We start from the raw sequence: 72089 nt of genomic DNA, 5'->3' as shown, positions 1-72089 counted from the left end.
CTACAATAATATGGGTTCCTTGCAAAGTTAAATAGAAGTCCACCAGTGTAAAACATCCTAGTAATTCCGCTATCCAAATCATGTCTAGCATTATTCTGGAATGTTTTCTCCAAAGGAGAATTCATAGTCAACTTCCTCCTCTTACCATTAACTGGATTTGTACTATCACTCCCTTCTTGTCTCCGAAATGGGGAAATAGGTATAGGCCCATGGCCTGAGGGAGGTGGGGGTAAGGGAATTTGACTTCTCCATTCTCTCTCTAACTTATCATTTTCAACTTGATCATGCATTCGCTGCATTTCTAGCCTATGGCTCAGTGTCACCTTAGGGCATAGTTTAATACCTTTATTAGGAATTTTTAATAAATGAGCCTTAATCCTAGAATAGGATCCCATATAAACTACAACACAATAGTTGCACTTAAAGTATGTGTTTCCACCTGATTTAATAGAAGCACCAGGTGGTTTTTCTACTTTATTCACATACTACCTGTGGGTACTTGACTCCACTCTAAGGATTTGTTCGCTTTGGGGAGCCAGTCCCTCACGAATTTGTCCTCTTTTACCGAGTGCAGGCAAGCCGAGGAGGGTTTCATAGTCTCAGCCCCAAGGCCTGGAATCCCACATCGGAAAGAGAACCCTCCCACTAGCGCTTTATATGCTTCTGGAGCTTGCACTAGTGTACCACTACTACACATGTGTAGTAGTGGTACACTAGTGCAAGCTCCAGAAGCATATAAAGCGCTAGTGGGAGGGTTCTCTTTCCGATGTGGGATTCCAGGCCTTGGGGCTGAGACTATGAAACCCTCCTCGGCTTGCCTGCACTCGGTAAAAGAGGACAAATTCGTGAGGGACTGGCTCCCCAAAGCGAACAAATCCTTAGAGTGGAGTCAAGTACCCACAGGTAGTATGTGAATAAAGTAGAAAAACCACCTGGTGCTTCTATTAAATCAGGTGGAAACACATACTTTAAGTGCAACTATTGTGTTGTAGTTTATATGGGATCCTATTCTAGGATTAAGGCTCATTTATTAAAAATTCCTAATAAAGGTATTAAACTATGCCCTAAGGTGACACTGAGCCATAGGCTAGAAATGCAGCGAATGCATGATCAAGTTGAAAATGATAAGTTAGAGAGAGAATGGAGAAGTCAAATTCCCTTACCCCCACCTCCCTCAGGCCATGGGCCTATACCTATTTCCCCATTTCGGAGACAAGAAGGGAGTGATAGTACAAATCCAGTTAATGGTAAGAGGAGGAAGTTGACTATGAATTCTCCTTTGGAGAAAACATTCCAGAATAATGCTAGACATGATTTGGATAGCGGAATTACTAGGATGTTTTACACTGGTGGACTTCTATTTAACTTTGCAAGGAACCCATATTATTGTAGTTCTTATGCATATGCTGCTACCCATAGCATTTCGGATTATCTTCCTCCTAGATACAATGCCTTGAGAACAACACTTTTGCAAAAAAAAAAAAAAAAAAAAGAGCTCATGTTGAAAGACTTTTGAAACGAATTAAGGACTTTTGGTTTGAAAATAATGTAAGTATAGTTTCTAATGGATGGTCAGATCCACAAAGGAGGCCTCTTATTAATATTATGATTGTATCAGATGGGGGTTCAGTGTTTATAAAGGCAATTGATGGGCTAGGTGAGTTCAAAGACAAACATTATATTGCTGGGGTGTTGAAGGATGCTATAAAAGAGATTGGACATGAAAAAGTTGTCCAAGTTATCACTGATAATGTTAGTGTGATGAAGTCTACTGGAACTCTTATTGAAGGTGAGTATCCTAAAATATTTTAGACACCCTATGTTGTCCACACTCTCAATCTAGCTTTGAAGAATATTTGTGTAGCAAAAAACACCAAAAAGAATGAAGTTGCATATGAGGAATGTAGTTGGATTACATGTATTGCAGATGATGCATCCTTCATACGTGTTTTTGTCATGAACCATTCAATGAGGTTGTCAATGTTTAATGAATTTTGTCCATTAAAACTGCTCCAAGTTGCTGATACTAGATTTGTTTTGGTTGTTGTAATGCTGAAAAGGTTGAAGTTGATAAAAAGATGCCTTCAAGCCATGACTATTAGTGACCAATGGGCTTCTTATAGAGGATGATGTTGGAAAAGCTCAAAAGGTGAAAGATATGATTCTAAGTGATCTTTGGTGGGATAAAATTGATTATATCCTTGAATTCACAGCACCTATTTAGGATATGCTACGAGTAGTCGACACAGATAAGCCTTGTTTTAGTCTTGTGTATGAGATGTGGGATTCAATGATAAAGAAGGTGAAGGCAGCAATATATCGGCATGAAGGCTTGGAAGATGATCAGTATAGCTCATTTTGGGGTGTGGTGTATGATATACTCATTGATCGATGGACTAAAAATTGTACACCCCTACATTGCTTGGCTCATTCCTTAAATTCTAAGTAAGTACATTTATTTTCTATTTTCCTTAGTCCACCCTTCTAGTAAAACACACGTTTCATCTATATTTGTTTTTTAATCTTTAACTAGGTATTACTCCATTGAATGGCTTTCGGAGACTCCAAAATGCATCTCTCCACATTGGGACCATGAAATTTCAATGGAAAGGAGCAAGTGTTTGGATCGATACTCTGAAGATGAGAATGAATTAAAGGTGGTGAAGTTTGAGTTTGCTGCATTTTCATGAGGGAGGTTTCCTTCACCAGATGCCTTGACAGATAGGTGGGCCTTACAACCTTTGGTTTGGTGGCAATACCACGGTTCCGCATTTCCAACTCTTCAAATCCTTGTCCTTAAACTTTCTGGACAACCTTGTTCATCCTCATGCGTTTAGAGGAATTGGAGCACATACAAATTCATTCATTCCTTAAAAAGAAACAAAATGGCTCCTACACGCGCTGAAGATTTGGTATATGTGCATTCTAATCTTTGACTCTTGTCATGGCGTAATGAGAAGTACGTAAATACTTCAACAAAGATGTGGGATATTGTAGGAGACTCTTGGAATGAGAGTGATATACATGGAGGAGCTAGAATTCTTGAGAATGTAGCCCTTACACTTGATGAGCTAGAGTTGGAGGCCATGGTTTTTGGAAATGCTAACACTAGTGTTACTACTAGTGAAAGTGAAGTTTGAAGTGAAGCTATTGATCTTGATGATGATGATGTTGGTGTTTGATTGTCTTATTGATTATCTTTTATTTTATTTTAGTTTCAAACTTGTGAGTTGTATTCTAATTTCCGAACATCATGAAATGTTTTAGTTTCAATCTTGTGGGTTGTATTTAATTTATGAATATCATATTTTAGTTATTATCTACTATTGCTTTTAAATTTGGTATATGTTTATATAATGTGAAAAAGTATGCTTAGTAATATATTAAAAATATAAATAAATATATTTTTAATAATTTTTTAATCGCCGAGTCCCGCCGCACCCGCACCCACATTTTTGAAAAATTGTCGAGTCCTGCATCGGCACCCGAGTCCCGAAACGCACCCATGCTTCATAGATGATAACTTGAGACCAAGCTCAAGGGAACTTTCATATTGGTTAGAGAGCCTAGTACAGTGATGCTCAGTTTTGCACCATTGGTATACTTCTAAAAGTCACATAAAATAGCGCTTAGAGCACTATCAAAAATTTCCAAACCAACTCCTAAAAACCACTAACATATTAGCATAATACGTTGTGCAAAATTCATTTTTGCTTTAGTACGTTGGGCAAATATTAGGGGTGGCAAATTAAGCCCAAACTCATTTGTCCGCCCAAACCTACCCACTCTAATTAAACCCAAATTCACCCAATTATTAATTGGGTTAAATGGGCATTAACCCAATTGACCCAGTGATTATTGGGTTTTAACTAAAAACCCATTAAAACTCATTTAACCCAAAAACAATATACCCAAACTCACCCTTCTCATAATAATTAAAAAAAAAAAAAAAAACCCCAGCCCAAAACTTTGAGAATTTTTTATTGTGGTTTCTGTATAATCAAACAAAGAAGAATAACCAAATTTTGCTCAAGAAAAACACTACCTAATAATATTAGCTCATTCTCACTTCTTCTTCTTCATTGCTTGGAATTGGAATTGGAATTCTCCTTTCTTGTTTGTTTCTTGGGAATCCATTTTCCATGGAATCTCCTTCCACCTCGACTAGAAGATTTTGATTCCGAGACATGGAAAACCAAACGTAGTCTCACACCAGCCTTGACTTCTCCTCTATCTCCATCGACCGTGACGACGAGGATGACAATGACTACTCCGAACTCCAATCCATGACTAGAAAGGTCTAAATCTAATCATACACCACTGCTTGGATGCTGAGAAAATTTTATGAAAAGAAAGTAAAAAATGTGAATGATTAGTTTGCTTTGTTTGTTTGTTGCATTTTCGGTTTTTTTAGGGCATTATGCATCTTTGTTCGAAGCTAATCGAACTTAAGGCAGCGTCGAATGAAGAGTTTCAAAGAAACATCATTTCTAATTATTCAGCCTTTGTTGGGTAACATTCTTGAGCAAAATCTGGTTATTCTTCGTTGTTTGATTATCCAGAAACAACAATAAAGAATTCTCAAAGTTTTGGGGTGGACCAAGTTTTTAGGGTTGTTCTATATTTTTCTTATTTTTGGTAGATTTCAACTGTTTGGTAGGTGAGAAAGTGTGGGAAAGTACAAGAAATTTGTTTAATATTTTGGTCATTTTTAAGATTTTAGAGTACTTTGGTCATTTTCACTTTAATGGCATTTTGGTAATTGTGTAATTGGGTGAGTTAGAGTTTATCTATAATAATTGGGTTGGGTTAGATTTGGGTTAAAAACAATTAGTTAAATGAGTTTTAAATGAGTAAATGAGTTTTATATACCTAGCCTAATTATGTCCACCCCAAACCCATCAAACCCATCTATTTGACACCCTTAGCAAATATGCACAAACATAGTTGTGGGGTCCGTGGGCCTAATAGCCTCGGCCCATCATATAGCAGGCCCAAGGCCCATGCCGAGGATCGCAAGCTATTCCTGAAGAGAAGGGAGGGAAGCTTATTCTCCTGGATCCACGCCGAGGATACCTTGTCCTCGGCCTGACAAAGGTGATTTTGGGGAGAGGTTAACCCCAAAGTAAGCTGTCACTATCGCATTGAATGCACTCAACCAACCCCCCTGGCCGCATTAATGGGGAGGTAACCCCTTGGCAGGATAACGTTGGATAGAGTGAGCCACTTGAGTGCCGATAAGGCCTCTGATGGGACGGACAACCAGAAGAAAAGCAAATAGACGATCAACAGATGGAAGCAGGAGATAGGAAGATGAAAACTATAAAAGAAGAGCACCAAGGCCCATGCCGAGGATCGCAAGCTATTCCTGAAGAGAAGGGAGGGAAGCTTATTCTCCTGGATCCACGCCGAGGATACCTTGTCCTCGGCCTGACAAAGGTGATTTTGGGGAGAGGTTAACCCCAAAGTAAGCTGTCACTATCGCATTGAATGCACTCAACCAACCCCCCTGGCCGCATTAATGGGGAGGTAACCCCTTGGCAGGATAACGTTGGATAGAGTGAGCCACTTGAGTGCCGATAAGGCCTCTGATGGGACGGACAACCAGAAGAAAAGCAAATAGACGATCAACAGATGGAAGCAGGAGATAGGAAGATGAAAACTATAAAAGAAGAGCTAGTAAAGCCAGAAAGGGGAGGAAAAAAACCTTGAGGCCTCCTCGGCCACAGGCCGAGGAGCATTCCCCTATTTGTAAGGAAACACTTAGCCTTTTTTATAAGAAAAAGTTTGAGCGTGGTGATCGACGGCCAGCACCTAAGCTTGTCAACCCACTCTCTATAAATTTATTGTTTGGGCTTATTGGGCTGAAAACCCATCACTCTGGGTCAATCCAAATTGAGTCCCTACAATAGTTATTATACATTTCAATTTTTAATTTTTAATTTTTTTTTGCATTTTTGGAGAAAAAAAAAAAAGAAAGAAAATTGGAAGCATGTGAAAAGCGATAAACACATTTAATGCACGAATTTAGAATAAACAATATGTGGATGTTTTGAAAACTAATTAGATAAAACAGAAAATAATAGTTGTTAAAATATGTAGAAATTTTTATACGAAGTTGACTTGAATTGCCTTAGAGCATTTTCATCAACTCTTCTATAAAAAATGCCATTTTAACACACCAAAAACCTACTTTACTATTTTAACACATCATTTTACAACATCTCATTTATCAGATGTTCTATTTTTCACTTCTATACATTAAAATAATATATTAAACTCCTCTTCAGTTCCCACCATCATCAACAGCAACAACAGTACAACCACCACCGCGGCAACAACGGCCACCAACAACCACTGCCACAACAACACCAACAGCCGCCACAACAACACCGACAGCCACCACTGGCACAAATCCACATCCACCAACACCACCTTATTAAAAAAAAAAAAAAAATCCACAACAACCCAAAAAATAACCACTATGATCAGGCCATGGGTTGTTGTGGATGTGGTGGGTCGGGTTCGTGTGGCTGTGTTGGTGGACGGCGATCTGAGAGTGCAGGTCGGCGTGTGGCTGTGTTGGTGGACGGCGATCTGAGAGTGTATGTCGGGTTCGTGTGGCGTGGCGTGGCTTGATGCTCCTGGGTTTCGTCGGAGAGGGAGGCAGTGGCCTGGGTTTCGTCGGAGAGGGAGGCAGTGGCTTGATGCTCCTGGGTTTCGTCGGAGAGGGTTTCGTCGGAGAGGGAGGCAGTGGCTTGATGCTCCTGGGTTTCGTCGGAGAGAGAGCAAAGAAATGAAGTGAGAGAGCAAAGAAAGAAATGAGAGAGAGAGCATATCCAATTCGGTGAAGGAATGAGGAGACAGAGGGAAGAAGAGGCGATGAGGTGACATTTGAAGTGGGCCCAGCGAGAATAAAAAATTAATATAAATTATAGTAAAGGTGTACAGTACGCTCTCAAATTTGAGAGCGTACTGTAGCATGTTGCATAAAAATGGCACATATAAGATACCTGATGAAACTCATATTTGGAGATTTCATGTGCCAAATGCCAAATATTATAGCATTTAACACATATAACAAACCTGATGGGAATGCTCTTAACTCTCCAAGCAAAACCATTTCTTCTGCTTATTAATTGTTTTGAGTGTGACGTTTCATTTATTTTCTACTTTATTTTTTGGGTGGATTGGGGTGTCTCTGTATGGTAGAAAGTTAAACATCGTTTTAGGGATGCACTACATGGCCCTCCAAGAGTGGGCCTATGTGATTTGGGTTTGGCCTTCACAGGATGGCTTTGTTCCAACTTTCTTTCTATTTTGGACAATGGGTTTTATTCCACTTGAAAATATGTTTGCTTCTTTGGCAAGTAGATGTTGAGATCTAGCTGAGAAGGTATCCTAGTCCAACTTTTCCACAGACTTCTTTTAGTGGAGACAAATCAATTTAATTATTTTTTGTTCCACTTGAGAAACTATGTTGCTTTTTATTTGTTTTTAGTTGGAGATTGGACTAGGGGTTTTGTTCCACTAAAAAATAAGTTTGCTTCTTTGGTACGTAGAAGACTAGTCATTGTGATAGAAGGTGACTGTATCTATATCCTGGTCCAACTTTCCATGGAAAACTTTCCATGCCTTGTCGTCAAGGGGATGGCTTGATAGATGCTTTGGAATTTTGGTGAACATCTTTGAGAACTTCAAGTTATTTAAGGATTCCTTGGGCATCAACTAGTGTAAAAAAGGAGCCAACTCTGCCTTGCTGAGATAGATATAGGATCAATAAAACTTTCGCATCTGTTTGTACAAAAATTTATGTATATTATAGCATAAAAATTTGTTTATTTATTTTTATTTTATATATTCACTTTTCAAAACATCACACATCAGATTATTTATTTTACACTACATTTTATTAAGATATCAATTTTAAAAAAATATTTTTAATTGTTTATCTTTCTTCATATACAATAATTGCTATTTACGCTCTTCCTTCGTACCCGACATACGTAAAGAAAGAATAAAAAATTAAATTCAAAATAATAATATCAATGTAAATTTACATGATTTATTGTAGTAAATTGTAAATTTACATAATTTTACACTCATTAATATGGATCATTTTTGGGTAAAAATGTATAAATTTTACAAAATTTTCTATCATACACGTTGATGTGAGTTCTCTTAATATTTGCGCTGCAAATTTCCTATTAGATGTCCTCCCTTGATAATATATTTTCATTGTTAAAACCCAAAAAAAGGGTATTTATACTTCCTTCCCTTATGGCTTGAAGAAATTAACACTTCTCCCCCTCATTCTCTTCCTTTTTGCTTATATTAGTAATGAAGTATTCTAAATTTTTATAAGAATCTCTTTACAAAATTTAAACCATGGTTAGTAAAAAAATAACTAATAAATTTAGAATAAAAATGTAAAATCTATCAAGTACCAAAACACTTATAACAACAAATCTCTCCATACTCATTAAAAAAATTAATAAGCAAAATTCACGCTTAATATTTTAAAATACACTTTAATTAAGAATTTAAAACAATAAATTTTAATTACAAAATAAGATAATTTGGAAACTTGACAGGTTAGTATACAATATTTTTAATATGAATTTCACAAAATTTGGTCAATCGGATGTCAAGGAGGGAAAGTGTTTTTTTCTTTCAAAATTGTGGTGAAGTGTTATTTCTCCAAATTTCAAGGGAGGAGACTATAATTACAAAAAATAATAATAAAGAATAAATTAAATCAACTTTATTGAGGTTTATCCAAATGATACTTCCAAAATGAATTTTTTTTTTTAAAATGCTACATATAAATCTATCCTTTACTTTCTTGTCAAAATATTTCATTATTAAAAAAAAAAAAAAAAGATTCTCACCTAAATTATAGATTAGATGATATCCCATTAAATTAATATTAATATGTAAATGATACTTCTGACTTTCCTTTTCTAAGAATTTTCCTTTTATATACGTTATAATCTGTTTTAAAAAAATAAAATATTTTATAAAAAAATTTATGGTGCAAGAAGAAATACATAGTTATCTGTTATATTAAAAATACACCCTTTCACCTTACTAAAAAAAAAAAAAAAAAACCTTGTAATGTCAATCAAATCAATGCATCAAAGTGTGTTTCGGTAGGTACACAAACGCTACCACCAAACCAACTTATTTGCCTCAACAAACACCCTTGGCCCCCATCACGCACCCAAAGAAAGCCAAAAAAAGAAAAAAGAAGAAAAAAAAACAAGGGTCGTTTAGTTTAGGTTATGGTATGGACGAGTTGGTCAAAGGGCACTTCCAGCTAAGAGATCCAGTTCTGACTTCTCATCGCACAAACACCACTCGATTTACCAAAGTTTAAGGATCCAATTATCAATAAACCCACCAAATAAATGTGACCACACGGTTTAACCCCTTCAAAAAAGAAAAAAGAAAAAAAAAGTAAGATCTATTTGGATAAAATCTTAGCCAACCCTAATCAATCCACGCAGTTAGGGTCCGTTTTCAAGGTTAGAAGTCCAAGTTTAACTTGGAAGCTTCTTCTTCTTCCAAAAAAACAAGGAAACTTCAAATAACCTAAACAAAACTTTGACTCATTGACACACGTTACAACCATTTCACAATTATCTTATAATTGATTAATTATTAGGTATTTTTAGAATGCAGTAATACGGTGTTCCACTTTCTCATAATTATAATAATTTATATTATGAAAGGAGAGAGTATCATGTTATTATAAGGTCCATTATCTAGTTGTATTGACATATGTTCAAAAGTTGCTACGTGTCATAATCTTGACAAATCTAATATAACTTTTGATTATTTGTCATTATCTTGACAGTTAAAGTGCAACTGAACACTAAACCCAAGCTCAATCCCTTTCAAGAGTACCTAAATAATTACCTTTATCCTAAAACCATCCAATTTTAGTCATCCACTCTATAAACTAAACATGAAATCCCCATCCATCAACAATTGCAAAAACCATCATCAACGGTGTAGAATTTAGTTGCCTTGAACTTGTCAAAATAATAATAAGTGTCATAAAGTAGACACGTGTCATCATTTTATCAAGTGCAATTGGATACTAGACTTAAACCAAATCCCTTTTAAAAGTACTTAAATAATACTCTTTATTCTAAAACCATCCAATCTCAGCCATCCACTCCACAATCCAACACTCCACAAAATACAAACACACACAATCAACGATGTAGAAACAAAGAGAGTAAAAAAAAAAAAGTTGAAAAACCAAAATAGAGGAGGGAATCCGAATTCCAATTCCAATGTCCAATTCCCACTTTTTTTTCCTCCTTCCCCTCCCGCCACATCTAGTTTTGCGTAGAAAGAGAAAAAAAAAGGAAGAAAGAGTAAACCCAAAACATTTCCACCCGACACGTGTCCGTCTCCCCCTCCCCACCCATCTCTCCTAAATTGGACAATTCACCGTTACCCTTCACTTCTCTCTCTCTCTCTCCCTAAAAAAAAAAAAATTTCTTTTATTATATTTCTCTCTCTCTCCCCTTTCTCTCCTTGACAGCACGATCGACAGCGCTCGGATCGAATTCCGACCAGAGAAACAAAACCCTAAAATCTCTCCATCTCTCTCTCCAATTTCAATTCCTCCCAAACCCAAAAAAAAAAAAAAAAAACCACAAAAGCTTTTTGCTTTTTCTGCAAGAATTCGATACCAAAGCAAAACGCACACTTCGTTCTTCGCCGTCGATTGCGTTCGTCCCCAAAAAAACACTAGGGGTTTTTCACGCCGTCGTAATAATCACCTCGATTATTTTCCATTTCGTTTCGTCGCTGATTCAGGTTCTGTGTTTTTTTTTTTCTTTTTTCTCAAAATTCCTATCCATTTTCTTTGATCCCTGTTTTGCAAACCCTAGTTTTTTTTTATTAGCTTAGCTTAGAATCCCCAAAAAATAAAAAAATAAAAAAAAGAGAGACAAAATTTGATTGATTCTTTTATCTTTGTGGATATATACGATTAACGGCGTCGTTTTTTTTATTATTCCATTTTTAGCTGATTTGTAGGTTCCTTACAAGAAACTCTGTGAAATTTTTGGTGCGTTGTTTTAGTTTGTCATCTAAAATCGAGGGTTTCGTTGTTAGATTAGAATTAGATCTTCCACTTCACAAAGCTTTGATTTTGATTTTGAATTTTTTTTTTTTTGTTTCTCTGAAAAGAAAAAAGAAAAGAAAAGGAAATCTAGGGTTTGCTTTTGCTTTGTTGGATTTGTAGAGAGAGAGAGAGAGAGATTGGGTTTAGGTTGTGTGTGTATATACAATGGCCTTGAACTTTTCACATCGACCAATCTTTCCGGCGCATCTGGCTGAGGACAATTTGGTTGCGCCAATGAGGATTGCTAATGGGTATCTTGTTGAGGGAGTTTCGGAGAGGAATGGAGATGGGTTTGGGAGGTCGTGGATTTCTAGCCGGGATGTTGAGGATCGATTTGATTATGGAAGGGATAGGTGTGATAGGAGTGGGTCGCAGGAGTCTGTTTCGAATGATGTTCTTGATCTGTTGCCTTCGGATCCGTTTGGTATGGACATAAGTACCACTTTTACGGCCATCACGGGTTGGCTGGAGGATTTTCAAGCTGATTATGGTGGGTATGGTGGGAATGAGGTTGGGACAAGTGATGGGAGTTATCAGTTATTCGCGGGGTTGAATTTTATTTGGAATAATGCTTTGAAGTACCAGAGTTTTTCAGGGAATATGGGGGTTGATTATAGGTTTGATGTAGCGGGTGGAATTGGGGGGTGTTTTGGGAAGATGGAAGTTGGTGATACATCTTGCCGTGGCGGTTTTGGATCAGATTGTAACTTGGATGGTATTCTGGGTCTGGGCAATGAAACTCCGGGAGTTTCTGGCCAACAAAGTGAAGCTTGTCCTAAAGGTAATGGGATTTGTTCTGTTGGAGATAGCGGAGCTCCTCATGGGGCTTTGAACTTTGCCCTTGGTTATCTGGGTTTGCGGGATCTTCTTGTTGTTGAAACTGTTTGCAGATCTCTTCGTTCTATGGTTCGAGGCGACCCTCTTTTGTGGAGGAGTGTACACATTGATCAACCTTTGAATGAGAAGATTACTGATGAAGTTCTTTTGCAATTGACTAATAGGGCTCAAGGTAGTCTTCAATGCCTGAGCCTGGTGGAGTGCCCAAGGATCACTGATGATGGTTTGAAACGTGTGCTTGATAGTAACCGTAGGCTAACCAAGGTCAGTGTGACTTTATTTTATAAATGTCAGCTGTCAGATTGATTCCTGAATTTTTTCTTTGTTAAATGTGTTTATGCATGCATTTTTGGAAGTATATATCCTTACTATTAAAATTCTCTAAAAGGATTGTCCCTTTTTTAGATCATTTAAATTTAAATACCATGACCATGTGCTAAAAATTTTACTGCTATAACAAAGATAAAGACTCGCCAAGAGCCTTGTAGCTCAATTGGCACCTCTTGGTGTTTCCAACGGAGATGTTCAAAGGTTCAAATCCCCCGTCCCCCATTGTTGTAACTATGAATTATTATTAAAAAAAATAGATAAAGATAATTTGAATTGTCATTCACAGCTTGGATCCTTGCTTGATGTTCTGCCTTCTCTTTAAAGTTGTTCTTTTCTGCTTCTGGAGGTGCTCTTGACCTCACTTTTCAAAAGGTTCTTGGTATAAAAAGCAAATTTGTACTTATAGGATTGGAAGGTGCTTTTAGAATGTCTTGAAAGTTGATTCAACATCTTACCTGCAGGTTTATATTTTACCAGTTGCTTTTAAAATGGATTATTCCATACAAAAGTGTCCGTATGTTTATCTACATGCATCTACAAGTACATCTGGAGATGCGAATCTACTTTTGACTTGGTAGTTTTAATTCTGTGAAATTGGGTTAGAAATCAAGCGTGATTTGAACCAACTTTAGCCAAATCCAAGCTGAAACCGGGTTGATGTCAGGATTGTGAGGTCTAAAGTTGACCTATTGCATCTCATTCTGTTTATTTAGTCACAATGACCAAATTGTAAGGTCTAATTCCAATCACCAATTGATAACTTTATAATGGATTGTGTCCTTATGAGAACATAGAATATACCTATGATAAGCTTGAGTTTTATTTATTAAAAAAAGGAAAAAAAGGAGGGGGAGGGGAAGTGTAATAGCTTGATGATGTGAGGTTGGGTCAGTTTGGGTGGATTATTGGTGGCACCAAACTGAGTTGCAGATTCCTACCTTTCTTGCTATGTTGACACTTTCTGGGGGATATATAATTGAAATTTTATTAAAATATAAAATAATCAATATTCAAGATGCTTATAAGATATCATCTTTAAAAATTACAACTGAAAACTTGAAAGAGAAAAGATCACAATGTGTGCTGCCCAAAGTGTGCATCCATTCATATAATAAATGTAAGAAAATGGTTTTGAGTAACCTGGGTTTACACACATTCACACATGTTATTGATCCTTTTATGCTCTGGCCGCCGTAGCCACTCTAGACTATTCATTGGAATTTGTTGAAACAACAGGTTTTTTAAATACTTGACGTGGGGATGCCCTTTCTCCTTTCTCAACTTGTTACTGTATCAATTTCTATATCCAATAGTCTGTTTGAGCTCCATATAGTATGTCATGTCGCATGTTGAATTGACAAACTGCTAAAATTTATCTTCCTTTGTGCAGTTGAGTGTGCCTGGGTGTACAAGACTCAGCATTGAGGGCATTGTGAGTTGCCTAAAGGCTTTCAAGTCTGTGGGCACTCTAGGAGTGAAGCATTTACGAATTGGTGGACTTTATGGTGTAACACAGAAGCATTTTGAAGATTTGAAGTTTTTGTTGGGCCTGAATGATAATATGCAGCAGAATGCCCGCAAGCCACATTTCTATCACAGAGGAAATTTTTATCTGTCCTGTGATGATGATCGTTCGATTGATATTGAAATGTGCCCAAGATGTCAGAACCTGAGGCTTGTTTATGATTGCCCGGCTCAGGGTTGTCAAGGGAAAGAACATGCAACTCAGGTATGCAGGGCATGCACGCTTTGCATACCACGGTGTGTGCAGTGTGGTCGGTGCATTAATGACAGTGAATATGAGGAAACATTTTGTTTGGAGTTGCTTTGCTCAGATTGTTTGAACCAGCTACCAAAGTGTCAGGAGAGGCATGATAGAAAGTTTGGCCCCTCTAAGCCTGCTCTTCTACATGAACAGAGTCATAGCTTTTCTCTTCATGGCTAGAGACAGATATCTGTGTATGTCTGCTGGTTTCACATTGTGGATGAGATATAGCAAGAGTGGTCATCTGGATTGCTACCATGAATATATGTAAGGCAGCTTAGAAGAGTATGTTTCCATTTCTTTCTCAGTTGACTGTCGGGTTCTGCCTGTGGGTGGACTTCAACGTTGGCTGGATGCATTTGGTATATTCTGAGTATGGAGTTAATGTCTGTATTGATATGGAGGGAAAGGGCGAAAAAAGTGAAAGGAAAGAAATGAATAGAAAATGTATAGAATATTATGAAGAAATTCTCTGCACGAATTACAAGATGATCTTATTGTTGTAGGTGGTTCTCGTGAATAAATCTGACTAGTGCATTGATTTGTACTTGGATATTCAGAAGTGTCAGTGAGTAGGTGCAGAAGTGGGATTTGATATTTCAGCGCCGTCTTGCAGGGAGTACGAGATGATGTAGAGAACAAAGTAAAAAGAAAGATGACTCGTCTGTTATATGATATTGGTAGTCATTCTTCAATAACTTGTATGCTGCATCGGGGAAAGAAGCAGTGATATTTAACTAATAGCAGTGAAATGGGATGACCTTTTGGTCTCTCAGTCACCCAAGGATGTTTAATGGTTATTCTTCCTGCCATGCTTATGTATGTGATACAGACCGATGTTGGAGCTGTATTTTCTGTGACAAACGGCTGTGAATAATGGAGCCTCTTTTTTGCAGGAGGATATTTCTTGTTTGAGCTGGGAAGTCTTAACAAACTGTGTGCTTTGGGCTCTAATGTATCTCCATTCTCATTTATTATTATTTTCTGGCTCCTAGTCCTGGGTTCCTTCCTCGATTGTAGAAGTAACAGTTAATTTTTACCTTCCACGGTGATTGTTATTTTTCATTACAGATGGCCATTGTACTTTATGTTTCTTCCTATTGGATGAAGATTTTTGTCGGGCTCAGTTATAGTTGTCAAACTGTGTAAGTTTAGATTCTCATGCCAAAAGTGCTCTTGTTTCTTTCTCTTGAAAGATGTCAGTTTTTGGCATGTAGCTAGAAGAAGTATTGAACACTAGTCATTTATTAAATTGAATGTTTAACAATTCTACTTAAGCAATAAGCATCTATTATTGACAGATCTCTCTTACATTTTAAATTCTGATTCTTTAGGCTGCTCTAGTTGAAAATTCCATGCTTATGACTTCTTTACCTCTATTTTTAATTTTAATTTTAATTTTTTTTTTAAATTTTATCTGAGATAGAATTTTGCTCTTAACCTATTCCACAAGCATTCATCCTAAGGGTGCGTGATGGTTTACTTCTTCAGAGCAACTAGTATTGCACATGGTTTACTTCTTTAGAGCAACAACTATTGCACATTGTCATTTAGTGATTTTCCGTCGGCCTTTTGGCCTTCACCTTCACTATAAACCTTTTCCTCATCCCTTGGTAGGAAAAATAAGCATTTTCTCCTAATTTACAAACTATACAGTACAATGTCTTTGTTTTGAAATTATTTAGCAAAATGCCTCTGTTTTTTAGACTTAATTTTGACAAAATTGAGTTACAAATGAAATTTGATATTACTAATGTTGAGTTTTATGCAATTATACCACTTCAATTTTTTTGAAAATTTAAGTGAAATTAGACATTCTATTTAAAAATATACATATAACTCGATTTTGAGAGTATCGAGTTTTACACAATTAGATTTTGTCCAAATTGATTTTCAAAAATAGTGGTATTTTGCTAAATAATTTCAAAATAAAAGCATTTTATTGCATAGTTTGTAAATTAGGGACAAATATTCATTTTCTCCCTCTCTTCTCTTGGCACTGTTATGGAAATGGAAATAACGAGTACGTGAAAGTTTCTCTAGCCAGGGTAGGTGGTTCTCTTCCTCCCTTGCCAGTAGAATTGCCGTACCTTCTTGTAAGGTTTTCCTCCTCCCCTCTCGTGACAGAGTCATGTGTAGGGCTTGTGGTTTTCTCCTCTTTTGGGGTTTTGGGAAACAGTGTCTCTTCTCTATCTTCTTTTTTTCTCTCTTTTGATCGGATCCAGTTTTCCTTTTCTCTTTCTCCTTCTCTCTTCTTCTTGTTTCTTTTTATTTGTGTTCTCATGGAAGATCTCACAAGGCATTGGAACTGTTTATCCCTATCCGAAAGGGAAGGGGATGATTTATGCTTCAAGAAAGACAGGTGTTCAAAAGAATATATCATAGCAGCCCAGTTTCTCACTAAGAGGGCTCTGAACATGGAGGCAATAGCAAAGACTTTCAAGCCGCTTTGGAGGGCAGACAATGGTTTTACAGTGACCAAGGAAGGGTCTCATAAGGTCCTTTTTATTTTTGATAATAAGGAGGATGTTGATCGGATTCTCTCAGGCGAACCATGGAGTTTTGACAAAAACTTGGTGATTCTGGAGAGGTACGAAAGACAAACTCCCCTGGATCTTTTAAAATTTGATAAGGTAACCTTTTGGGTTCAAGTCCACAATATCCCAATTGGTTATAGAAGTAAGTCAGTCGCTGAAGACATTTGTGAGGTGATTGGTTGGGTGGATAGATCAACGAAGAACTCAGATAGTGAGGGCGGCAATTATGTACGAGTAAGGGTCACGATGGATGTCTACCAACCACTTTGCCGTGGGAGAGTAGTAACTTTTGAGGAAGGCGGAAAAACATGGGTGAGTTTTAGGTATGAACGCTTACCAAATATTTGTTATTGGTGTGGTTGTTTTGATCATGGTGACAAGGACTGTGATATTTGGATCCAGAGCAAGGGCACTCTCAAAACTGAAGATCAGCAATATGGTTCTTGGATTAGAGCCACTCAGTCGGGTCCGTCAAGGAGAAGTGTTGTCCGAGTTACTGGGTTCTATGAGGACAGGGTGGAAAATATGTCTTTCCGGCGGCGGAAGGAGTCAAAATCCGATCCGGTGGTAGAGACGGCATCAAAGGCACAACCAGTGAACCAGCCCAGTATGGAAACGTCAAAACTGAATGCAGATTTTGCGGGATTTCAGATTCCAAAACCACAAAATTCCGCTCCCGTGAATGGTAATAATTGCTCTGGCCCCCAGGATCACGGAAATAATGAAGAATCTTTTTCTCAGAAATTAAGGGAGATAGACAAGGAACTGGGCATTTATGAGGATGCACCCACCTCTGGTCCAGCCGAAAATTATGTTACTCAAAAGGAAAACTTACGAACTTTTGACTTGGAGAATTTAAGGTCTGAGATAGCTCCCATTCAAAACACGTCATTGACCCCACCAAGTATAAAGCAACCAATCAAACCCCATGCATCCATTCTCCATGACGTGACAAATTCTCCTAAGGCTCCCATGCACGTAGAAAACTCTTCCCAGCCAAAATGGAAACGTTTTGTACGTGAACATGTGAACACACCACATTCCCATGATGACTTTATTGGTCCGAAGCGCTCCATTGATATGGTCGTTGAACCCAGTGAGTTTCCATGCAAGAAAATTTTGTTTTCCCACGAGGACAAAGAAAATTCCCAGATAATGGCGGAGGCTGTTTTTCAGCCCCGCCAAGCGCAATGAGTTGCATCGTTTGGAACTGCAGGGGGCTTGGGAACCAACTAGCAGTTCAAGAGCTTGCGGATTTGGTGCAGGCAAAAGCTCCCGCTGTCGTGTTCTTAGCCGAAACACTGGCAGACGAAGCAAGGCTAGATTACGTGAAAGATCGGATTCGTTTTGACAAGAAGTTTTTTGTTCAGAGAATAAATAGAGGTGGAGGCTTGGTGGCTTACTGGAAAAATGACATTTTAGTTGATATTGTGTCATCTTCCTTGAACCACATCGATATGATCATCAATGCAAACACAGAGGCAGCTTGGCGGTTTACCGGCTTCTATGGTGAGCCTGAGACACACAAAAGGCATGAGTCTTGGAATCTTCTCCGTAGCTTACACCAACAAAACTCGTTACCTTGGTTGTGCGCCGGGGACTTCAACGAGATTGTCAAGCAGTCGGAGAAGGTTGGAGGGCGGTTACGACCACTTGGGCAGATGCAGTTGTTTCGTGAGGTGTTGGATGAGTGCGGGTTAATGGATATTGGCTTCAAGGGTTCTCCTTATACTTGGAGTAAACATTACAGCAATGGGTTTTCAATATGGGAGAGATTAGATAGAGCTGTGGTCTCCTATGAGTGGTTTGCTAAATATCCTGGTACAAGGGTTCATCATGTGGATAGTACAACTTCCGATCACAAGTTCTTGTGGATAGAACAGTCGGAACTGGATTGTTTACCGAGGAAAAAATTGTTCAGGTTCGAAGAAATGTGGATAGGCGACAAGGGTTGTGGAGAAACTGTGGAGGGAGTTTGGCATGCTAGGTGCGATGAAGATGGAAACACAAGGGTGATACGGAAAATAGAAAACTGTGGGATAGCTTTAACCAAATGGAGCCGAGAATGCTTCGGTAACGTAAGGAAAGCTTTGGAGAAAAAAAGAAAGGAGCTCATACGGGTTGAGAAGTTGGTTCTCCAAGGAGGGACTTCGGCCAAACTTGTTGAACTAAAAAAAGAGATTAACTCTCTTATGGACAAAGAAGAACGAATGTGGCGTCAAAGATCTCGCACCATGTATCTAAAAGACGGGGACCGCAACACCCGCTTTTTCCATTGTCGAGCAACACAGAGGCGGCGGAAGAATCTTATTACAGGCATCAAAGACCATGAAAACAGTTGGTGTACCAAACCAGATCAGATTTCAGCCATCTTCCTCGCTTATTATCAACAACTTTTCTCATCCTCCAATCCAGTAGTTTCACTGGCTGACTTAAACTCTATCCCACAAATAGTTACAGAGGACATGAACGCATGCTTGACAGGAGAATTTCATGCTTGGGAAGTAGAATTGGCCTTGAAGCAGATGGCACCACTCAAAGCTCCTGGGCCAGATGGGATGCCTCCATTATTTTATCAGAATTTTTGGGAACTGGTAAGAGATGATGTTATTCATGATATATTGTGTTTTTTAAATTCGGGCAGCTTGCCAAAGTCTTTAAATCACACTTTCATTACCTTGATTCCAAAGAAAAAAAACCCGGAAAGTGTTACTGAGTATAGGCCCATTAGTCTCTGTAATGTGCTATATAAAATCTTTTCAAAAGTGCTTGCAAATAGGTTGAAGAGAGTACTTCCTAATATTATCTCAGAACACCAGAGTGCCTTTTTAAAAGGCCGTCTTATCACAGACAACATCCTAGTTGCTTTTGAAACTTTACACTACATGAAGAACCATAATTCTGGTAAATCAGGATTCATGGCTCTTAAACTCGATATGAGCAAAGCTTATGACCGGGTTGAGTGGTCTTTCTTGAAAGCGGTGATGATTCAGATGGGTTTTAACGACCGGTGGGTGGCTCTAATCATGGAGTGCATATCTTCTGTTACTTATTCTCTATTGATAAACGGGGAACCCTTTGGAAACATTTCACCGAGTCGTGGTATTCGTCAAGGAGATCCCCTATCACCTTATCTTTTTTTGCTATGCTCGGAAGGGTTACACAGGATGATTCAAGAAGCAAACGAAAAAGGCGACATACAGGGTGTTTCTATTTGCCGTAATGGTCCCAAATTAACTCACTTGTTTTTTGCAGACGATAGCCTTTTGTTTTGCAGGGCTACCACCCATGATTGTCAGAAGGTGATGGATATTCTAGATGCGTATGAGAAAGTGTCAGGACAAAAATTGAATAGAGACAAAACTGCTCTGTTTTTTAGTAAGTCTACTTCAGCTGACATGAAAAGACAGATTATGGAAACTCTTGGAGTAGTAGAGTTAAAGCAATATGAAGATTATTTGGGATTGCCAGCTATGGTGGGGAGAAATAAGAGAGCAAGCTTTGATCTTTTGAAGCAAAAGGTTTGGAAGAGATTACAGGGTTGGGAAGGAAAGCTTTTGTCTCAAGCTGGGAGGGAAGTTTTAATTAAATCAGTCATCCAAGCAATACCCACTTACACGATGAGTTGTTTCAAACTCCCAGTCACTTTATGTCATGAAATCGAGTCCCTTGTAAGGAAATTTTGGTGGGGTCAAAGAGGAGAAAGGAGGAAGGTACACTGGGTGAAGTGGGAAGACCTGTGCAAACACAAGAACGAAGGGGGAATGGGTTTTAAAGACCTAACAATGTTTAATGAGGCAATGCTTGCTAAATTAGCTTGGAGGTTGCTCCACGATGACAAATCTCTGTTCTATAGAATTTTTAAGGCTAGATTCTTCCCTAGAGGCTCTATCTTAGATGCTAAGGATTCGTCCTCGGCTTCATATGCATGGAGGAGTATCCTAAAAGGAAGGGATGTTATTTTAAAAGGAGCACTTTGGAGGGTGGGAGATGGGAATCAGATAAGAATTTGGGGTGATAATTGGCTGCCTTCAAAACCAGCAGCCAAAATATCCACCCCGATTCTTTTTGGTCAGGAAAATTCGTGTGTGGGTGTACTTATTAATCCGGCGACTAGAAGTTGGAGGAATGATGTCATTGATCATGTCTTTTCTATTCAGGAAGCAGAGATTATCAAGAACATTCCACTGAGCTCCACAAATCAACCGGATAAGCTAATCTGGCCGTTCACACCCTCCGGTAATTATTCAGTTAAATCAGGGTACCGATTCTTACATGAGAATGCGGAGCAATCCCAAAGCTCAACCCATGTCTCAGCATATTGGAAGGAAGTATGGAGCATGGCAGTCCCTGGGAAGATTAAAAACTTTGTGTGGAGAGCCAGTAGAGAAGCATTACCTGTCCGAAAAAATTTGTGCCGCAGGAAGATTACGCAAGATGGCAAATGCGAGGCTTGCAAGGAGGGAGACGAAGACTGTTCACATGCCCTTTTCTTTTGCTCTGTTGTGCAGGTTATGTGGAATTCGGACCCTCAATGGCGTTGGATAGCAGAGATGAAAGGAAGAAGCGTGAAGGACATTTTCGAACGTGCTTTTGCTGAAAAGCTAGACGCTGCTCTCTTGGCGTTCACAAGCTGGGGTGTTTGGAACCGGCGAAACAAGATCCGTTTCAAGGAAGCTGCTTGTCCGCTGGAGCAGTTGCTTACTCTGTCAAAGGACCGAAAAACAGAGTTTCATTCTCTTCAGTCCACCGTGGGAAGACAGCAGCACAGGCGACATACCAGATGGAAGCCACCGGATCAATCACTTTCGCAGCAAATGCCACTCCCAACAACGGTGGCTCAGGTTGAAGCACTAGCAGCGAGGAGAGCCGTGGAATTTGCTTTGGAAATGGGTGTCACCATCGTCGTCATCGAGGGAGACTCAGAGTCCATTTGCAGAGAGCTTCAAGACCCAAGTCCTTCTCTGGCCTTACATAGACACGTGCTACAGGATGCAAAATGTTTGTCAAATTCCCTTCAATCTGTCAGTTTTACTCATGTACGCCGTGAAGGAAATACTGTTGCTCATGGCTTGGCTAGATGGGCTATTAATAGGCCTAATTTAACTGTCTGGATGGAAGATGTGCCACCAGATATTCGACCTTGTGTACAAGCTGATTCAGCTTTAATTGATGAATAAAACCAGGATGCTTCCTTCTCAAAAAAAAAAAAAAAAAGCAGAAAGTACTGAAAAACTGATTGAATATTGCGTTCGTTTAGTGTGATAATTACCATTTGGATTGGCTCACTTCAGTTGGGGCAAGTTGACTGTTGCCCTGTGACTAGCGTTTTAAATTTTGCAATGAATGCTGAAGCAATCATGTGAGGATGCACAATAGATTTTAGAGCCCCACATTGAATACGAATAACTTTAATCGATTAAAATGGATTAAACTTCTTTGTTTTATAGTACGACATTCGATCTTTGGGTGCCACATTGAATCAACACATTGTGAGAGCCACCAAAGCAATATAATAAATGGCATGAAAATTTTGTGATTAGAAGGATATTAATTCCACAATTTTATTTCATGAACAAAATCAATTATGTACGAACATGATTTTTTATGCTTGAGAATCTAACTTGATGATATAACTTGAGGTGGTCTGTTGAATATATAAATATCCTATGCGCATGATGCTAATTTATGTGTCAGATTCCGAATTTAACAATGAAACACTTATTCCTCTAGGTGGTGCATGGGAATGTTTACATTAATTAATACATGGTCTTATTACCAAATTTTTTTTAAAAATAAATTAAAATCAAAGGTTAGCTCACTATTTAATAACTATTACCCTTCTCATGAGCTAATCAAAATCAATTAATTTTAATTCCATGCATTCATACTTACTTTGAAATCATATTTCAACTAATGGAAATTCTCTCATATGACAGTCAAAAATTTCAAAATTTCACATATAATAATAAAATGACCAATTTGTTATTGAACTCCATAACGACCTATTATGATGTCAAATTTTAATTTATGTTAAATATGGAATTTTATGAACATGTAAAATAATGACTTTACCCTTACATCTCAAAAATGACCATCTCTTCTCTTGGGTATTTTTTGGACCTAAAATGAGAATTTTTGCATAATTACAAAAATGAGATATTTATACAAAGAAGAGGTAATCGTGGAGTTGACTACCCTAAGAAATCTCCTTCAAGTAAGAAAAGATCAGATAGAACTCACCACATCCTCCTTATAATATGTTAGGTCTTCTTAAAAATACAAGTTGTAAACACATCTAAAATTTAGATTTGGAGATTTATTATCATCCAATCAGATGTCTGGATCTACAATTCGATCATTTCACAAATGGGCAAGGTTTAGATATAGTTCTTTAAGTATTATTTCATAAATTCTTCAATTACATTCAAACACATTGTTGCATTGACCAATCACCCAAAATGATTAAATCTAATTTAGACATGAGATTCTCAAAAGCAATAATTTAATTTAGACATGTATACAGTATGCGTTTGGATCTTGATTATAAGTCAGTTTATTGCTTTTTTTCCCCCTACTATTTGCGAGTCTCACATTAATTTCCTACTTATTTTATTTAGCTTTTAATATTTATTTATAGCACTTTCAAAAAAGAAAAAGAAAAAAAGAACTAGATAATTTGTCCTTAAATGGACACCAAAATAAGTGAAGATGATGTGCATCGCTTCAAAAACTATATCTAAAATTTTCCCTTTGCATATTATAATTAACCCTTTTATTTTATCCCATAAAAAAAAAAAAAAACCCCTTTTATTTTAAGAAATTTGAAACATTCAACAATTGGATATACTACTGGCCAAAGCTGCCAAGAAAATTATCATAAATATTTACAGCCCAAGCCTTTTCCAGGCCATCCACCTCATTCCAGTCATTGTCACACAGCGAAGCAAGTTTCAATCTTGCATCTGTTTGTCACGTTGCCTTTATGACCTTGTAGTACATAGATGATAGAACAGCTGATGTCAATAAAAGCCAGATTTAACTCTCTGAGGCTCTAAGCTGACTACAAGTACAAGATGTTTTGCGTGTTACCATTCAACTCTGAATGCTGAATGAGTTTTCAAAGTACATAAAAAGATAGACATTTCCCATTGCTACAAAAATCTTTATAGTTTCTTTTCATGTGAAAAACATTTATAGTCTTCAATTTCTGATTATCTCCCTGTCAAGGACAAGCCTAGAAAACCGGCTTTTGTGTACGTTGAGTTGTGTGATATTAAAGGTTCATTCCCCTTGCCCCGTGTGTGTATTGGTTTGCTGTTTCTCAAAAAAGGACAGGCCTAGAAAAAGAAGGTACTAGTAAATTATGAGAAGTACCACTCAGAGTAGTTAAAAAATTAATAATGGATTGAAAAATTTAACACAGTACTGGTGGTACCTTTCATGCACAAAGGCATTGTTAGCAACAACATGAGCACATACATTGCACTGTGCCACCCGTTATGTAAGAACAAGCTAGAACATGAACAGAGAAGAAGAACAGATTTTGCAGCTTCTACAGTAAATTGGTTGATTTTTTTGAATCTTTGAAGACAACACAATTGTTTGAATGTTTATATATAGTTAAAAGAGGAAGGGGAACAAATTGCATTTTGAAAATCATCTCTTTGACATAATGCTTAGTAGTTTGATAGAGTCGAATTAGTGTCAATAATTAATTATGTGTGTGCATAGTTGATATGGTTAACAGTACTGGAAAGTGGAAACCAATTCACTTTGAAAATCATCTCTTTTTGTGTGTGTATAGTTTTGGTGAGTAAATCACCTCATTGTCACAGCCATCAATTCCATCATTTTTTTTTTCTTCTTCAAAGTTGATTTTTTTCCCTGTTTTTTTATTGGGGTTTGAAATTAGGTACCAAATTGGATATGACAACATAATTTGGTTATATTAGAGAATTTTTGGGAGCAGTGACAGCTCCTGGATTTTTTTTTTAGGGGGTCAACAGTGGTAGAGTTATGAATTTGTCACGAGGGGCAAGTAAAAAAATTAAATAATTAATTTCTTTATATGTCCATATTATGTACATTATACAATAATCTAAAATAGTATTCTGAATATAATTTAGTATAAATATCAGTAAGACAACAACTATTAAATACATAAAAATAACTAATCATATACATGACCAGTCTCTTAGAATTGGACTAACGTTAAATGTGAAACTAAGAAAAAAAAATAGTATATGATATAAGTTTTTACTTTTAAAGTATATGGTTTCTTAATCATACATACACGTGGTCAGTCTCTTGGAATTGGAGAAAGCATCAAAAGTGTTATTGGGTTTGGAAATCTATAAAGTATTTATCAAACTATTTGATCAAATAGAGAGAAAATCTAAGAAAACATAGAAGAGAAAAAGAAAGATAGAGAGAATGATAAAAGAATCATAAATATAAATATAGATCTGTTGGTTGTAACAGTGGTGTACTTTTTTGTTGACGAAGAAGAAAAGTGCAGGAAAAAAACAACTTTATTCTACTATCAATGGAGAAGTAAGCCAAAGTCCTAGATTTTTTTTTTTTTTTTAAATCAAATGAGCAAAAATTTGAAACATTTTTTTTCTTTCTTATGAAATAAATATTTTAAGAATAGTGCTATTGACACAGCAATTTCACAACAAAATCTAGGTGGCAAGTTGTTAAAGGTTGAAAAAAAGTGATCTTAGTTGTGGGTTTTGATAAAAATCAGTTACAACTTGCCACTTAACGTTTATTGTTAAATTATTGTGAAAATATTGTGAAAGTAGCATTAAAATGATTATATTCAAACTTATATCAGCTGGGTTTAAACAAAATTTAGGGTCGGGGGTTCAAAATTTTATTTTAAGGGCTCAAAAATGTTTTTTTTTTTATTATTAAAAATCATATATATATATAATTGGCCAAAGTCAAGAAAAATTATTGCTAAATTTAGTGCATGATCAATCATAGATGATTTTCAGAATTAAAGAAAAATTTTGAGCTACATATATTGATAGGTGGTTAAGTTGAAACTTGAAATATATTAAGAAATAATAATGATTTTTTATTTATATTTTGTAAACACTAAATGAAAATTAGTTTTATTTTTAATTTAGTGTTGAATATGAATGTAATTCTCTTTCTTAAATGGTGTTTTTTTTTCTTCTTCTTTGTGCTTTAGCCCCAAAGATGAAATTCTGATTTCGTCCCTTAGAAGATTTTTTTTTTTTTTTTTGAAAATGAGGAAGCGAGGAAGAGGGATTCGAACCCTAAATCTCCTAATAAAAAAGAGCATGTTATGCTATTGAACTACAGTGCTCTTAACCTAGTGGGTTCTAGTTAGCTTAATTAGTAAAATTTCTTGTCGTTAAATAAGAGATCCGAGGTTTGAACTCCGTTTACCCCAAAAATCAATTGATGCCCTAAAATAATGATAAGAGCAATCATTATAAGCTTAACCCTCACATGAGGGTCTTGCATCTTACATATGGTAATTTATGACATTAATGACCGTGAATATGAGGAACAAGAACAACAATACTATGAATATAATAATATTTATACTCAATTTCATAACTTGTTGACTTGTGTGATTGTAAGTGGTTAATGAAAAATGATGGCTCTATATTGGCAGAAAGTATCCACCACTCATAGCCACATAAGTCAACAAGTTGTAAAATTGGGTGTGCGATTGGGTGTGTCTCCATAATTATTCTGTGAGGATTGTTTTGTTTTGGAGTTGATTAGTTCAGATTGTAGGAAACAGCTACTTATGTGACAAGAGAGGCGTGATAGAAAAGTGGGTCCGTCCAACTCCAAGCATGGCTCTTCTCCATGAACAAAGTTATAGCTAATAGCTTCGTCTTTATTATGAAGGAAAAAGTTAATTATCCAAGTCATTCGAAACCCATTATTCATGTTTTTAATGCCAATCACGGAATATCTTTGAAATTTTTTGAACGTAATCATGGTAACACACATATAAGAGGGCTTTGTAAGCAGTGACAACATGTGCACATACCTTGCTTGTGCCACCCTTTAAGAAAGTCCAAGCAAGCAAATGAACAAAGAGAAAAGAAAACACGAATGGTTGAGTAATGATGAAAGCTAGAGATAATTGAGGTAATCAGCTCTATAAAGTATAATCTATATATGTAGTTGTCTATCATTTGGCTTTTAATAATGTAACTCATGACACAAACAAAATTAAAACGAAAAAGAAATTGGAAAAAAATAAAGAATGTCTTATCTCATTATTCTTCACAAAATGAATGGAGGATAGATTATAGTTAAATATTTTGGAATCATATATGAAGTGACAGAGACCCCGGAAGCAATATGGGAGGGTGAAGCCTATAGAATGTATTTTCTTTTGTAGCAAAAGAGGCCTTCATATTCACAAGCAGTCCTCATTGTTTCTGAGATTTCTTGCGGATATCTTTCACCCATTTGAAATTTAATATTGACTTCCCAATCTTGCTCCCTTTAGACCCATCCTTGTTCTTCTTCTTGTCATTCTCTGATGCTGCTGCTGATGATGGTGGCGGGGGATCGGGGTGATCGTCCCATTGATCAGCCCATGAAAGTCCAGAATCCATCTCTCCTTATTATTATTTTTTTCCCCCTAACACTCTTTGAATTTCCTGAATTGGAACCTTTTTAGATAAACAGCTTTAGAAGTTTGTTTTAAAATTCATTTGCTTATTTTAGGCTCATGTTGGCTTAGCCCTTAATTGGACGGACGCAAGGAATAAATTTGTTGGATGGTGGTTATTTTGGATGAACAGCCATCGAAATTTGCTTAAGCTACCAGTTGCTTAATCAAAGTTGCTTTACTCAATTTGATTCTTAACGTGGTCAAATCCTTTTCTTTTGACTAAAGGAATGAATTTGGTTATTTTGGTGAACAAAGGATGTCCCTTCGTGTAGCCTTTTTGACTGGGTCTCTATTGCTCAAGGCAATGATCAAATCTACATTTATGCCAAACCTTACATTTGCCTAATCATCTCAGCCACTAACTCACTGGCTAAATTAGGAGAAAATACACCATGCATCCAGAGCATGTTTCCTTCCTCTTACATGGAGGTGGACCCCACACGTGTTGGGTCCACCCCAATGTGAGATGAGAGATACTTGCTTCAGATGCATGGTATACCTCCACGCTAAATTTTAGGACAGGTTTTTGTTCTTAAAGTGAGATTCCTTTCAACTGTTTTAGAAAGCAAAGATTATACTTATTAACTTGTTTGCTCAAACAAACAACTCATCCTCCAGATAACAGGTTCTAACACCTCCAACATCATGAACAACAAAACTAACTGCAAATCATGGACCCTGTATTCCAATTTGTTTGCGACATAATGAAAAGAAAAAAATATCTTATCAATAAGATTTATAAGTTTACAATGAGAGCCGATAAACAAATACATGAAGAACCAATGGAATACAGATTAAAAATAGGGAGCACCAAAATAGGAGTCATTTGCTTAGCCTTTTTACTTGGGAATACATTATCACCTATAAAATTCAATATGACCGGCAATCTCCCTACAAAACAACTTTGACTCACTAGCCAACTTCAGGCTCTTGACAATGGCAAGTCCTGTTTGTTTGTGTGTAGATGATGGCTTATATGACATGGCAGCTTCTTTGCTCCCCAGCGACAGAGCCCCCCTGGCAGGAATCACATTTTCCCACCAAAATTCACGTAAAATGGCATGTATCATATCCCAATAAGAACGGTCTCTATGTACACGGAATATTGTGCTTCCATTTGGCGTCCAGCAATACAAATCAACCCATTCTCTGTCCATTATCTCCATTTGACCCTGCACTTGAGGCATGTAATAGAATGGCATAGTTGACCAGGGCAGACCAGTCTCGGGCTTACCCTTGTTATATGGGCACTTTACTTCCAGGATCCCACCTCCTGGAAAGCAACCAAGAAGACCATCAGGGGAAGCACCCATCCAACCAAAACGCTCCTCTGAATGAGTTGCAAACCCTAAGGAGCTCACCTCACGACCTGTGATGCTTCTGTACCGGTCTACAGCCTCTGCTTCATTGAGCACACCCCACTCCATGGCACACTTTTTAGAAGTTTTCACAATTTCTACTTCTGATTCAAAGACTTTCTCATGCCAGAGCTCAAAGCGACGGGTTCCTTTCCAAAAGCCCAAGGCAGTGCTGAAAGTGCTTGTGGTCAGCTTGTCCTTGCGAAGAGCAAACCATTCTTCTGAACGTTGGGGAGCCTCAGATGGAGTAAGTTGTGCAGCCAACACCAAAGATGAGGGTGGACGGCCAATGAGAGGAGCAGTTGGAGAGATCAACGTTGACTTGCATGTGGAAATGATTCTCAGGATTCCATTTCCATGCTTTTCTTTTGGAGACAGCAACAAAACTGATTGATGGTGAGTGCCATATGGCCTAGAGACACAAACATTGCTCATTGCTGAGATAATCATACAGTTGATAGCAACTTTATTTCGATGAAGGATCCTACAAAGGCCACATACTGCTTGAAAGTTTAGTTGAAGAGTTTAGCAAAAAACATTTTAGGAAAATCTTCCTATACAAGATAATATTGTTGGAGTACAACATACTGAGAGAAATAGAGAAATGACTTTATAAAATAAAAACAAATAATTGATCTATAATAAATATGAAAGGAAGCATTATATGCCACTGCTAAACCGCTAACAAGGGGTGTCAATGAAATCAACAGGCTGGACAAATGTCTTTTTATTTCTTCACTCAAGCAGCCTTCCATCGAAATAAGCATATTTGATAAGCAAGGATTTGCAAAAGATTTTTTTGTTGAAGTAAAGAATTGAATACTCATTCCTTATCCTACAGCAGCATTATGCAATTCCTTTTCTGGGAGTAGAACAGTCTAAAATAATGAATGCGTATACTTGACTAAGCTATATTGATACAGGCCAAAACTATGAATCTGAACCTTTCCCGTTCCAAAGGAAAGAGCCTCTAATTTTAGTCACATATGGCCCATGAAAAATACAGTCAACACTTGGCAGTGACAGGCAAAAATTGATCATTTCATGTCAATTCACCTAACCTTTTCTCAAACATGAATTTTATCACGTAACTTGATGCACTTATCAACTACTTGACTCTAACAGTGACATTTCCAGGACTTGTCAAGCAACTAATTTTTGCAGATAAACATTGCAAAATAGATAAGAATAACTTATTGAAATTTGCTGAAAATAATCCTCAACCCTCAATAGTTAGAAACAAATTATTCACCCCCCAAAATAACAACTTTCTTACCCATAGCTAAGTTAATCTAATTGAATGTTTTCACAAAATATAGCCCACAGACCAAAAAGCAATAAGATAAATTAACCAGGCAATTACTTCCCTTGTTTCCATTAGTGCCAATTAGAGGTTAATACATCAGACAAACTAAAATGGGCATGAGCACAAAAGCAAAAAAAAAAACCAATCCCTAACAAACAAACAACACTAATTATTAAGCAGATAAGAGCAAAAAACAAAAACAAAAAAGAACGCAAGGTGTTTGATTTAATACCTGAGAGAGACCTAGAGTTAAAGGAATTAACTTTGGGGTATGAAAAGGCCGAGGGCGGGCTCAGAATGCAAGTGGGTCCTCCATTATTAAGCCAAAAATGGGAAGCTTTGGGTTGAGAGGAGGCGGCTTGAATGAGCTTCATCGCTTAAAGTTTGCACATAATCATGACCAAAGCCATGAAAGAATAAGAAGATCAAGTTAACAAATTACTGTAAGTTCAAGTTTTTGTGCAGCTAAGTTTAAGGCTATGGCGGTAGTTGAATAAGGGGTTTTGCTGCAATTCATGGATGAAGAGAGAGAGAGAGTCTTGAGTGAGCCGATCAAATAATTTCAGATGCGCAACGTTTTGGATACTCATGCAATACGCCGTCGTTGCGATTTTTTTATTTTTATTTTTTTATACTCTTTTTCAGTTTTTCCAATAGGATAAAGATTTTTTTTTTTGGGTGTAAATTATTACAGTATTTTTTTTTTTCGAAATGGTAAATTACTTTTTAGATTTTTGAATTTTTGGTATTTTTCATTTCAACATATAGTATTTTATTCTAACCTCAAAGTTAGAAATTTTTATTTAAACTTTCTATCATATATACTCATTTTTTCTATTGACACTATTGAATATCACATTACTAACTTGTTTCAATGAAATTTAATTTGAAGTTTAATTGAAACTTACTATGATATCAAAAATAAAAATAAAGGGTCCGTTTGGATTGAATTTATTATTGCTGAAACTGAAAACAGAAAACACTGTAACGAAATAATTTTTAAATTGTAAATAGTATCGGTGGGACCCATTTTAAATATTTTTTAGTACATGAACAGTGCATAAACAGTGTATGCATTGTTCATAAACCTGCACCTTTTGTCTCTGAAAGTCAACATAAGCAGCTGGAAAAAAAAAAAGAAAAAAATAAATAAAAGAAAAGAGAACCAAAACGCCAATGCCAGACGCAGACGTGCAATCCAAACCGCACCAAACTTACCGAATATTTTAGGATTTAATTAAACTAAATAAAAATCAAAGTATGTTAAAGAAAAATGGCTAAAATATACTATTAAATTAATTCAAAACTAAAAACCTCATATAGGTTGTAGGGTCAATTTTGGTGGCCCAAGCCCAAAAGATCTAGAGTTTTGAGTCCAATGAACCCGAGATAATGAATTTGTAGAAAATGGGTGAAAGAGTTGGGCTGGATAGGAATTAAACAACGGCTAGCATGAGATTCAAAGATAAATAAACATAAAGGCACTCATAAAGCCTGATAGATAGTTCATAAATTATAATCTTATTTCTGAACTCCAACAATCTTTTGTACTACAGTTTCTTTTTTTTTTTTTTTTTTTTCTCTCCCTTTTTCTCCCCCCTCTTCTTATGGGGGATCTTTCACATTATATAGTGCCTCTTGGATCATATTGATCGTACACTTGTTAGTCATCTGAGTATCTACTTGAGTATATATCCCATCAAACCTCTTCTTTGGTTCTCTGTGAATGGTGGTGGTTGAGAGTGCACTGTTCAGAGGTCTTCTCCATATTAATGCGGCTAGAAAAGTTGCTGCAGTGCATTTAATGTGGTGGTACCACTTTTCCTCCAAATATTTATCCGTTCTTATCATTTCCATACATGCTTGAAGTTTATCCTTATTATTGGAACCGTCAGGAAGGCCACTTGAACCACCCAGGTACTTGCTTGACCGAGAATCACTGTATACGAGAAGATCATACTTTTCGGACCACCAGCGCTCTCTTCGAACTATACTCTTCGCTCATTTCCAAGTATGTTTTGCCCACCTGGGTCCTTTCTCAATCACTTTCTCCTCTTCGGACACGCCCTAGTCTTCGATTAGGGCCTTAGGCCCATTATATAACTCTGAGATTTTACCTCCACAATAGCCCCTCAAAATTTTAGTTTTTCCTTCGCATCCGAGGAGAAAAAATAAGATTTTGATTTGACACAGAAAGTAAAAGATAAAAACTCGAAGAATACCTGAGTTTACATGCGCGTGAGCATAAATCTGGGCGCTTTATTATTGCCGCTGCTGTTTTGGTATTCACGAAGTGGTATTGATTACTCCAGGCGGCGTTTTGATCTCTCGCATCCAACATTGGATGATCGATCCAAAGGACGATGTTTTTCCTCAGAATTTGGGTGGGATAACTCCCACCCACTTTCTTGCTCCTACATAAGGCCTTAAAGAATACTCTCTCTCTTTTACTTTGCGATTTTTTACTCTCCAGCAAACCCAAATGTTCAAGCTCATCAGCCTTTTCAAATCATCCATCTCATTTCTACAAAAATTCACGCAAATCCTTCCAAGGATTTAAGGATCACTCCCTAACCCTATTCGTGTAAGTTTTAATCCCTTCAAACCCTTTATTCTCTTCTCGGCCAACGCTTTCGGCCCTCAAACTCTCATTTCTCAGTTATTACTCTCTGTCTCCCTCTGTTTGACCAAAAATGGGTAAATTTCAGTATCTTGTCGACAGTCCTACCTTAATAGAGGCATTTAAGCAAACATACGGCATATCACAGAGAGTAAACCTGAGGTATTATCCTACAGAAAGGATAGTATCTGACCGAAGAGAAGGAGAAGTCGTAATCCCTATGATTGCATTCCTAGAAGGGGGAATGACTCTCCCTATGGGTTCTGTTACCAAAAATTACCTTCGTAACCACAGGCTTTATCCTGACCAGTGCGCGCCTAACATCTTTAGGATCCTAGAGGCAATTGACGCTTTGAATCATCACTTAGGACTAGGGCTCACCTAGCTTGACGTAGAACACATGTACAAATGTCATAGCTAAAAAGGAGGGGGATATTATCTTAAATCCCGATCCAACATTGTTCGGCTCGTCTCCTGCCTTCCTAAATCTAACAAAGGGATGAAAGACGATTATCTGATCATCTCGGGCGCATGGCATGACGGTCTTCATTGCCTAACCGAGCCAGGAGAGCCAGGTGGGACATCCTAGATTTAGGTTTCCTAACAGTAGATTTGGACCCTTTGTTGTTGTTGTTTTTTTTTTTTTTTTTTAAAATGATTTTTCTTCTCTTTGTATTGGTATTTTCAAGTTTTTGACTGAATTCTGTTGTGGTGTTAACATATAAAGCACACGTTACTCCTCGTCTTAGCCTTACAAACGTTGCGCCGCTCAACTACTTACTAAGATAAAAAATTTTTGTAAGTGAAGATGGACAACTCCGGGATGTTCCTCTTATTCTTGGTTACACATTAAAACTGAGTGATTGTCAGTCGGTCGGCAATGCTATAACGTAGGGGGACTATCAGATTAACCGAATAGAAATCTCTCGGCGCAACTTTCTGGTGCCATTTGATCTTGCCCCCGTGCCACATCCAAATCCGCAGGCCATACCACAGCTCATACAGCTAGTTCAACAGGTTCCTCTTGAAGCAGCTGCAGAAAGAGAAGGAGTCGCTTCTTTAACCTTTTCGCTTGAGGAACAGATCGATCAGTTCAAGTTTAAAGAAGAGGCTTCAGGAGGGGTACAGGTCGTTCAGATCTCGGACGCCGAAGAGGAGATTGACATGCAATCCAGTGCTCTCCCTCCAGTCCTGATAATTGCTGTTCCAGACGATTCTTTAGAAGAGGAAGACATGGCAAGTCTCAAGGACTTGATGAAGAATAGAACTAAAAAAGTTGGGGCCAAAGAGACCAGTACGTCTCAACCAGCTGTTAATCTCCCTCCACCACCTCCTTAAATTCCCTCCGATCTCGGCTTAAAACCATTGCCAGATCCGAAGAAGAAGAGGCCCATTACGGATAATGAAGAGAGGGAGGTGGTGCCTCCAAAAGGGGCAAAGCAATAGAAAGTAGATAAGGGCCAACAGAGTAAAAGGGCTTTGTCAACTGAGAGCCGAGACGCAGCTCTTGTCGCTGAAGTGTGCCGAGGGCAACGCACTTGGACTCCTAAACTGGAGCTGGATGGTGCTCCCATCTCCTAGGATACCTCCCTCAGGAATTACCACGGGGGGAGGGAAAGTTTAGTTGCTGAAGCCCTGGAGCAGCCACTTCTCCTTTCAAAGGATATGGAGTCTTACAGGCATTTCAGCCAGTATGAACTCTTCTTATTCCTTAAAAGGGATTTGGCCATGGTAAGTGAACTAGTCCATTTTTTCAATTAAAATGTTGATTAATTAATTAATTAATTTTTTTACTTTATATTGAAATTTTTCCTTCTACTATATAGATTACCCATCAAGTTTATGTGGCCGAAGAGTGGAATAAAAGAACTTTTAATGAAGCCCAGGCCGAGGCTCATACTCGGTTTGAGGTTAAAAAATTTCTAGGTAGTCTGAAGGAAGATTATTCTTGGCTGTTCGAGCAGCTGAGAGATATGACAAGCCAAAGGGATAATCTTGATGCTAGCCTGAAGACCACTGAAAAGCAGGCTGAAGACCAACGCAAGTAGTTGCGCATGACCGAGATTAATATGGAGGCAGAGAGAGAGAGTTGGTCAAAGGTCTTCGTGCTGAACTATAGAAAGCCAAGGAAGCTGTTCAGTTGGCCAAGAAAGATGCTCAGCTGGCCAAAGAGGCAGTGAAGGCTGAGAGACAGGTAGCATATACTCTTGGGGTGGAAGAGGCCTAACTTAGACTCACTGAGGAGTTCACAAAGGTCTGTAGGGAATATTGCGATGTAACTTGGGATAAAGCCCTTGAAGCTGTTGGGGTCCCTCCAGAGGCTGACTTGAGGCAGCCTAAGATAGTTTTCTACCACTTAGACATTTGCGAACTCTTAGAAGTTTCGGAGCAGCTTGTAGTCGACCAGACCCTTCCTGATCCTATTGAAGCACCCAAAGAGTCTGGTCAAGCTGGAGACCAGGGCAAGCAAGCTGAGGATCAGACCACGGATGCTGGTACCCAGCCCAACCATACTGCTGACCATTTGGCTCCTCAGACGAAGACTTAGATATCTAAGAATTTCTATTTCGTACTTGTATTAGTTAGTTAGTTAGATTTTTTTTTTCTTCTTATGTAAGGGATTGTAATGTACTTTCTTTTTAATTAATGAAATTGTTCTTCTATTTTCTGTCTTCGTCGTACATGTTATGAAATTTACTATTATTGCAAATGACTATCTTGTAGTTAATATAACATAGGCAAACTCAACAATGATATCATATTAATGATGCAAACAATTTACTCTAATACTGGAAGAAACTGATTGTGTAAGAATTATTAATAAATATTAAAAGCAATGAATGGTATGAAGATCTTACAGTTTTTCTCGAATATTTATGGAGAATACTTCTGAGCACTAACTTTGTATTGAGTACGTGGCCGAAGAGATTTATCAGAAGCTGACATTTACTCAAATAAGTTTAAACACTTAGGAGGATTGTAAGGGAGTGTTAATTAACCCAAATCATCTGATCCGAGGACTTCAGGCATGATTGAGTTTAAGTTTAAACACTTAGGAAAATTGTAACAGAGTGTTAAGTAATCCAAATCATCTGGTCCGAGGACTTCAGGCATGATTGGATTTAAATTAAACACTTAGGAAAACTATAACGGAGTGTTAACTAACCCAAATCATCTGGTCCGAGGACTTCAAGCATGATTGGATTTAAATTTAAACACTTAAGAAAACTGCAACGGAGTGTTAACTAACCCAAATCATCTAATCTGAGGCCTTTAGGCATGATTGGATTTAAGTTTAAACACTTAAGGAAATTGTAACGGAGTGTTAACTAACCCAAATCATCTGGTCTGAGAACTTCAGGCATGATTGGATTTAAGTTTAAACACTTAAGAAAACTGCAACAGAGTGTTAACTAATGCAAATCATTTAGTCCGAGGACTTCAGACATGATTGGATTTAAGTTTAAACACTTAAGAAAATTGTAACGGAGTGTTAACTAACTCAAATCATCTGGTCTAAGGACTTCAGGCATGATTGGATTTAAGTTTAAACACTTAGGAAAATTGTAACAGAGTGTTAACTAACCAAAATCATCTGGTTCAAGGACTTTTGGCATGATTGGATTTAAGTTTAAACACTTAGAAAAATTGTAACAGAGTGTTAACTAACCCAAATCATCTGGTCCGAGAACTTCAGGCATGATTAGATTTAAGTTTAAATACTTGTTCAAAAATTTATATAATAAATTGGCATATTGATTAAAGAAAAGGTTCGATTAATAATAGTACCTTTTGAGATTGTTTACATTTCAAGGGCGTGGTATTACATGACTATCTAAGTCTTCCAAAAAATACGCTCCAATGCCAGCCTCTGAGGTAATATGATATGACCCTTTCCAATTGGGTCTTAACTTTGCCCAAGTGGAGTTTTTTGCAGTGCCCACAACTTTCTTGAGCACCAAGTCACCAGGTTCTAGAGGTCTTAGCTTTACATTGACATCATAGCCCTGCCTGAGCTTTTGTTGATAATGTGCTAATCGGACCATTGTATTTTCTCTCTTTTTATCAATCAGATCCAAACTCTTCTCCAACAGCTCACCATTGCCGGTTAGACTAAATAAGCAGATTTTTAGTGTTCGAAATCCAGTCTCTAGAAGTATGACAGCTTTAGCCACATAGGTCATCGAAAAGGGGGTCTCTCTAGTAGACCTATGAGGCATAGTTCTATATGTCCAAAGTACTCTTCTACCCATTTGCCTTTTGTGTCATCTAGTCTTTTCTTTAGTCCATTTACTATGACTTTGTTAACAACTTCTGCTTGCCCATTCCCTTGGGGATAAGTAGGGGTGGAGTATTTATTCGTGATCCCCAACTCAACACAGTAATTCCTGAATGCTTTACTATCAAATTGAAGGCCATTATCCGAGATGAGGGTATGGGGAATTCCAAACCGAGTGACAATATTTTTCCAGATAAACTTCTTTGCATCGACATCCCTGATGTTGGCTAGAGGCTCAGTTTCAACCCATTTGATGAAGTAGTCTGTGCCGACCAGTAGGTACCTCTTATTTCCTGCGGCCTTAGGGAATGGATCTACTATATCTAACCCCCATTGAGCAAATGGCCATGGGCTAGATAGTGGATTAAAGACTCCACATGGTTGATGTATATTTGGTGCAAATCCCTGACATTGATCGCATTTTTTAACATATTCATGGACTTCTTTCTGCATATTCGGCCACCAATAACCTTGAGTAATGGTCCTGTGAGCCAAAGATCTACCTCTAGTATGATTTCCACAGATTCCTTCATACAATTCTTCTAAAAGTGATTCGGCTGCTTCAGGATGCATGCATAATAAGTATGGTCCTGAAGAGGAGCGTTTGTACAATTTATGACCCTCGGATAACTAGAATCTAGTTGCCTTCCTCCAAACTTTGTCGGCTTCCAGCTTCTCTTTAGGCAAAATATCATCCTTCAGGAATTTAACTATAGGATCCATCCCACTGAACTCGGCTCTGATTTGATGAACTTGAACAACTTCACTCCTTGTTCCTGTAGGCTTATGCAAGTCTTCAACGAGGATAACTCTAGGCAAATCCTGCATCAAGGATGTGGCAAGCATGGCCAAAGAATTAACATGTGCATTTCCACTTCTGGGGATGTGCAGTAAGTCAAAAGATTCAAACTCCGACTGCAAGCATTTAACTCGGCTTAAGTACTCCTGCATTCGTTCATCTTTCACCTCAAATTCTCCTTGTACTTGTCCGATGACTAGCCTTGAGTCTGAGAACACTTCTACTAACTTTCCTCCCATCTTTTGAACCATAGCCATTCCCATCAGTAGAGCTTCATACTCAGCCTCATTATTTGTGGCCGTGAAACTTAATCTTAGCAATTTTTCAATAACAATTCTTTTTGGAGATATTAACACTATCTCCACTCCAGATCCTTTCTGGTTCGCTGCACCATCTACATATACTTCCCAAGATGAAGGGCCTTTCTGGGAGATTACGCCAACCCATTTTCCATCCATGTCTTGCGTTGGTATCAATTCTTCTAACGAGGGCTCAATAAACTCAGCTACTAAATTTGCGAGGACTTGCCCCTTTATGGAGGTGCGTGGCATATATTTGATATCAAAAGCCCCTAGGATAGTGCCCCATTTGGCTATTCTCCCTGTGTAGTCAGCACTTCTGAGTATGATTTTGAGTGGAAGTTGGGTAAGAACAACCACTGTGTGCGCTTGGAAATAATAAGGCAACTTCCGAGTGCCGAGCACTACTGCCAAGATTGCTTTCTCTAATGGCAAATATTGAATCTTTGCCTTATGCAATGATTTACTCACATAGTAAACTGGCCTTTGTACACCTTGGTCCACTCGTATCAACACCAAACTCACAGCATAAGGGGCTATAGCAATGTAGGCAAACAAGACCTCATCTGGCTTAGGATTGGACATGATTGGCGGCTGAGCTAAATAGTCTTTAAGTTGTTGGAAAGCCAAAGCATACTCTTCAATCCACTTGAATCCTTTTCATTTGTTGATCAACGAAAAGAAAGGTTTACACCTATCTGCTGATCGAGAAATGAATCAGTTCAGAGCAGCGGTCATTCTTGTCAGTTTCTGAACTTCTTTGGGATTCTGAGGAGCTTGTAAATTTTTGATGGCCTTTATCTGATCGGGGTTAACTTCGATTCCCCTGTGAGTCACCATGTACCCTAAGAATTTGCCTGACCCCACACCAAATGAGCATTTGGAAGCGTTTAAACGTAGCTTGTACCTCCTTAGAACTTCAAAAATATTTTCAAGATCCTTTACATGTTCAGAGACGATCTTGCTTTTCATCACCATGTCATCTATGTAAATCTCGATACTTTTACCCAGCTGTGGCTCAAACATCCTTGTCATAATTCTTTGGTAGGTGGATCATGCATTTTTCAAACCAAATGGCATCACTTTGTAGTGGTAGTTTCCAATAGGGGTGACAAAAGTAGTCTTCTCCTAATCCTTTAAGGCTAATGGTATTTGATGGTAACCTTGGAAAGTATCCAGGAAACTCATCCGAGGATGGCTGACAGTAGCATCTACTAGCTGATCAATTTTTAGCATAGGGAATGGATCCTTAGGACAAGCCTTATTCAAATCAATGAAGTCCACACATACTCGCCATTTCCCATTCTTCTTCTTTACCACCACCGTATTTGTTAGCCATTCAGGATAAAAAACTTCTTTAATAGCCTCAGCTTGTTTGATCTTTGTTACTTCTTCTCTTACTGCATTAGCATGCTCCTTGGATGGGCGCTGAGAAGGCTGCTTCTTAGGTGTAATTAATGGATTAACCTTCAAATGGTGACATATGAATTTTGGATCCACCCTTGGGGCTTTGTAGGCATTCCAGACGAATATATGAAGGTTTCTTTTAAGGAACTTTGTTAGCTCTTCCTTCTCCTGCAGAGGTAGCTGAGATCCAACTTGAAAGAACTTTTTTAGATTGTTTTCGATAGTAACTTTAACTAAATCTTCGTACCTAGCACCTTTGGTTGTATCTTCGATGGGCGATACCCGAGGATTTAACTGCTATAAACCCCTTTCGGCTTGGGCCGAGGACTCAGTTTCGGGCTTATGTCGGATGGCAGTCACTAAGCACTGTCTGGCCACCGATTGATCTCCCTGGATTTCACTAACCTGTCCCTTAGATGGATATTTAACCTTCTAATGTAGAATAGAGAAAACAACCCCTAGTGTATGGAGCCAAGGTCTAGCTACAATTGCAGTATAGGGCGAATACACGTCCACAACGATGAAATCCACCTCTACTACTTCTACACTAGTTTGCACAGGCAATCGTATTTGTCCCTTCGGGGTAACAACTCTTCTTTCAAAACTCACCAGGGGAGAATTGTATGGTTCCAAATCATCAGTTTTTAAGTTCAGTCCCCTGTAGAGATCATGATACATTATCTCTACCGCGCTTCCCTGGTCCACCATAACCCTTTTCACGTCATACCCTCCAATTTTGAGGGTGATCACTAAAGCGTCATCATGGGGTTGGATGGTCCCAACCTTGTCTTTATCTGAGAATCCTAACACCAGTTTGGTATCTGATTTAACTCTCTTCAGACCATGACTAAAGTCTCCTGCAGGTAACCGGGCCACCGACATAACCTTAGATGGCAAAGATCCTGTTCTCCCCGAGGCTGCGAAGATGACATTAATAGTTCTCAAAGGAGGCTTCGAAGAATCATCTCTTCGGGGCTCCGAGTTTGTTTGACCTCCTTGGCTGCTAGAATGATGCAAAAGTTGTTTCAATCGACTCTCGCGGACAAGCTGGTCCAAATGATCCCACAAGCTCCTACAATCCTCTGTGGTATGCCCGTGGTCCTGATAATACTAGAAATAGAGGTTATGATTACGCCTTTCAGGGTTTTCCACCATCTTGTCCGGCCACTTGAAGAATGGTTCATTCTTGATCTTTTCTAACACTTGATGTATTGGCTCTTTGAATACAGCGTTGACAACTTGAAGATTTGCTGATCCTGACTGCCCCAAAAAATCCCTACGCTACTTGTTATTACCGTATCTATCCGACCTGAAATCTCACCTCTCTTGGGGGATGACCTTATCTTTTCCATTTCCCTGCTGCTGATCTTCCTCAACTCTTTTATACTTGTCAATACAGTCCATGAGCTGACGCACGTTAGTAATTGGCTTACCAGTTAGGGACTTCCTTAAACCATGTTCAGTAGGGAGGCCAAGCTTGAACGTATTAAGGGCCACTCCATCACAGTCATCTTTCATCTCATTGAACATTTCCCAGTACCTATCTGAGTATGTTTTCAAGGTCTCACCTTCTTGCATGCTCAAAGATAACAAATAAGCTAAGGGCTTAGCCATTCTTCGTCAGTGACACAACAAGAACCAAATGCTTGAGTGAGTTCTCTGAAGGAGTTAATGGAATCTGCTTTCAGGCTGTCAAACCATTTCATCGCAACTGGTCCAAGACTGGAGGGGATGACTTTGCACATCAAAGCTTCATCTTTAGAATGGACTGCCATCTTCTGGTTGAAGTGGCTTACATGTTCTACAGGGTCTGTCTTCTCATTGTAGATAGTGAATGTCGGCTGATGAAAACGACGATGAAGTTTTGACTGTTCGATCCTGTGCGTGAAAGGCGATTTGGAGATTTGATTCAAAGTTTTGCTCATAGCATCATTCCCTATGCCCCCATGTGATGGACTTGGTGGTTGGCGCTCGTGATAGTACTCTTCTTCGTAAGAGAAAGACTCACTAACTAGTGTTCTGGTCCTACGTCTATAAGAGACATCCTGCTTATCGTCAGAGTCATCATCGAAGTAAGAAGATGTTCGCCTTCTCTTTGCATGGCGCAACTCTCTTTTCAGCTTGTCAATCTCTAGTTGCATGTTCTTGTTTTTCTCTGCATGAGACATGTGACTTCCACTATGTGACTGGCTTCGATCAATATGCGTAGTGTGTACACTACCTTCACGATCATGTCTCTGCTCCGAGTTAAGAAAAAGATCAATGTGCTGGGATGCTCTAGATTTTGTTGGTGGTTGCCTTGGTTCTGCCATCATCAATCGTTGCTTCCATTCTTGCTCAAACTCTTCCCACAGACGGCGCCAATTGTAGGGTCAATTTTGGTGGCCCAAGCCCAAAAGATCTAGAGTCTGAGTCCAATGAACCCGAGACAATGAATTGGTAGAGAGTGGGTAAAAGAGCTGGGCTGGATAGGAATTAAATAACGGCTAGCATGAGATTCAAAGATAAATAAACATAAAGGCACTCATAAAACCTGACTGAATAAACATCGAAGAGATAGTTCATAAATTATAATCTTATTTCTAAACTCTAACAATCTTTTGTACTACAGTTTTTTTTTTCTCTCTCTCCCTTTTTCTCCCCCCCTCTTCTTATGGGGGATCTTTCACATTATATAGTGCCTTTTGGATCATTTTGATCATACACTTGTTAGTTATCTGAGCATTTACTTGAGTATATATCCCATCAGACCTCTTTTTTGGTTCTCTGTGAGTGGTGGTGGTTGAGAGTGCACTATTCAGGGGTTTTCTCCACATTAATGCGGCCAGAAAAGTTGTTGCAGTGCATTTAATGTGGTGGTAGCAGCTTTTCCTCCAGGTATTTATCCGTTTTTATCATCTCCATACATGCTTGAAGTTTATCCTTATTATTGGAACTGTCAGGAAGGCCACTTGAAGCCACTTGAACCACCCAGGTACTTGCTTGACCAAGAATCACCGTATCCGAGGAGATCATATTCTTCGGACCACTGACGCTCTCTTCGGACTATACTCTTCGCTCATTTCCAGGTATGTTTTGCCCACTTGGGTCCTTTCTCAATCACTTTATCCTTTTCAAACACGCCCTAGTCTTCGATTAGGGCCTTAGGCCCATTATATAACTCTGGGCTTTTACCCCCACATAGGTCATTTTATGGCTAAGTGGTATGTGTGTGTGTGTATATATATATATATATATTTTTTTTTTTTTCTCTCATACACTTGGATATTTAAATTTTAATCCATTTTCAGTGTTATATTGTAGAATTAGGTTTATATTATTGTTATTCTATCTTTTATCTCAAAAAAGGTTTATATTATCATTTAAAACTAATATGCTAGTAGTAAAAAAAAAAAAATGCTCATAATAGTTTTAATTAATAACTTTTTAAAAGACAAAGCTACAAAGATGATTTGTATATAAAAACTGGACCATAAAAAAAAAAAAAAAAATTCACTTACAAAACTAGTCAAAAAAAGAAAAAAAAAAAAAAGAAGAAGAAGCAAAATTTCACTCACTTTATTATTATTATTATTTTTTATAATGAGAAACAAACAAATTTTGATTTTTAGTCTTGAGTAGACCTTTGCATATTTATTGCACTAAAACCTGTATGACCAACTGGCTCCAACATGTACAGCGCCACATCTCATTTTTCAATTGGCATTTCGTGGACTTCTTTTGAAGGAGCCATTTCTGGATTTTAGTATGAGTTTTGTTGAAGTTTGAACAAATATGATTTCTTTGGATCCAGATTTGCCGCAATAAAGAATCAATTGAAAGTTAAAAATTCTTTTTTAACCTTTAACCTTTCAAATTTTTTTCATCTCATAACTACAAGGTAATTTGACTGTGCAATCATTGCATGAGATCCAAATCTGACTAGTTTTTTGTTTTAAAAGATAATAAATTGGAAGTCAAAAGTCTTGTAATTTGATAGAATTATCTAAACAACTTGAGTTAAAATTCTCCTCTTCCATTTGTTGTTAAAAAAAGTTTTTTTTTTTTTTTAAGAGCAAAATGGAAATTGTGTCATCAAATTGATTTCAAATTCCTAATGCTTTCACAATCAGCTTATTAATCATCTCAACATCATTATTTATTCTAAACATTAAAAATGTCATAAACTTTAGTGCAATTAAAAAAAAAAAAACGTTTAGTGCGCTCTTAATTGTTCTATTTTCTCAAATATTTTAAGTGTATTAGATGAAAATGTTCATATTCAAATTCTCTCCCTCCATCGAATTAAGGAAAAAAAAAATGATAAGATATTTTCTTGATATTTGCAACATATTAATTATCTAAATGATATAATTTCTTAAAAAAAAAATTAAAACTTCCCCTAGTCTAACCCTCAGAGTCTTGGATGTTAGATCCCTCAACCTTAGGGCAAAGTAAACTATAAATGTCTTTTCTTTTGGCAAGTGGTAATTCTTTTATTTAGTAATATTGGTACACAAATAAGGGTTTTACTTAAAAAAAGTATATACATCTTTTATTTCTAAACTACAAATTAGATAAAAATCTCTTTCTTTTATAGTAAAGACATTTATAGTTTTCCTTAAAAGAAGTATTCATATTCTTTTGGCAAGTAGATGTGTGCCTTTAGCTCTTTTATCGTGGAGACATTTATAGTTTTCCTTAAAGTATCCATAATTAAAAATTATTTATATTCTTTTGGCAAGCAGATGTGCCCTTTTAGCTCAATTACATTATGTGTTTCACCGATGATATTCAAATTTCAAATCTCTCACTGCATTGCAAGTTTTGTAACTATCAAATTATTTAAAAAAAAACACACACACACACACATATATATATATATATGAGTTGAGTTTAAGTTACACCTTGTGTAACTCTAAGTAATGTTACACCACCCAATAACTTGTTATAAAATTCATATTTTAAAAATCCTATCATTGAATTACATTTTCTATATGTTCTTAACAAGCATTCTAATTTTCATGTCAATTGGATGTTATTTACCATTTGATCTATAAGCTCATATTTTATGCATTATTTTAAACTATAAAAACTTGATTTAAAAAATTGATTGATAACATGGCTATTAATTTTTGATTACCTTAAAATTTTTCAAGCATAGAGAACATACGAAAATAATGTAATCTAGTGGTAGGTTTGTCAAAATTTACATCCAATTAAAAAATATTTAGTGTGTAACATTATTTAGAATTACACTAGGTGTAACTTGAACTCATTTTTATATATATATATATATATATATATATATAAGCTTTGTTTTTGGCAGAATTGGAAGTGAATATTGACCAAATTTTAGTTTTTCTTTTTTTGGTAAAGGTATTTGATTGGAATAGGTGTTTCTGGATGTGGGTTTTATTGGGTAATGCCTGATTTGTGTTATCTGGGTGTATATGATTGGGATAGCTTACAATATTTTTGTGTTACTTGAGATTGCCATGTGTAGTGCTTGCTGTCTTATGGAATGATTCTATTAGAAGCTATATTTAGAGGCCTTGGAAATGGGTATAAGTATAACAGATTAAGTTGAAAAAGCAAATCTACCTTATCAAAGCATGCTCTTGAAATTGCTATTTTTAGTTATTCCTCATTTTGCAAATATATATTGATAGTCACATGTTCAATCTTTTGCAATGTTATAGTGCTTACTTTGAGTTTTCTGTACACCGCTTACTTTGGTTTTCATATTTGTGGGGGGGGAGTGGGTGGGTCGGTGGGTACTGGGTGTGGGGGTATGTAGCTCAGTTTGTGGTGCTGTATGTTCTAGTTCTGTTTAGAAACCAGGATATCTCATCAACGGTACTGGGTGTAGGGGTATGTAGCTCACTTTGTAGTGCGAATGTCATGTTCTAGTTCTGTTTAGAAACAGGATATCTCATCAACCAGTTAAGGGATTCATAGATCAATTTACTTGAATGAATATAATTTTCTTCCCAGTTTCATACGCATGTCAAGAAGGGAAGTCCATGCTAATGACCATTTATCTGCCTTGGCTTCTTGACTAGACTTGTCCCTTTTACCTTATTTTTCCCTAAAAGCTTACATTTCATCGGATTTCAAATCACTAGGTCTCAATTTATCTACAGGAAAGAAGTTCCTTTTGAATCATGAAATTAAGTTTTTTAGTTTTAAATCCTGCCTGTTTGCAGTTGTCTGATCTGAATGGAAAATGAATGGGGACTATCTTTTCTGATAACCCACATATCTTGTCCTTTCAATTTCCTTCCACTCGATGATTATGATGATTTTCTCTTCAGTCTTTTAAGAGTAAAAAATACATGGACAGTTTTAGAGCTTTTTTCATTAGCAGCCTATATGTTACCGATTGGTCAATTTTAAATGTTAGTATTTGTGTATCATAAATGATTCTTTCTGCAAAATGGTTCTTTTAGGTAAAAAATGTCCAGAAGATTCTCACTCCTGTGATTGCATGTTCTTACAATCCTCGTGCCTTATTTGGCTCTCTGATTATCTGTAGTGAACATATGAGCCTGGATGATGCAGAGCATTCTGCGATTTTAATTGTTTCCAAATGTCATATGCTCCTGTGTATTGAGAGCATCTGTAGCCTCATCATGTAGATTATTGAACACATATCTATGGATATTAGGATAATGGATAGATGGCAGTAACCAAGTTGGATAATTTTCATACTGACTGATGCAAAATTCTTATATTTTTGGATTTGGAATATCTAAACCCATTTATCCTTACCTTTCAGATCAAGTGCTTAGTTATTCTTCTTATGCCCTTACAATTTCATTATATTATAAGCTGCTCTGGCTGTTCTCGCTCCCATTCCTATCCACAGTTGGGATTGTTAACCTCTGCAAAATAGTGAAAATACATCTTCTATACAAGACCAATTTTCTATTAAAAAATTTCAGTAGTATCTGTGATGGATTACCTATATAAAAAAAAAGTTGCATCTGTGATAAATTAGTGGACTTGATTGCCTAAGTTTCTTTTACTCCTAACACCATTGTCATGACATTAACAGATAGTTGATATTTTGGCTATGTTGGTTAACTTTCTTCAGTTCTTCTCCATAATGGAAGATGTAACATCTCTTCTTTTTGAAGTAACCATGGCTCATCCTGTTACACTTAACTCTTATCATTGGTAATAGTTGAGAGGGGATTACAAAGGCAAAGATTAAACTTGGAACTGATAGCTACAGTGCTTGAGTTGGATATTACTGGAAGTTACAAAACGGTTAGAAAAGCCGTTTTGCATCTCAGTGGAGCCGTATTTCCATTTTTGATTTCGTGCATTCTATCTCTATTTGATTTGTTTGTATTTGTTTCTAGTACATTTTGTTCATCATCGTGAACATGACGTACTTTTTTTAATGAAGATATCTATTACCTATCAAAAAAAAGAAAATGAAGGAGACTTAGATGCACTTTTCAATAATTTAGTTCTTGATTTAGTATTTCTGTCATTTATACTTCTGGTGAAGTCTGATATAATGTGACACAGAAGTGTGATCTCCAAGCAGTCGTATATAAATGTTTGCGTGAAAGGCGTTCCTCCTAGTCAGGAAGTCAGGAATCTATTGTGAAGTCTAGCTGAGCTTGTTAATATTTTTGCTATTAGTTGTTAGATTAACGTTTTTATTAACCCAGTGCTAGTGATTTATGGATTTGGAGTACTTTGCTCACATAAGTCTGTCTGATTTATTCTCCTGAATGCTTCCGGTGACCCAATATCATAAGTTCTTAACTGAAATTTTCTGAATGGGGAGCCAAACTTTATGAAATCTGGCTTCTGTAGTCGGTTATCTTTAATAAAATCTGAACAAGGTCTCATGCTTTTGAATTGTGCCATTCTAATGTTCGTTGAAGCATCACATGGCATATTGGGATTTCCTGTGCATGATTTAGTTGAGCATCCTTTTTTACCTTTGTCTTTTATTTTTTTAAAAACATTGGTTGAGCATCCTTTTATGTTCTACTTCATTAGTTTGTTGCACACTTGCATATATGATTTACATATTTCCACTGCTTGGGCATCCATTAACTAGTGTAATAAATGTCCTTTACAATTGGTTTCTTGAAATTTGCAACACCTTACCTCCTGGTTTAAACTGCAGTTTATATGGTTGTTTATTTATATTCACTTTTTTCTTGTAATAATATAATAGGCAACATGGATAAATCTTTTAATTGTATGATCTGACATGGTTCAAAAACATGTATAAATCTTTTAATTTTATTTTATGACATGGTTCTGTTATTATAAACTGGTGCCAATATGACAAACTGCTTAACTCATTTTGTGCTCACCCAGGTATTGAGGATGCTGGCATTTCTTTTGGACCAGTGGAAGGTATGGAAATATTTGATTGTCTTTCTTTGATTTACATTTTATGTTTCTTTCTATCCTATTTACTGGATTGCTGGATTTTTTTTTTTTTTTTTTTTTNTATATATATTTATAGGATCCTGTTAACAGGGTTTTAAAAATTTATTAAAAAAAATATTTTTTTACTAGAAAAAAGTTTGAGTAATGTGCCAAGTATAAACTATTTTACAATATTTTTATAAACTGTAGATATAGCAAATTCTTATTAGTACTTATATGGGTCCGCCACTAATGTCACTTTTTTACTTATTAACAATCACTTATTACATTATGAGTAATGATACAGACACAAACTATTTTACAACATTTTTACAAATTATTGATGTGATAAATTTTTATTAGTTCTAATCTGGGCTATCATTAATATCACATTTTTATTTACCAATAATTATTTGGTAAATGCAGCCATATAACAGTTTGTAAAAATGTTGTAAAATATTTTGTGTCTATAACATTAGTCTTACATTAATAATTTATAAAAAAGTTTGTAAAATAGTTTATGTATGTAGCATTACTCAAAAAATTTCTGAAAGTATTTTCTAAACTAATGCGGTTAGGACACCCCCTTAACTTTTGCCATAATATATATATATATATATATATATATATGAATGGTCTTAAAACATTTATTATTAGACCATTTTAAAAAAGTTTTAATATCATTTTATAGTAAAAAATATAAAAAATTGTCAAAAGATTGATTACTTTTATATTTCTTTGCCAGAAAATTTCAATTAGTTTTTTTTTAAAAAAAATAAAAACTTTTTTTCCCATATATATTTTGGATAGTTCTTCCTTGCGGCTCTCTGCCTAAAATCGTCCAATGACAATTAATAGAGTTTGAGTGCAAAATTCAAGGATAGGACAGGGGAGGAGCAGAAATGAACAGTTGAACGCAAGAAAGAAAGAAAGAGAGGAGTCCATATCAAGTTCAATCGATTCCCCCATTTCTCCGCTAATCAAACACAAAGCTTTTACTTCACGCACTTCTCTCTCGCTCTCTCTCTCTCTCTCTCTCTCTCTCCCTCAACTCACAAGGACACACTTGTTTGCTAAAACCCCAAAATTACCGTTTGCAATAAAGTGAAACCAAATCCAAAAAAAAAAAAAGAGAAAAGAACCGCACTCAACTTCCTCATCTCAATCCCCTTATTACACCAACAAAATGAACTTTTTTTAACTCTCACTCCCACTTCCTCATCTCAATCTAATTCTCTCTCTTTGTCTGAGGCATTTTCACAAACACCTACATCAGAGAAAAAACAAAAGCCCACCACTATGTACTTGTCCGAGAAGCCGCGCCCCATAGACTTCTACAAAGAAGAAGGCGCACGCGACATGATGATCGAGGTCGTCTCCAATGGCGGCGGCGGCGGCGGCGACCTGCCACCTCACCACGCTCCTCAACCTCACCCTCACGCGCACGCCCACTCTCACCACCAGCACCAGCAAATGATTCTCGGCGACAGCAGCGGCGGCGACGAGGACCATGAAGTCGAAGTCGAAGTCGAAGTCAAGGCTCCCAAGAAGCGAGCCGAGACGTGGGTCCAAGACGAGACTCGTAGCTTAATCTCTCTGCGCAGAGAAATGGACGGGCTGTTCAACACTTCGAAGTCGAACAAGCACTTGTGGGAGCAGATTTCATCGAAGATGAGAGAAAAAGGGTTCGATCGATCACCCACTATGTGCACCGACAAGTGGAGGAACTTGCTTAAAGAGTTCAAGAAGGCTAAGCACCAATTTTTTTTTTTTTTTTTTTTTTTGTTTTTTGGTTGGGTTGCTCATGACTAGTGTGGATCTTTAAGTTTAGTGGTTTTTGTTTTATTATGTTTTTAGTTGTGCAGAAAAAGGAAATAAAATAGGAAATTGCACACCATTCTTGTTGCATGGGACATGCATGTTCACATGCTCATTGTTGTTTGAATTTTAGTCTACAATAAAATATGGCTATATATTGGATGGAATCGCCAATGACCTCTTAGGTCAAGTGGAATTTCTGAGTATTTTCAATGGAAATGTCCAGCATTTGAATTCCCCCTCCCTCACTTAAAATATATTAGAAAATATATATTGGATGAAATCACCCCTGCTACCATAAACAATCATTTAGCTTTGAATTATATTATTTTATTATGGATGCTGAGCTTTTCATGTTAAAGGAAGTGTGAAGTATTCTCTACCCATTGCCAAGATACAGAACTCTTTTAAAGTTGTGATTACAAATAATAGTAATGAATCAACTATCATTAAAGAATTAGTTGCATGTTGAGACAAGAAATCTGGGTTTTGGAAGTTTAGTTTATAAAAGAGCTCATTTCATATCAGCTACTTATTCTTTGGTCTACCATTGTCACTTGATGACAGCTACACAATACTGATCTGAGTTTTTACAGAAAAAGTTTCTTTGTCATCATTGGCTGCTTCTTTTGTTTTTTCAGCTCTGTAAATGAGTGTGTTGGTATAATAGCGATTGAAGCTCCTTATGCCTGGTTCCGTTCTCCCCTAAAAACAAATACCCTTATAAATGAAATAGAAGAAATTGAGAAATGAGAGCAAAGAGGATAAGAATTAGCTATATTGGGGTAAATGATTTATGGACTTACACTTACCTAGTTTGATATAGAGTGAACTTGATTTTCTGCATGGATATACAGATGCAATACCACTATTTGTAATCGGCATTTCTGTTGTCTTTCCTCAATGCAAACACCATTTTCCATTTCCTGACTTGAGACAAACTTTATTGGAGGGTAGTTAAAATGTATTGCCAAAGTTCTCTTGATTATCTCCTAGTTCTTTTCTCTATGTTGCTTTAAGTTTTGAGTAGATAATTTCTTTACTTGTATTGATTTGTTGTTTAGGTCTAGTCCACTTCAATAATCCATAGAACAGTCTATTAAGGTCCAATAGAGAGGACAGAGGCTTGACAATACTACTGCCTATTTCAGAGTTCAGTATTTTGTTGATACTTACCTAAGTATATCTTACAGCTGAGACCTAAATACTTTGACGCAAAGCAATCATCTGAATTATATGTATCTCTGGTCGTTTAGATACTTTTGCACAGCCTTTTTTTTATTATTTTATGATAATTATTATTATGTACTTTTTCTGTTTTGGGGGAGAGAGAGAGTTTTCCTTGTTATCCATGATCTTAAAGAAAAATGTTTTTCCCTCCCATTTAAGTTCCTTCATGTGCAGCTACTGGCAGGCCAACACTCAATCTTGAGAGACGTTTGGATCATGATGGACATCCTCTAGCCATTACCACAGCTGATGCAGTTGCAGCAAGTGGTGTTCCTCCTTGGAATTGGAGAGAAACCCCTGGAAATGGTAACTTTGCAGTTAATCTGACTGTTTTGAAATTATCTTAACAGACATCTTTATTTGTGACTTCTCCTTCAAGTTGTGTTCTGTGGATGAGTACCATTTTGTTAATAGTAAGAACATTTTGTTTATGGGTGGAATGTCCTCTGTATGACTGCCTGAGTGAGTGAGATCAGGGCCACTACTATGGATCATGAGCCTTTTGGCTTCTTTTTTTTTTTTGAGAGGACAATATAATAAATGATTTCTTTATGTTGACTTTATAGTTCTCTATTCCCTTACTTGCAGGTGGGGAGAGTCAGTCATATTGTGGGAGGGTAATATCAGTCAAGTGGGGTGATTACACGAGAAGGATAGGTATTGATGGTAGCACAGATGCCATCAAGGAGGCAATAAGATGCGCTTTCAGGTTGAGAACCAAACGTGCGTTTTGGTTGGAGGATGAGGATCAGATAATCCGAAGTCTTGACCGGGATATGCCTTTGGGGAATTATATGCTTCATCTTGATGAAGGTACAATTATATGTGGTTTTATAAAGGTCATTATGATTCTAAATATTTCTTAAGAAAAGGATCACCCCAAAAAAATAAAAGTTGAAAGGTAGCAGCTTTTATTGATGGGATTAATTATCACATTTCTTTTTGTTTCACCTTTTCAAGAGCTGTAGTGCTGTTACGAAATTGGATCTTTCTAATGAAGTATGTTCCCTATAGCCGCATTCCCTAACCCAGCATAATAACTTTAACAGGTCGACAATAACCTGGAAGAGTTGTAAATATCTTTTTCCCCTTATGCTGAGCAATTTTTTTGGTTGGGGCTAAGCAGAAATGTTGAACTCCTAATTGCAGGATTGGCCATTAAAGTGTGTCTTTATGATGAGTCCGATCACATACCAGCAATGCATACTGAGGATAAGATTTTTTACACTGAAGATGATTACCGTAATTTTCTGTCTCAACGAGGCTGGTCATGTCTAAGGGAGCTTGATGGGTATCGAAACATTGATAGTATGGATGATCTTCGACCTGGTGCAATATACCGTGGTGTGAGTTGAAGACAGCTCATCATTGTCTGGAAGGAGGGACCTCATTCTGTTTTCTTCTTGACATGAGTGCGACCGGCTTGGAACCGTCTAGCTCAGTTGTGTATAATGCTGTTCTCCAGTTAATTTGGTTAAATACTTGCACTGGAGGAACTTTGTTATTCTGTTTACCATACCTACTGATCAGGTTCCTTGTTGCTTAGTTGTGTATAATTCAGTATTATATAGTAGCACATGGAAAAAAGCCTGTTGCACAAATTCTGATCTCTATGTATAGTGGCCTGAACAGCTTGTGTATAAATATGAATTTCCAAGGACAACAAAGGGTTTCCAAGTTCATTACCAGTAAAATCATTTTTCCCACTATGGATTTGCTGCTATTTGCTTTGCCGATTCTGGGCTAATGTATTTGTTGCTATTTGCGTTGTTGTGTTTCTGAGCATGCGGTATAACTGGTTCTTGAAAATGGGCACGTTACTAAACCTATTTCTTGAAACCCTTCATTAATGTTCAAAACAATTCATTAACATGTTTATGTATAATTCAGTATTATATAGTAGCACATGGAAAAAAGCCTGTTGCACAAATTCTGATCTCTACGTATAGTGGCCTGAATAGCTTGTGTGTAAATATGTATTTCCAATGACAACAAAGGGTTTCCAAGTTCATTACCAGTAAAATCATTTTTCCCACTATGGATTTGCTGCTATTTGCTTTGCCGATTCTGGGCTAATGTATTTGTTGCTATTTGCGTTGGTGTGTTTCTGAGCATGCGGTATAACTGGTTCTTGAAAATGAGCACGTTACTAAACCTATTTCTTGAAACCCTTCATTAATGTTCAAAACAATTCATTAACAAGTTTATGTACACAGGTACAACATGCCTGGGAAGAAATACATTAAAATTGCTTCAATTTAAAGACAGGTACCCTGGGGAGAAATACAATACCCTGAGAAGAAATACATTAAAATTGCTTCAATTTAAAGACACAATATGCCTGGGGAGAAATGCAATATGCCTGGGGAGAGTGAAGGTTCTAAATTTTTTAGTTTTTAGCAACTCAAAAAGCTATTTTATCTATTTTGACACCTTAATGAGTTGAGAGAGAGGAAAACTAATTAATAATGAGGGATGGAGGGTGGGATAGAGCTGGGGCCACCATTGTGAGAGGAAAGAGAGAAATTAATAAAAAAAATGTAGATGTAGCAACTTGTTACATTACTAGCAACTTATTGTAGAAAGTTGGTAAATTTTTTAAGTTTGGCACTACTAATAAAGAACAGTTTTTTGGTGTTTGAGTTGTTAAAATAGCATGAGGTGTTAAAAAGCTATTTTAACACACCAAAAAACGTTCTTTATCAGTGGTGCCCAAACTTAAGTTTTTTAGCAACTTGCTACAGTAAGTTGCTACTAGTAACACACTGTGAATGCTCTTAAAACTCAATTGGCCCTTTTTAAACGTGCAGCCTACATTTTAGTGTTTTGGTTGCTAAAACGAAAAAAAAATCGTTCAAAACTTTAAGCACAGCACCTTAAAGTGGTTGTTGCTGACTTTTTTTTTTTTTTTTTTTTTCACGTCTGACTGCTCAACCAACTTTGAAGCTAGCATAGATGCTATTGAAGAGTGTGTCACCCCTGAAATGAACAAGGAGCTGCTGGAGGAGTTCAAGCCGGAAGAAGTTAGAAGAGCACTCAATCAAATGTCACCCGACCAAGGCGCCGGGTCCTGACGGTATGCCCCCTTTATTTTTTCAGCAATATTGGGATGTTTTGGTCCGTGTGTTTTAGATTGTGTTTTACAGGCTCTCAATTCAGGCATTATGCCTCCCCGTGCTAATGAGACATATATTTGCCTTATTCCTAAACTAAGAGCCCCAGAAAATAACAGAGTTCCGACCAATCAGTTTATGCAATGTGATATACAAGATTTTGTCGAAGGTTCTTGCAAACCGACTGAAGAAAATTCTGCCTGAAGTTATAAGTGAAGAGCAAAGCGCATTTGTTCCGGGAAGGCTAATAACTGACAACGTTGTGGTTGCCTTTGAAACAATGCACACCATTGACCAACGAAGAAAGGGTAAGGAGGGCCTAATGGCTATAAAGCTAGATATGAGCAAGGCTTATGACCGGGTGGAGTGGCCTTACTTGGAGGCTATAATGCAGAGATTGGGGTTCAAGGATAAATGGATCTCACTGATTATGATGTGTGTGAAGACGGTATCCTATTCAGTTCTAATTAATGGGAACCTAGAGGCTCTATCACCCCTTCAAGGGGGCTGCGACAAGGGGACCCTATTTCTCCATATCTTTTTCTTCTTTGCACTGAAGGTTTATCAGCAATGATAAAAAGGAAGGAAAGACTTGGTAGTCTGAGGGGTGTAGCGGTTAAGAAAGGAGCTCCAAGAATATCTCATCTTTTCTTTGCGGATGATAGTCTGATTTTCTGTAGAGCTACGACTGGGGATTGTGCACAAATTGCAGAGGTGCTTTCCACATATGAGAAGGAATCAGGGCAAAAGTTGAATAAAGAGAAGACTTCACTTTTCTTCAGCAAAAATACAAGTTCGGATGTTCAGGAAATGGCTAAGGAAACTTTTGGTGCACAGATTATCCAACAACATGAGAAGTATCTTGGGTTGCCCCCCTGATGGGACGTAGTAAAAAGAAAGCTTTTAACCGGATAAAGGATCAAGTGAGTCGAAAAATTGCTGGTTGGAAAGGAAAACTGTTGTCCAATGCAGGGAGAGAAATCCTAATAAAGGCAGTAGCGCAAGCGACGCCCACGTATACGATGAGCTGTTTTAAACTACCGGACTCGCTTTGCTCAGATTTGAACTCGTTGATGGGCAGATTCTGGTGGGGTCAGAAGGCAAACGAAAGAAAGCTAGCTTGGGTGTCGTGGGAAAAGCTTTGTTCCCAAAGATTGAGGGTGGGATGGGTTTTAGGGACTTGAAGGCTTTCAATTTGGCGTTGTTGGCAAAACAGGGATGGCGAATTTTGAAAAACCCGGATTCCTTAGTTCATAAAGTTTTCAAAGCGAAGTATTTCGCGGCGACTACTTTTATGGAGGCTCAAATGGGGAGAAGACCATCATACATTTGGAGAAGTATCATTTCAGCAAGGGAGGTTATTAAAAGGGGGTCTAGATGGGTGGTTGGCAATGGGAGGAAGGTGCATATTTGGAATGACGGCTGGATTCCAGTGGCTGACACGTATAAGGTAATAAGCCCAAAAGTCCAGATTAGAGGTGGTGAGGAAATGGTGTCGGCACTGATTGATGAGGTGAGCAGAGAGTGGAATTCTGATCTCATTAGAAACTCATTCCTTCCTCATGAAGCGGATGTGATTCTCGGAATCCCGTTAAGTCCCATGGCCCCGGAAGACTCACAGGTATGGTCAAAAACACCAATGGGATCTTCACGGTGAACAGTGCGTACAAAGTTGCCTACAAGATGCTGAAGGAAGCTAACCCGGTGAATCATAGTGCTGGATGCTCAGACAATTCCAGAATGCAAGCTTTATGGAAGGCGATTTGGAATTTAAAGTGTCAAAGTAAAATTAAGCACTTTGTGTGGAGAGCATGTAGGAACATCCTACCTACCAAAGTCAGCCTAAAGCAGCGAAAGATCATTACAGATGATAAGTGTGACATTTGCGGCGAAAGGGAGTCCACAGGACACATTCTTTGGAACTGTGTTACAGCAAAGGACACCTGGGAGGAACTGAAAATTCGGCATGCCATTTTGATCCCTCCTTTAGAGGCATTTGTTGATGTGTTTTGGTGGCTGCGTGAGCATTCTAGTACTAGTGATTGGGAGGTATTTGCTACGGCGGCGTGGAGTCTCTGGAATAATAGGAATGTCATCAGACATGGCGGACAAGGAAAACAGGGGAGAGTGATAGCGCTTGAAGCTCGAAGATATATGGTGGAATTTCGAGTCCACATGCCTTGTACACTGCCTAAAACCGTGCTGTCCCCACAGAGATGGTCTCCGCCTCCTCCCAACTGGTATAAGGTTAATGTGGACGGGGCGGTCTTCAAAGAGCAAGGGAGCATAGGTGTGGGAGTGGTTATTAGAAATGCTCAAGGTGAGGTAATGGGGGCGATGAGCAAGAAAATTAGCAGACCTATGGGAGCTATTGAGGCTGAAGCAAAGGCAATGGAGGTTGGTATTTTGTTTGCTTGGGACTTGGGTCTAAAGAATATTATAGCTGAAGGGGACTCGCTGGCAGTTGTTCAAGCTCTAAAGGGTAAGATCACCCCTGCAATCTCTATCCAAAAGGTAACTGAAGGCATCTCGTGGTGGCTTAAGAAGTTTGACAACTGGAAGATTTTGCACACGAGACGAAGCAGCAATATAGCTGCACACTCATGGCTAAAGAAGCCAAATCAGTTTTAGAAAGTGTAATATGGGTGGAGGACTCTCCCCCTTTTATTGCGGACCAGCTTATGGTTGATGTAATGTCAATGGACATTTGTCCTAGTTATTGAATGAAGTTTATGTGTTGCTATCAAAAAAAAAAANTATTAACTGTCTCTTTGTTCATCTCAGTAACTGTCATAACTGCCGACTACGTTCGACCTCAGCCTCGCAAAACTTTGCATTTCCAGTTGAACCCTAAGCCTTCCTTTTATCCTCAGCAGGTAACCTTATCATCTCTCTCTCTCTCTCTCTCTCTCTCTCTCTGTCTTTTTTATTTTTTTTTAAGGAAACAATTAAGATTCAAACTCTGTTACATAGTTGCAATTATCGGATCCAATGTTGTTTTTCTTTGATTTCTTGTTATCCGAGTCGGATCTTATATATACACATCTATGTATTTATATGCTTGTGTTTGATTAGAAAGTGTAAATAAATATATTCATGCTTTTTGGAAGGACTAAACTAAAACTAATACTACTGGGAAGATTCTTTGAATAAATTTGTATTTTGGGCCAGCTGGCTTTTAATGGGTACTTTTCTTACAATATTGAATACTTTAAATACTTAACTTTTATTTAAAGAATTGAATTTGAATTGACATTTGTATTGTCTTTTGTAATGTATTGTTCTCTCTCTTTTTTGGGGATAGTTTTTGCTTCATTGAATATTAAAGCATCATAAATATTTGAATTTAAGAAATCTAACCTTTTTGTTTTGTTTTGGTACTTAAGTTCTCTATGCTTCATAGCTTAGTGGAGTAGGGTATATGCTTGAAGATATTGACTATTGATACAAATGAGGAGTGAATTAGGAGGATCTTTTGTTATAGAACATAATTGGAATGAAGATTTTGAATCATAGTAAATGGGGTGGGATGTGTGTTTGCTTTGTTCAACTGAGAATACCATCCTGTGTTTGAAACTAGTGTGTAAATACCATGATAATTACATGAATAAAATTGCGAATACTCATTCAGATAATTGGTTTTTGGGACATTTCAAGGTTTTTATTCTATATTTGCACTTTTGTAGCTCTTGGTTATAATTGTGCTATTGAGGTTTAGTAATAGTTGACATTTAGTTTGAAGTACTTTTCTGTGGAAATGCCTAATGTAGGTGCACATCTCTTTGGCTGGAGATGAGAGCATGCGAGTGACATGGGTTACTGATGATGATTCTTCTCCTTCAATTGTTGAGTATGGGACATTGCCTGGGAGATACAGTTCTGTAGCTCAAGGAGAAAGTACCTCTTATAATTATCTATTCTATAGCTCAGGGAAGATACACCACACTGTCATTGGGCCTCTGGAACATGACACAATTTACTTTTACCGATGTGGAGGACAAGGTCCTGAATTCCAACTCAAGACCCCTCCAGCTCAATTTCCAGTTACTTTTGCTGTGGTAGGGGATTTGGGTCAAACTGGCTGGACCAAATCAACACTAGACCACATTGACCAGTGCAAGTATGATGTGCATCTGCTTCCTGGAGACCTCTCATATGCTGATTACATGCAGCATCGGTGGGACACATTTGGTGAGCTGGTGCAGCCCCTAGCAAGTGCAAAGCCGTGGATGGTTACAGAAGGGAACCATGAACAGGAAAACATACCATTGTTAAAGGATGGGTTTGAATCCTATAATGCTAGATGGAAGATGCCTTTTGAGGAGAGTGGATCTAGTTCAAATCTTTATTATTCTTTTGAAGTTGCAGGTGTTCATATTATCATGCTTGGTTCATACACAGATTATGATGAGCAGTCAGATCAATTCAGTTGGCTGAAGGTTAGTCATTCGTATCCCCTTTTTTCACAAGGAATCTATTTTGCTAATATGTAACTACACTAAATTCTAGCAGTTGTTCATCAATATTTGATTGATGAATAAGAGCAAATAAATTTTAGTTGAGATAAATGTTAGGGTTAATTGATCAAATGTGATCAGCCATTTAAAAAAAGGGGAAAAAAAAAGAAAAAGAAAAGGAATAAAAAGAAAGATCAAATAAGGGAAGTGGCTGTTTGCTGTGAGTTTTATGATGTATTTATTGTGGTATTATAGCCAATTTTGATCTCGTTATAGACACACCAAGTTTTTGCAGAAATTAGTCAATTTTTGGCAAGCCCTAAAGCTTCTGATGCGAGAGCACACCGTGGCTGTTAAGAATCATGGAAAACCAATTGTAATGCTAAGAATTTTGCATAAATCCATTAATAAGAGACTGAATTCAATCTTTTCAATTAGTCAGCAACCTTTGGAGTTTTAACATAGGTTTTTTTATTTTATTATTTATTTTTATCAGTAGTTTTAACGAAGGCTTTGTAAGGAAATAATTATAACCAAGAGCTACAAAAGTGCAAATATAGAATAAAAACCTTGAAATGTCCCAAAAACCAATTATCTGAATGAGTATTCGCAATTTTATTCATGTAATTATCATGGTATTTACACACTAGTTTCAAACACAGGATGGTATTCTCAGTTGAACAAAGCAAACACACATCCCACCCCATTTACTATGATTCAAAATCTTCATTCCAATTATGTTCTATAACAAAAGATCCTCCTAATTCACTCCTCATTTGTATCAATAGTCAATATCTTCAAGCATATACCCTACTCCACTAAGCTATGAAGCATAGAGAACTTAAGTACCAAAACAAAACAAAAAGGTTAGATTTCTTAAATTCAAATATTTATGATGCTTTAATATTCAATGAAGCAAAAACTATCCCCAAAAAAGAGAGAGAACAATACATTACAAAAGACAATACAAATGTCAATTCAAATTCAATTCTTTAAATAAAAGTTAAGTATTTAAAGTATTCAATATTGTAAGAAAAGTACCCATTAAAAGCCAGCTGGCCCAAAATACAAATTTATTCAAAGAATCTTCCCAGTAGTATTAGTTTTAGTTTAGTCCTTCCAAAAAGCATGAATATATTTATTTACACTTTCTAATCAAACACAAGCATATAAATACATAGATGTGTATATATAAGATCCGACTCGGATAACAAGAAATCAAAGAAAAACAACATTGGATCCGATAATTGCAACTATGTAACAGAGTTTGAATCTTAATTGTTTCCTTAAAAAAAAATAAAAAAGACAGAGAGAGAGAGAGAGAGAGAGAGAGAGAGATGATAAGGTTACCTGCTGAGGATAAAAGGAAGGCTTAGGGTTCAACTGGAAATGCAAAGTTTTGCGAGGCTGAGGTCGAACGTAGTCGGCAGTTATGACAGTTACTGAGATGAACAAAGAGACAGTTAATATTATAAGCTTCATCAGCTCCATGGTTTTTGTCTCTCCCAGCAAAAGCAAATGAAAATCTCTCAGCTGCTTTTGGCTTTGCTATATAGTGCGGTACTGGAATCATTTTGATTCTTGTTTTGTTTGTATGTTTGTTTTTCTAGTACCCGCTTAGGAATGTCCGTGACTGTGTGTGGGGCCAAATGACCGTATCGCCCTTCTTGATTCTGTTTTATTACTCCTTTTGACTTTTGTTGTGTGCCTTTATAATTGCCTCATCCAGCTTTGTATTAATAATTGTACTCTTCACAGTGCACGCGGTCTGAGAGTCGGCGTCCGTCAACAGTAACTTGATTCTTCACAGACAAATGCGAGTTCTAATGGGTACACGGAATTTCTTCTCAAGAGTATAGTTATGTAAATTTTTCTTATTAAATAAAAAATTTAAAGTTCAATTTTTACTTATATCAAAATTAATTAGTATTTTAGTTTAATAATAAAAAAGATAATTATTAGAAGCGGATGCTATGGTTGCATTTTGCATAGCTAAAAAAGTCAACTTATTTTACTTTTGAGCTTATTTTTGTTACTATTTAGTTTATTTTTGGTACTATTCATAAGTCTCATTTTATTTTTTAATACTATTTATGGGTCCCATTGTACTATTTCAATTAATTTTTAATTTTATTTATGGTACTTTTAACAAAAAAAATTCTAGTTTCAACTAGATAAGCTATTCTCAAACGAATTTTATAGGTTAAAACTCTATATTTAAAAAAAAAAAAATTTGAAAAGAATGTCTATAGTATTGTTAATATAATATAGTTGGACCAAAATTTATAGGATGAAATTTAGAAGTTTGTTAATCTAGCCCAATAATTTCACCACCCATCAATTTGCCTAACACCTCACTATAAGAATCTTGGCCTAATTTATGCAAAAAAAAAAAAGAATCTTGGCCTAATCTTATTATTATTATTATTATTATTATTAAAAAAAATGGTATTAAAAGGATAAGGGTTTTTTTTTTTGGGCCTTACTCATCTAAGAGTAAGCGTCCAACAAGTTGAGTCATCATTACCTAACAATGGTTTGCTACTGGAGCAAGTCACACGTATCCTACAACCTATGGTCTCATGTTAGAGAAAGATGAGAAGCCCCAAATTACATTATTTATTTATTTTGGGAGAACCTCTTTCATTTATAATTACAACTTTCGTTAGCGACAAACTAGGAGAGGTTGAACCACCCTTGTAACCCATCACCCGGTGTAACATTTGTGAACCTCATATGGGAGCTAATGCCATTAATAAAGAGATAATGACCAGTGTATGCATCTTATTGCACACAAAGTACACACAAACTAATGTGGCAATTTCTTACTCTTATCTCTCACCAATTCTACTTATATCTATTTCTCACCATTTATTTTGCCATGTGGCATTTATTTCCCACCAATTATACTTATATCTATTTCCCATCATTTATTTTGGAGAATTACTTTTTTTTTTTTACAAGATATAATTTTTACTTTAACCTAATCTAAGTATATATGTGAGTGAAGCTCCCTCTTGGAGACTTGAACCTCGGCCCTTGCCCCCCACACCCTACAAGCACTTATACTTGTGGAGTGACCAAAGCACCAAAGGTGTGCGGTAGTAAAAATGTTGTAAAAATATTGTAACTACAATATTTTTACAACAAATTTTAAGTAGTAGGTTGTTACTGGTTATTATTGTTGGGGAAAAAAAGTAATCTCAATGATAGGTTTAAATTTGAACCAATAACAAGTAACTACATATGATTTGTTATGAAAATGTTGTGGATGTAACACTTTTCTTTATTTTGTGCTGCGGTATTTGTGTGTACAGATATGTGTAATTGGGTGTGTGAAATAAACAATGCCCTTAATGAAGTGAGGTCATCTTGCTAACCTAATCATGCCTACTAATGGATGTTCCGATTTGTCAAATTTGTACAATTTCTAGCAATTTTGGACAAAAAAAGTTGACTCAAAACATAGACCTAGTATTTTTTTTTTAGGATTGTGTAAAAAGTACTAGAACAAGATCACACATATCCCATAACCTAAGATCTCATGTTAAATAGAGTTGAGAATGAGATAAAGTTGTGAAGCCCCGAGTAACTTTTGTGTGTGTGTGTGTGTGTGTGTGGAGAATCTTCTTTCCTTTTTAATTACAACATTCATTAGCCACACACAACGGGAGGTTGAACCCCCCTTTATAACCCACCACCCTCATTTAACCTTTGTCAATGTTATATGAGAGTTAATGCCATTAACGAAGACTCGACTAGCTTGCTAGCCAAGTCATGCCCACTAATGGGTGATCCAATTTATCAAACTTGGACAATTACTAACAATTAGATGATGTCCAGCGCGATGCATGGATACTTTATAATTTCATTTTGAAATAATTTCAAACTAATTTTTATGATCCATTAAAAATATGTAATCTTGTGGTATAATATTTTCTTAATTAGCTTCAATTATACTATATTTAAAAAAGAAAAAAAATAAAAAAGAAACATAAATTACTATAATATAATAAAGAATATGTGTGTTATGTGAGTGAGTTCACAATTATTTAATTATTTCGGTTAAGTTACATGCACAATTATTATTGTCACATACTTTGAAAGAGAGCAAGCAATGAATGGTTTGAGAAATAGATATCAAAACTAAATACTTCATCAATACGGGGAAAAAATTCCCTTAAATTGCCAAATCATTACGAAGTACATTCGTCTAAGTAATTCTTGAATCTTTTCAGCTAGCTACAACAAAGATACTAATTGTCAAGGAGCTACATGGTATTGATTTTTTAATAAATATACCCTCTAGTGCAAGGAGTAAATTCTTGTATGTAAACCACCAAATTATGGCCAACATATAATTTCCCATTTACTGTATCACTATGGAATAGAGTTCAGAAGGAATATATTTTTGTTTAACCACAACCATCTTTATTAAAAAAAATGAAAGGGTGATATCTCACTATTGTTCAACTTATTATTAATAGAAGTGTAAGAATTCATTTATAATTAATTTTCAGCATTCTTGAAGCTTCCAATGTACATTATCTATGGCCAAATGCACTAAGAAATACATCCTTTGGCACCAAGACCAAGTCTTCTACTTTGAACTCTCATTATGTATTTCTCTAGAATTTTCTAAATATATACCAAGATCTAATACTTTGAAAATGTCCCACACATAAGGGACATTTTTTTCCACCATGAATTTTCAATCCAATTGTTGCAAATATTTCATCAGTTATTGAAGCATTGCCTTTGTAGTAATTAAACACCATAGTTATGGCCTGAAAGAACTTCTTTTTTTTTTTTTTTTTTTTTTAATATAAGTAAAGGCCTGAAAGAAAATTTTGCCTGAAAGAACTTCTTTTTTTTTTTTTTTTTTTTTTAATATAAGTAAAGGCCTGAAAGAAAATTTTAAAAAGGAAACTCTATAAATTTTCATTAATAGAACAACTTTATTACAATCATGATCCAAGTTGGAGAACTAATAAATTCGAAAGGAATTTCATATAGTTGAGAGAAGTAGTGTTAGTGACAAATTTTGGAAGTAATATTTTGAAACGTAGTCACTGGAATTGATTCATAGTCTAGAACTAAAATAATTAAAATAAATTTAAAGAATCAATAGTTACACTAATTTTGTAGGTGCTTGACAAATCTTAAGAGGATAAAAAATAACCTAGTAACCTTCGGTGAATAGGCATGCCAACCCTCCATTTTGAGCAACAGTTGATGCACAATTGAGATAGGTGCAACTGCAAACAATACAATTATTTGAAATTTGTTGAGTCTTTGGGGACAATGATCCAACCAAGGTTAAAAAAAAGTTCAAAGATTGGAAGGATAAGAACTAATATTAAAAATTTTCAAGTTTATAGAATCTTTATAGAGACTAAGTATTAACAACCAAATTGATAATATGCATTTGGCAAGCTGTAATATACCTAGAACAGATCCATTATATATATAGAACATAAAATTATTAAAATTTCTAAGGCAACTATAAAACAATGAAAATTTTGAGTAAGGAAGACATGGAGTGGAATATATACTGATATACATCATGTATAACAAAGTTAATTTTGGACTTTGCGAATGTTAAGCCTTGGATGGGAAAGTTACTTGTATCTACACAGAAAATCTTGTGCCTTCTTCAACATCCAGAACTTGTGTTTCTTTTTTAAAAAATATGTTTCTTACTGAATTAAAAAAAAAAATTATAAAATAAAAAACCCCAAAGTAGGTTCTTTTTTTTACCTTGACAGGTTATCCTTTGGCTTGAGGTTAATTTTCTAGGTTGGTCCTATATTCCTGGAATCATCATTCATAATGTTAAAAGACTACATAGAAACCCAAAGTTCAAATTCCATTTAATATTGACAGGAAATTTTTTAGAAATTGTTTTTGAAGTGCTACTTTCTATGGAAACAAAAAGGGAATAAAGCCTATACAGGTAGTAGTACATACAGGTTCAACAAAACCTCATTGACATGTGCTAGAAAAGCCTCGCATGTAGAGTCGCTGAGATTCTCAAAGAAGATGATAATCTATTCCCGCCCCCCCCACAAAAAAAAAGAATGAGAAAGAGAAAGACCTTAACATTTTATTTTTAAGAGAAACAGAGATGGAGAGGTTTAGGTACCTGTTGAAATTGTTGCCAAGCATGGACAACATCTTGGTCGTGTATTTGAGATTGAGATTGAAACGGAAAAGTGAAAGGCCAAAACTCAGAATAGAAAGAGGTAGAAAGCTATGAGTTTATGCAATTGAGGAGACGTTTGGATTTTGTAAGAGTAAGAGACATGAAGAGCGAGTTGTGTTATGAGAGAGAACTTCAAAGGCACTACGTTGTTCTCTGTACATGGGGGTAATTGTAGCTATTAATTATTACTTAAAAATGGGCTTGGGCTTGGTATGAACTTTGATCTTAGACAAAGCATATTGTTAATTTTAAATGTCAACCCATGTATTTTCTAAATTACTTTATCAAAGTGCCACTTGGCATAACCTCATACTCTGCAACATGAGGTGAGGTTTCTGCTTTTATATATATATAATAATAATATTGATTGTTTGATTGATTTTGGACAGGAAAATTGACTCAAAACATAGACAAAGTATTTTTCTTTAGGATTGTGTAAAAGATATTGCTTTGAAATGAGAAAAAAATTTAGATATAAAGAGAAAGTATTGAGTCCTTTCTTCTGATCGCATTCTTAAAAAAAATAGATATTAAAGACATATGAACACTCGAGAAAAAGTAAATTGAGTGCAATTGCAACATAGTGTATCTCAGTACTACATGAAAAGTTCATCTAGAGATATTTATAGACTTCTTTTGTTGTTGCAGTACAACCCTACATTACTCCATGTTCTTGTTTCTTAGTTTCCTCCTAATTTCAACAAGCATTAAGGCAGAAATTGCCAACAACTTCCTTCGCCTCAACATTAAATAGGATTTTCTGATAATGTCTCTCCCTAAGCATTACAGTTGCACTTTGTCCATGCACTTTGTCATTCTTCTTTGTATAATGTCACCATGTATGCTCATTTATTCTGTGAGTTTTGATTGTTGAGTTCAAATAATAAGTTTTTAATAAAAGTAACCACTGCACATTTTTGGCATGATGATTATTTCAAAGGTATAAGTTCTTGTGAGGTTGGAGGGAAGGGGGGGGGGGAGAGGGCCGAAGTTTCCGAAGTTTTCTTCTTCAGTAACCTTCAGTTTCTTCCACATTTCTTCGAGCTCTTCTGCCATGGTTAGACAGCCCCCACTCACCGTATATAGCAAGAGGGTACAAAGACTAGCCTTACCTCACAGGAAGGCCACACTACTCTTGCAGGAACGCAAGACCTCACTTGCTTCTACATGCGCTAGAGCATGGGCGCTAGAGCATGAGAGCAGAAGGAAATGTTTTAGATAGTCGGTACGAGTGTGTTGTGTGCCTTTATAATTGCCTCATCCAGCTTTGTATTAATAATTGTACTCTTCACAGTGCACGCGGTCTGAGAGTCGGAGTCGGTCAACAGTAACTTGATTCTTCACAGACAAATGCGAGTTCTAAATTTCTAATGGGTACACGGAATTTCTTCTCAAGAGTATAGTTAGCTTAATTAATAAATTTTTTTTATTAAATAAAAAATTTCAATTTCAATTTTTACCTATACCAAAATTAATTAGTATTTTAGTTTAATAATAAAAAAGATAATTATTAGAAGCGGACACTATGGTTACATTTTGCATAGCTAAAAAAGTCAGCTTATTTTACTTTTGAACTTATTTTTGTTACTATTTAATTTATTTTTGGTACTATTCATAAGTCTCATTTTACTTTTTAATACTATTTATGAGTCATATTGTACTATTTCAACTAATTTTTAGTTTTATTTATTGTACTTTTAACAAAAAATTTCTAATTTCAACTAGCTAAGCTATACTCAAACGAACTTTATAGGTTAAAACTCTATATTTAAAAAAAAAATGAAAAGAATATCTGTAGTATTGTTAATATAATATAGTTGGACCAAAATTTATAGGATGAAAATTAGAAGTTTGTTAATCTAGCCCAATAATTTCACCACCCATCAATTGCCTAACACCTCACTATAAGAATCTTGGCCTAATCTTATTATTATTATTATTATTAAAAATGGTATTAATAAGGATAAGGTTTTTTTTTTTTGGCCTTACTCATCTAAGAGTAAGCCTCCAACAAGTTGAGTCATCATTACCTAACAATGGTTTGCTACTAGAGCAAGTCACACGTATCCTACAACCTATGGTCTCATGTTAGAGAAAGATGAGAAGCCCCAAATTACATTATTTATTTATTTATTTTGGGAGGAGAACCTCTTTCATTTATAATTACAACTTTCGTTAGCGACACACTAGGAGAGGTTGAACCACCCTTGTAACCCATCACCCTGTGTAACATTTGTGAACCTCATATGGGAGCTAATGCCATTAATAAAGAGATAATGACCAGTGTATGCATCTTATTGCACACAAAATACACACATACTAATGTGGCGATTTCTTACCCTTATCTCTCACCAATTCTACTTATATCTATTTCTCACCATTTATTTTGCCATGTGGCATTTATTTCCCACCAATTATACTTATATCTATTTCCCATCATTTATTTTGGAGAATTACTTTTTCTTTTTTTTTTAAGATAGAATTTTTACTTTAACCTAATTTAAGTATATATGTGTGTGAAGCTCCCTCTTGAAGACTTGAACCTCGGCCCTTACCCCCCACACCCTACAAGCACTTATACTTGTGGAGTGACCAAAGCACCAAGGGCATGCGGAAGTAAAAATGTTGTAAAAATATCTACAATATTTTTACAACAAATTCTAAGTAGTAGGTTGTTACTAGTTGTTATTGTTGGGGCATAAAAGTAATCTCAATGATAGGTTTAAATTTGAACCAATAACAAGTAACTACCTATGATTTGTTGTGAAAATGTTGTGAACGTAACTCTTCTCTTTATTTTGTGATGTGGTATTTGTGTGTACAGATATGTGTAATTGGGTGTGTGAAATAAACAATGCCCTTAATGAAGTGAGGTCATCTTGCTAGCCTAATCATGCCTACTAATGGATGTTTCGATTTGTCAAATTTGTACAATTTCTAACAATTTTGGACAAAAAAAATTGACTCAAAACATAGACCTAGTATTTGTCTTTAGGATTGTGTAAAAAGTACTAGAACAAGATCACACATATCCCATAACCTAAGATCTCATGTTAAATAGAGTTGAGAATGAGATAAAGTTGAGAAGCCCCAAGTAACTTGTGTGTGTGTGTGTGTGGAGAATCTTCTTTCCTTTTTAATTACAACATTCATTAGCCACACACAACGTGAGGTTGAACCCCCCTTTGTAACCCACCACCCTCATTTAACCTTTGTCAATGTTATATGAGAGTTAATGCCATTAACGAAGACTCGACTAGCTTGCTAGCCAAGTCATGCCCACTAATGGGTGATCCAATTTATCAAACTTGGACAATTACTAACAATTAGATGATGTCTAGCACGATGCGCGGATACTTTATAATTTCATTTTGAAATAATTTCAAACTAATTTTTATGATCCATTAAAAATATGTAATCTTGTGGTATAATATTTACTTAATTTGCTTCAATTATGTTATATTTAAAAAAGAAGAAAATAAAAAAGAAACATAAATTACTATAATATAATTAAGAATATGTGTGTTGTGTGAGTGAGTTCACAATTATTTAATTATTTCGGTTAAGTTACATGCACAATTACTATTGTCACATACTTTGAAAGAGAGCAAGCAATGAATGGTTTGAGAAATAGATATCAAAACTAAATATTTCATCAATATGGGGCAAAAATTCCCTTAAATTGCCAAATCATTACGAAGTACATTCGTCCAAGTAATTCTTGAATCTTTTCAGCTAGCTACAACAAAGATACTAATTGTCAAGGAGCTAAATGGTATTGATTTTTTAATAAATATACCCTCTAGTGCAAGTAGTAAATTCTTGTATGTAAACCACCAAATTATGGCCAACACATAATTTCCCATTTACTGTATCACTATGGAATAGATTTCAGAAGGAATATATTTTTGTTTAACCACAACCATCTTTATTAAAAAAAAAAAAAAAAAAAAATGAAAGGGTGATATCTCACTATTGTTCAACTTATTATTAATAGAAGCGTAAGAATTCATTTATAATTAATTTTCAGCATTCTTGAAGTTTCCAATATACATTATTTATGGCCAAATGCACTAAGAAATACATCCTTTGACACCAAGACCAAGTCTTCTACTTGGAACTCTCATTATGTATTTCTCTAGAATTTTCTAAATATATACCAAGATCTAATACTCTGAAAATGTCCCACACATAAGGGACATTTTTTCCACCATGAATTTTCAATCCAAGTGTTGCAAATATTTCATCAGTTATTGAAGCATTGCCTTTGTAGTAATTAAACACCATAGTTATGGCCTGAAAGAACTTTTTTTTTTTCTTATATATATATATATATATATAAGTAAAGGCCTGAAAGAAAATTTTAAAAAGGAGACTCCGTAAATTTTCATTAATAGAACAACTTTATTACAATCATGATCCAAGTTGGAGAACTAATAAATTCGAAAAGAATTTCATATAGTTGAGAGAAGTAGTGTTAGTGACAAATTTTGGAAGTAATATTTTGAAACGTAGTCACTGGAACTGATTCATAGTCTAGAACTAAAATAATTAAAATAAATTTAAAGAATCAATAGTTACACTAATTTTGTAGGTGCTTGACAAATCTTAAGAGGATAAAAAACAACCTAGTAACCTTCGGTGAATAGGCATGCCAACCCTCCATTTTGAGCAACAGTTGATGCACAATTGAGATAGGTGCAACTGCAAACAATACAATTATTTGAAAGTTGTTGAGTCTTTGGGGACAATGATCCAACCAAGGTTAAAAAAAAATTTCAAAGATTGGAAGGATAAGAACTAATATTAAAAATTTTCAAGTTTATAGAATCTTTATAGAGACTAAGGGTCCGTTTAGTTTGCGTAAAATAATTTCCAGAAAATAGCCTGTTTTCCGGAAATGCTATTTTCAGGAAAGGAAAATATTTTCCTGTGTTTGGTTGCATTATGAAAATTGTGTATAGAAAATATTTTCATGTGTTTGGTTGTATTCTTGAAAATATTAGAAAACACATTTTCTCACATTTTCTCACCTCCCAAACAAATATTAACATCATTTCTCAGTCCACAGTCACAAATATACAAAACCCAAAGAAAATAAATCATCAAATCCGGTCAAAAGGCGAAGGCGTGTGGGTCGGGTGTGGGTTCGACGTGACAGCGACGGTGTGTGGGTTCGAAGGCGACGGCGATGGCGTGTGGGTTCGGAGTGAACTAGAGCTCAAAGTTGATCGTTGCTTGGAGTCGGAGCGATCTGGAGCTTGATCGGAGTTTGCTGGCGATCTGGAGCATCCGAGTTCTCTCTGCGTTCTCTCTTCTTTCTCTCACTCCCTCTCTCTGTTGCGTTTTTCGGAAATCGTTTGAAGGGAAAATAAAAACGTAAAACGATTTCCGGGTCAAAGCAACATTTTACACGGTCAACGGAAAATAATTTTCGGAAAATGCTATTTTCAAAGCCAACCAAACAACCTATTTTACAGAAAATGATTTCCTAAAATCATTTTCACCCAAAACAAACGCAGCCTAAGTATTAACAACCAAATTGATAATATGCATCTGGCAAGTTGTAATATACCTAGAATAGATCCATTATATATATAGAACATAAAATTATTAAAATTTCTAAGGCAACTATAAAACAATGAAAATTTTGAGTAAGGAAGACATGAAGTGGAATATATAATGATATACATCATGTATAACAAAGTTAATTTTGGACTTTGCAAATGTTAAGCCTTGGATGGGAAAGTTACTTGTATCTACACAGAAAATCTTGTGCCTTCTTCAACATCCAGAACTTTTGTTTCTTTTTTTAAAAATATGTTTCTTACTGAATTAAAAAAAAATTATAAAATAAAAAACCCAAAAGTAGGTTCTTTTTTTTACCTTGACAGGTTGTCCTTTGGCTTGAGGTTAATTTTCTAGGTTGGTCCTATATTCCTGGAATCATCATTCATAATGTTAAAAGACTACATAGAAACCCAAAGTTCAAATTCCATTTAATATTGACAGGAAATTTTTTAGAAATTGTTTTTGAAGTGCTACTTTCTATGGAAACAAAAAGGGAATAAAGCCTATACAGGTAGTAGTACATACAGGTTCAACAAAACCTCGTTCACACGTGCTAGAAAAGCCTCGCATGCAGAGTTGCTGAGATTCTCAAAGAAGATGATAATCTATTCCCTCCCCCCCCCTCCCCCCCCCCCCCCCCCCCCCCCCCAAAAAAAGAATGAGAAAGAGAAAGACCTTAACATTTTATTTTTAAGAGAAACAGAGATGGAGAGATTTAGGTACCTGTTGAAATTGTTGCCAAGCACGGACAACATCTTGGTCGTGTATTTGAGATTGAGATTGAAACGGAAAAGTGAAAGGCCAAAACTCAGAATAGAAAGAGGTAGAAAGCTATGAGTTTATGTAATTGAGGAGACGTTTGGATTTTGTAAGAGTAAGAGACATGAAGAGCGAGTTGTGTTATGAGAGAGAACTTCAAAGGCACTACGTTGTTCTCTGTACATGGGGTTAGTTGTAGCTATTAATTATTACTTAAAAATGGGCTTGGGCTTGGTATGAACTTTGATCTTAGACATTGCATATTGATAACTTTAAATGTCAACCCATGTATTTTCTAAATTACTTTATCAATGTACCATTTGGCATAACCTCATACTCTGCAACATGAGGTGAGGTTTCTGCTTTTATATATATAATAATATTGATTGATTGATTGATTGATTTAGGACAGGAAAATTGACTCAAAACATATACAAAGTATTTTCTTTAGGATTGTGTAAAAGATATTGCTTTGAAATGAGAAAAAAATTTAGATATAAAGAGAAAGTATTGAGTCCTTTCTTCTGATCGCATTCTTAAAAAAAAAAAAGATATTAAAGACATATGAACACTCGAGAAAAAGTAAATTGAGTGCATTTGCAACATAGTGTATCTCAGTACTACATGAAAAGTTCATCTAGAGATATTTATAGACTTCTTTTGTTGTTGCAGTACAACCCTACATTACTCCATGTTCTTGTTTCTTAGTTTCCTCCTAATTTCAACAAGCATTAAGGCAGAAATTGCCAACAACTTCCTTTGCCTCAACATTAAATAGGATTTTCTGATAATGTCTCTCCCTAAGCATTACAGTTGCACTTTGTCCATGCACTTTGTCATTCTTCTTTGTATAATGTCACCATGTATGTTCATTTATTCTGTGAGTTTTGATTGTTGAGTTCAAATAGTAAGTTTTTAATAAAAGTAACCACTGCACATTTTTGGCATGATGATTACTTCAAAAGTATAAGTTCTTGTGAGGTTGGGGAGAAGGGAGGGGAGGGCCGAAGTTCAAGTCTCAAAGAAGAAGTTTTACACAACATATATACTTAGAATAAGCTAGAATAGATTTCTATCTAAGATAAAAAAGAAAAAGAAAATGCAATTTTCCTTGAGAGGTTTCTTTATTATTTATTTATTTGAGACTAATTTCATTGTTGTTGTTAAGTTTCAAATTGTTTTTCAAT

The 72089-nt window shown here is 36.4% G+C and overlaps 5 protein-coding genes across 6 annotated transcripts; 3 read left to right on the top strand and 2 right to left on the bottom strand.

The window, feature by feature from the left end:
* The first annotated feature begins 10475 nt into the window (after nucleotides 1–10475).
* On the top strand, nucleotides 10476–15378 carry LOC112015586 (F-box protein SKIP14). The gene is made up of 2 exons (XM_024048000.2): nucleotides 10476–12247; nucleotides 13704–15378. Exons 1-2 carry the CDS (start codon nucleotides 11312–11314, stop codon nucleotides 14256–14258), a joined length of 1491 nt encoding a protein of 496 aa, XP_023903768.1. The 5' UTR covers nucleotides 10476–11311; the 3' UTR covers nucleotides 14259–15378.
* Nucleotides 15379–26868: 11490 nt separating this feature from the next.
* Nucleotides 26869–27433, bottom strand: LOC111987771 (uncharacterized). The gene has a single exon (XM_024019516.2). The coding sequence runs from the start codon at nucleotides 27235–27237 to the stop codon at nucleotides 27049–27051; it is 189 nt and encodes a 62-aa protein (XP_023875284.1). The 5' UTR covers nucleotides 27238–27433; the 3' UTR covers nucleotides 26869–27048.
* A 568-nt stretch (nucleotides 27434–28001) lies between these two features.
* On the bottom strand, nucleotides 28002–30529 carry LOC111987643 (uncharacterized). Of its 2 annotated transcripts, none has more exons than XM_024019370.2 (2): nucleotides 30193–30529; nucleotides 28002–29154 (listed from the first exon to the last, which is right to left on the bottom strand). In XM_024019370.2, exons 1-2 carry the CDS (start codon nucleotides 30332–30334, stop codon nucleotides 28154–28156), a joined length of 1143 nt encoding a protein of 380 aa, XP_023875138.1. In that variant the 5' UTR covers nucleotides 30335–30529; the 3' UTR covers nucleotides 28002–28153. The 2 variants fall into 2 exon arrangements, with proteins under 2 accessions (XP_023875138.1, XP_023875146.1); XM_024019378.2 differs by having other exon boundaries at nucleotides 28002–29138; nucleotides 30193–30305.
* Nucleotides 30530–48571: 18042 nt separating this feature from the next.
* LOC112016617 (trihelix transcription factor GT-1) lies at nucleotides 48572–52520 on the top strand. The gene is made up of 4 exons (XM_065774751.1): nucleotides 48572–49541; nucleotides 50972–51103; nucleotides 51386–51610; nucleotides 51947–52520. Exons 1-4 carry the CDS (start codon nucleotides 49049–49051, stop codon nucleotides 52150–52152), a joined length of 1056 nt encoding a protein of 351 aa, XP_065630823.1. The 5' UTR covers nucleotides 48572–49048; the 3' UTR covers nucleotides 52153–52520.
* A 3073-nt stretch (nucleotides 52521–55593) lies between these two features.
* Nucleotides 55594–58418, top strand: LOC136068073 (uncharacterized). Its single transcript, XM_065774744.1, has 3 exons — nucleotides 55594–56424; nucleotides 56640–56786; nucleotides 57681–58418. The coding sequence occupies exons 1-3, from the start codon at nucleotides 55594–55596 to the stop codon at nucleotides 58401–58403; spliced, it is 1701 nt and encodes a 566-aa protein (XP_065630816.1). The 3' UTR covers nucleotides 58404–58418.
* The last annotated feature ends 13671 nt before the right edge of the window (nucleotides 58419–72089 follow it).

This window comes from Quercus suber, unplaced genomic scaffold (genome assembly GCF_002906115.3).
Source record: "Quercus suber isolate HL8 unplaced genomic scaffold, Cork oak 2.0 scaffold_7, whole genome shotgun sequence".
Taxonomy (NCBI): Eukaryota; Viridiplantae; Streptophyta; class Magnoliopsida; order Fagales; family Fagaceae; genus Quercus; species Quercus suber.
The sequence above is the reverse complement of the archived record's forward strand: the minus strand, read 5'-3'. Positions and strand labels throughout refer to the sequence as shown.

Coding starts and splice junctions, on each gene's coding strand:
- LOC112015586 (XM_024048000.2), top strand. CDS start 11,312: ATGGCCTTGAACTTTTCACATCGACCAATCTTTCCGGCGCATCTGGCT. Junction 12,248..13,703: donor GTAACCGTAGGCTAACCAAG/GTCAGTGTGACT, acceptor TCCTTTGTGCAG/TTGAGTGTGCCTGGGTGTAC.
- LOC111987771 (XM_024019516.2), bottom strand. CDS start 27,237: ATGGATTCTGGACTTTCATGGGCTGATCAATGGGACGATCACCCCGAT.
- LOC111987643 (XM_024019370.2), bottom strand. CDS start 30,334: ATGAAGCTCATTCAAGCCGCCTCCTCTCAACCCAAAGCTTCCCATTTT. Junction 29,155..30,192: donor TAACTCTAGGTCTCTCTCAG/GTATTAAATCAA, acceptor ACTTTCAAGCAG/TATGTGGCCTTTGTAGGATC.
- LOC112016617 (XM_065774751.1), top strand. CDS start 49,049: ATGTACTTGTCCGAGAAGCCGCGCCCCATAGACTTCTACAAAGAAGAA. Junction 51,104..51,385: donor GAGAGAAACCCCTGGAAATG/GTAACTTTGCAG, acceptor CCTTACTTGCAG/GTGGGGAGAGTCAGTCATAT. Junction 51,611..51,946: donor TATGCTTCATCTTGATGAAG/GTACAATTATAT, acceptor TCCTAATTGCAG/GATTGGCCATTAAAGTGTGT.